Here is a 72089-nt window from a genome sequence, read left to right as displayed (position 1 = left end):
CGAGACCCTGTTCAACGCCGTTCCTGCACGGTTCGGTGATATCGTTAACACGATCGAGCAATGGGGCGACCTGACGACGATGTCCGTGGCCGAGGCTGTTGGACGTCTGTCATCGTTCGAGGAGAGCCAGCGTGGGCGTCGCCGTCAGTCAGGCGGCAAGGAGGACCAGCTAATGCTAATGACCTAGGCTCTGGAACAGCTGATGAAAGGCAAGAAAGGGTCTCCAGGCGCGAGCAGCAGCAGCGGTGGGGGCCGTGGGCACGGTGGCGGCCGGGGCCGTGGTCGAGGGCGTGGTGACCGTGCCGACAGCGTACAAGCTGGACGCGGCGAGAGCAACGACCGTGGCAAGCAGAAGAAGCATCGAAAATTTGACATCACCAAGGTAAAGTGCTTCAATTGTAATGAGATGGGAATGGGACACTTCCGATCAGATTGTCCAGAGCCGCGACGGGAAAATGCAAAATTCGCATAGCAAGATGGAGGTGATGAGCCTGGCCTTCTGATGATGGAAGCATGTGAGTTGGCGCCACAAGAAAAAGGCCCAACTGAGGAAGTGTTTCTGAATGAAGAGAAAGTTGTGCCAAAACTGTCAGGTAGCCGAGACATATCTTGGTATCTAGATACAGGGGCAAGCAATCATATGACAGGCAACCATGAGAAGTTTGCAGAACTAGATGAATCAGTGAAGGGAAAGGTTCGTTTCGGTGACGGCTCGGCTGTGGAGATTCGTGGCCGCGGATCAGTAGTGATGCAGTGTCATTCTGGAGAACACAGAATTCTGTCTGATGTGTACTTCATCCCGCGGCTCAAGAACAATATAATCAGCCTTGGTCAGCTAGATGAAAATGGGTGTAAGTACCCCAGCGAGAATGGTGTGATGACGGTCTGGGATCGCCAGAGGAATGTGTTGGCCAGGGTGCAGCGCACTCACAACAGGATGTACATTTTGAGCATCCAGGAAACAGAGCCAATTAGCCTGTTGTTACATGCAAAGGAGGATGCCTGGCTGTGGCACATGCGCTACGGCCATGTGAATTTTCGCTCGCTCCGGTCATTGGCTGTTGATGGCATGGTAGAGGGGATGCCTCACCTGGAGCAGATAGATCAGATTTGTGATGGGTGTATGATTGCAAAACAACGTCGTCAGCCATTCCCGGTACAAAGCAAATTCAAAGCGTCTCAACAACTAGAGTTGATCCATGGTGATCTCTGTGGGCCGATCACACCCGAGACCCCGGGTGGGAAGACGAAGCACTGGGAGCACTTCAGAAAATTCAGAGAGCTGCTGAACTGGAGTCGGCCCAGAAACTCAAAGCAATAAGAACTGACCGTGGGGGAGAGTTTACATCCCAGGAGTTTACCCATCATTGTGCGGAGCATGGAATCAAACATTTTCTCACAGCACCATACAGTCCACAACAGAATGGGGTAGTTGAAAGAAGAAACCAGACAGTAGTGGGCATGGCGAGGAGCCTGCTGAAGAGCACTGGAGTCCCTGCTCGTTTTTGGGGCGAGGCTGTTACGACAGCCGTCTACCTGCTCAACAGATCACCAACCAAGAGCATAAAAGGGATGACCCCATATCAAGCTTGGCATGGGAAGAAGCCCTCACTTCAACATCTCCGCACCTTTGGTTGTGTGGCACATGTGAAGAAAGTTGGGCCGGGTATTTCAAATCAAAGCTCTCTGATAGGAGTACTCAGATGGTTTTCATAGGCTACGAGTCAGGATCAAAGGCGTACCGCTTGTATGATCCAGAGAACAAAAAACTGGTGGTGTCTCGGGACGTTGTGTTTGAAGAAAACAGACCTTGGGATTGGAACTCCACGGGGTCAGTAGAAGATGATGACCGAGGTCCCTTTGTATTTTTCTATCCAGAGCAGCAAGGTCGGGTGGAAACATAAAGCATAGCTGAAAGCACTGCCAAAGACCGGGATTACGCTGCCATGGCAGAGAACACACCCAGCAAAACACCTACCATGGCACAAAAATTGACTGTCAGGGCAGCGAATTCCGCTGCCATGGCAGCACCTCAGCAAGGCGGCAGAACACGATGCACAAATGATGGGGCGGTTATCTCGTGTGACCTAGATGACCCACTGTCGACTCCAGGTCCAAGGTCCGTAGTGCCTGACACACCATATAGTGAGCCATCGCAGGGTCCTCAAGGGAAGCGCCTGCTCGAGGAGATCTACGAAGAAACTATAGAGATCAGGGAGGCCGAGGCCGGTTTGTGTTTGTTTGGATTGGAGGAGCCCACAAACCACATTGAGGCTATAAGAGAGTCATGTTGGCAGAAAGCAATGAAAGAAGAGCTGACATCGATTGAGCAGAACCAAACCTGGGAACTAGTTGATCTACCAAGTGGACACCGGCCGATTGGATTGAAGTGGGTGTACAAGATTAAAAGGGGCCCAAGTGGGGACATTGTCAAACACAAGGCGAGGCTAGTTGCAAAAGGGTATGTGCAGCGGCAGGGCATCGATTTCGATGAAGTTTATGCTCATGTCGCCCGCCTTGAGTCTGTTCGTTTACTCATTGCGCTTGCAGCTCAATTCAGTTGGAAGATTCACCAAATGGATGTGAAATCAGCGTTCCTCAACGGGGATTTGAGTGAGGAGGTGTATGTTAGTCAACCTCCAGGCCACGAGATAGAAGGAAAGAGCAGCAAGGTGTACAGACTGAGAAAAGCACTATATGGTCTCCACCAAGCTCCCAGGGCTTGGAACTCCAAGCTGGACTCAACACTGCTGGAATTGGGGTTTGAGAAGTGCCCTTCTGAACCTGGTCTGTACAAGAAAAAGGCAAGAGATTCTATTCTGATCGTTGGAGTATATGTGGACGATCTGGTTATAACCGGTGGCAGCAGTCAAGCTATTGCCGATTTCAAATGGCAAATGAAATCGAAATTTAGCATGACTGATCTGGGGTTGATGTCTCACTATCTAGGCATTGAAGTGAAACAAGGAGAGGAAGGGATCACTCTTTGCCAATCTGGGTATGCAGCCCGTATACTTGACAGAATGGGGATGTCAAACTGCCATCCAACACACACTCCAATGGAACATAGGCTGAAACTAAGCAAAGAGAGTAAGGCCGAGGAAGTTGACCCGGCTGAGTATTGAAGCGTGGTGGGAGGCCTGAGGTATTTGCTGCACACAAGGCCTGATCTTAGCTTCTCTGTTGGCTATGTCAGCAGGTTCATGGAGAGACCTACCAAGGAACATATGATAGCAGTGAAACACATTCTCAGGTATGTAAAAGGGACTGTCAATCTTGGGTGCAGCTATAAAAGGATCACAAGCAAACCAGAGTCGTTAGGATATTGTGACAGTGATCATGGAGGCGATGTCGACGATCGTAAAAGTACCACTGGAGTTTTGTACTACTTTGGTCACTGCCCTGTGTCCTGGACATCTCAAAAAACAGAAAATTGTGGCTCAATCTTCATGTGAAGCAGAGTATGTGGCTGCTGCTGCTGCAGCCTGTCAAGGGGTATGGTTGGCAAGGCTGATTGAGGAATTGTTGGGCTGTGATGGTGACAAGTTCACAATCCGTATAGATAACCAGTCAGCAATTCAGTTATGCAAGAATCCTGTGTTTCATGAGAGGAGCAAACACATTGACGTGCGCTATCATTTTGTCAGAAATTGCGTTGAAGAGGGCAAGATAGAAGTGGAGCATGTCAGAACTGATGAGCAGCATGCAGACATCTGACGAAGCCATTGGCTAGGCTTCGTTTTCAGTCACTGAAAGGGAAGATCGGTATGCAGGAGGTGGGTTCAGGTCATCAAGCTTAAGGAGGTGAAGTGTTGTGTTAATCTTACTGAACCTGAACTTGTTTTGTTTCTGAACTTTCTGAAAATAAAGTCAGAGGCACGTTGTGTTCGTGCTGCGGCTGAATAGGACTAGTGGTTATTTTTCCTTGTCAGTCATGTAATCGTTGGCCACGATCTCGTCCGTGGGATGGCACGGGTAAAACGGATCGAGGCCGGCTTGTTAGGATCAGAAGGAATAAAAAGTAAGAAACAGAAAAGACGCAAACTTCACGCGTCGCAAAATCCCACGTCTCTGTGTTCGCGTTCGCTCACTGAAACTCTACTGTCCGTGTCCACCTCGCGTGTGTGTTCTTGTGTCTTCCTCCAACAATGAAGACGACCAGGTAGCCGGAGATGGCCCTTTTTATCAGTGTAAGTATAATAGATCCTAGTCAACAGGCTATATAATGTTCCTAATAAGCAAAATTCTAGCTAGAGGAGAGAGAATGCAAGAGAGAGATGGGAGCAGGCGCTTCATGTATCGCTAGGCTATAGCACAATCTACAATGAAATCAAGCCAGCATGCAGCTTCTGGCTAGACTAAATGCAGGCACTTATTATATGAGTACCTTTGTAGGAAGGCTACAACAGATGTGGCACTGGCATAGAGCCGGCAACAGGCTCATCTATTAGCCATGCTCTTAGAGCATCTCCAGCCGCGCCCCGAGAAAGGCCTCCCCAGGCATTTTTTCACATCGGCGCTGAAAAATCGGCCCAGTCGCGCCTTCAGGAGCCCAATTTTCGCCGGCCTGGGCCGCATTTAGCGCCGGCGGACATGCGCGCCGGGCCAACAGGGTGGAGATTTAGCAACGGGGGAGTGCCCATTCCCCCGTTGCCCGACGCCGTGGCGAAACCGGGCTACTTCACCGACGAGATCGACGTCGTGCGCGCCTCCCTCACCGACGCCCAGCTTGCCCTCCCCGAGTACGCCGCCGACAACATAGCGGCGTGGACGGCGTACTTCCAGCACCGGAAGCAGCAGAGGCTGGCGTCCACCAACGGCGCGCTGGTGGTGGCCGGACCGAAGAACAGCGACGGCCGGACCCTCGAGGGCGTTCTGACGTACCTCGAGGGCGGCAACGACCCGCCGTTGGCATACCCCCCGGCGAGGGCGGCTGCCACGGCCACGGCTCACCGTCGACGCGACGGGCAATGGTTGCCCAGGAGGTTCGGCGCCTCCTCTTCTTCCTCCTCCTCCCGCTCGTCCTCACACTCGGTCGGCGCACTCGCAGCGCCGGCATCATCATCAATGAGGGCGGCCGGCGCGCCCCCTCGTCGGCTCCTCCGCACTTCGTCAAGCCCAAGACGGAGCCGGGCCTGGCGCCGGTGAAGACAGAGCCGGGCCTCCCCGCGGTGAAGACGGAGCACGACGCCGACGTCGAGCTCTAGGACAACGCGGTGTGACGCCCCGAGTCCGTTGCGCCAAGTGTCTTCCAGTTATTTGTTGTTGTTGTCTTGTCATTTGCTTGTGTGTTGCATCTTTCCATGTCATCATCCGCATTGCATCTGCATGTTTTCAAAACCTGCATCCGTCCCGGCCTGCCCGTTCTTTCCGTTGTCCGTTCTGAGCCCGACCACACTTGCACGCGCCCGCGGCCCGTCCGAAATATTATTTTTTAAGTGGCCGGAAAATGTTCTCGGAAGGGATGAAAGTTGGCGTGCGGTGTTGTTTTGTTGTAGGTAGGCCGCCTGCCAAGTTTCATCGCATTCAGAGTCCGTTTGATGCCCCAATGGATAACTATAGCGACATTATAGCCGGTCAAACGTCGGATGTTTTCGGTCTCCGGAAACCTTGCTGGGCTGCATTTCCGTCTCTCTCTTCTCAGCCTGAGACCTCTCCTACACAACCTAGACCTAGCCTACCTCCCCTCTTTGCACAGTGCATCGACCCCTCGCGCGTGTCCGAAACTTGCCTGAACCCAACCCGGACAGTCGTCACCGTTGGATCCGGATCATCCCCAAACATCTACAAAACATCACCGTTTTCACGTTTGGACTCCCTAGCCTACTTTTCCTGACTGTCCGATTACGACAGGAGGGACGAGGTAGCCCCTACCCAAAAATCCATATGCTATATAAACTAGTCCAACCCTAATTTTGAGGAGAGTTGTCCCATCCTCCGAATCTCTCCGCCGCCACCAGTCCACTGTATCTTCCTCGGGATCCTCCCAGATCCCCTTCTCACCCAGCCAGCGCGCTCCACCAATCCAGCCTCCTCCATCCACCGTCGCCTCCTCTGCTCGATCTCGAGGGGGTCACGAGTAGCTCCCCACCGGCTGCAAGCAGCAGCACCACCAGGACTGCGTCGCCCCTTCCCCTCTTCTTCTCCTCCGTCCCTCCTCCCTCTGTTTCTCTCCCTCGTCTCTCATGCCGCTCCCTCTCTGTACCAGGAACAACCATGGTTGGCCGCAACACCTTCGCCGCCGTTTACACCTGATCCGACGCCCGGGAGGCCCGCTTCTTCAAGACCACCCGCAGATACTCCTCGCCATGGATAACAGCCGCTGCATCGAGCGCCGCTCCACCCCGCGTTGACCCAACGCCCCGCCAACTCCATCGAGCCATTTTGTATGCTGCTTCCTACATCGTTCGCTGCCTCTGCCCCGGTGCACCTTGCCTCTGCCGTCTCCAGCTCCGCGCCGGCGAGCGCCACCGCGGAAGCTGCTTCGTCCCTTCGCCATCAAGCACCAGCAGGTCGAGCCCAGGAGCACGAGCTCCTCCTTCGACACCACGTAGCCGAGGACCCAACCCCGGCGTCCGCTTCACCAAGTACCTCGACCAGCCGGAGTTTTCTTGCAGCCTCGCGCGCCCGAGTTCCCGAGCTCCTCTGCTCATGCACGAGCTGCTTGACCCCGACGGCTACTCGTCAGCCTCGTCGCCTCCGTTGACCGCGCTCTGAACTGCCAGAGCTCGACCTCCTCGGTCAGCCCCGCCATGGATCTCCGGCCACCGTTTAGAGCCCTTGCCCCCGCGCCCGCCTGGATTCGGCCTGGATCCGTCGCCAGCGACCAACTCCGTCCCGTTCCGGCCAGCTCCCGGCAGGTCCCCGTCGATGATGTCTCGCCAAGTCCCTGCCGCCGCTGCGGGACGTCCCCTGTTTTACCTGTTGTTGTCGCTGGTCTTCAGAAACGATCGCACGCTGCAGCCGCGTTGACCGCTTCTCTCCTTCCGTTCGTCTCGCATCGTCAGCCACGTCCCCGCGCGGCCCAGTCCGCCCGGGCCTACTCCTCCACCAATCGGGCCTTGGCCCATGGGTGAGCAGCCCCTCCAGCCCTCTCCTGTACACTTGGCCTAGTCAGATTCGGCCCATGTATTTTTTTTCCATGCTCTACGAATTTTGCCATTTAACCAGAGACTGCCTGTTTTATAGAAAACCCCTCTTAGTTCATGCATATAATAACTTAATAACTAAGAATCACATGTAAAAACTTAATATATGAAACTTGCTTAGAATTTTGTCTAGTTTCATAATATCCAACTTTCATCCATGTTTAAAATGTTTAAAATGTTGTTTGTTTAAAATTGTTTAAATAACTTGTTAAAATGATTTATTTCATAATTTAATAACTGTAGCTCCAAACCTAACAAACTTTATATGTAAATGGGGTAGAATTTTGCCTAGTTTAACATGGTGACATTGCTTTGCATGTTTAACAACTATAAAATTGTGTTTAGGGCAGAACAGTTCAAAACCTTAAAATATGCACATGAGGAGTTTCCGGACATGTTGTTTGTTGTTCCGGCTGTTGGAAATATGCCCTAGAGGCAATAATAAAAGTATTATTATTATATTTCCTTGTTCATGATAATTGTCTTTTATTCATGCTATAACTGTATTATCCGGAAATCGTAATACACGTGTGAATACATAGACCACAATATGTCCCTAGTGAGCCTCTAGTTGACTAGCTCGTTGTGATCAACAGATAGTCATGGTTTCCTGGCTATGGACATTGGATGTCGTTGATAACGGGATCACATCATTAGGAGAATGATGTGATGGACAAGACCCAATCCTAAGCATAGCACAAAGATCGTGTAGTTCGTTTGCTAGAGCTTTGCCAATGTCAAGTATCTCTTCCTTTGACCATGAGATCGTGTAACTCCTGGATACCGTAGGAGTGCTTTGAGTGTATCAAACGTCACAACGTAACTGGGTGACTATAAAGGTGCACTACAGGTATCTCCGAAAGTATCTATTGTTTTATGCGGATCGAGACTGGGATTTGTCACTCCGTGTAAACGGAGAGGTATCTCTGGGCCCACTCAGTAGGACATCATCATATGCGCAATATGACCAAGGAGTTGATCACGGGATGATGTGTTACGGAACGAGTAAAGTGACTTGCCGGTAACGAGATTGAACAAGGTATTGGATACCGACGATCGAATCTCGGGCAAGTAACATACCGATAGACAAAGGGAATTGAATACGGGATTGATTGAGTCCTTGACATCGTGGTTCATCCGATGAGATCATCGTGGAACATGTGGGAGCCAACATGGGTATCCAGATCCCGCTGTTGGTTATTGACCGGAGAACGTCTCGGTCATGTCTACATGTCTCCCGAACCCGTAGGGTCTACACACTTAAGGTTCGATGACGCTAGGGTTATAAAGGAAGCTTGTATGTGGTAACCGAATGTTGTTCGGAGTCCCGGATGAGATCCCGGATGTCACGAGGAGTTCCGGAATGGTCCGGAGGTAAAGATTTATATATAGGAAGTCCTGTTTCGGCCATCGGGACAAGTTTCGGGGTCATCGGTATTGTACCGGGACCACCGGAAGGGTCCCGGGGGCCCACCGGGTGGGGCCACCTGCCCCGGGGGGCCACATGGGCTGTAGGGGGTGCGCCTTGGCCTACATGGGCCAAGGGCACCAGCCCCAAGAGGCCCATGCGCCTAGGGAACCCTAGAGGGAAGAGTCCTCAAGGGGGAAGGCACCTCCGAGGTGCCTTGGGGAGGATGGACTCCTCCCCCTCCTCTTGGCCGCCGCACCAGATGCCATCTGGAGGCTGGCCGCCGCCCCTTGGGGTGGGAAACCCTAAAGGGGGCGCAGCCCTCCCCTTCCCCTATATATATGAGGCCTAGGGGCTGCCCATAACACATGATTTGATCTCTCGTTGGTGCAGCCTTGCCCCTCTCCCTCCTTCTCTTCTCCCATGGTGCTTGGCGAAGCCCTGCGGGATTGCCACGCTCCTCCACCACCACCACGCCGTTGTGCTGCTGTTGGATGGAGTCTTCCTCAACCTCTCCCTCTCTCCTTGCTGGATCAAGGCGTGGGAGACGTCACCGGGCTGTACGTGTGTTGAACGCGGAGGTGCCGTCCGTTCGGCACTTGATCATCGGTGATCTGAATCACGACGAGTACGACTCCATCAACCCCGTTCACTTGAATGCTTCCGCTTAGCGATCTACAAGGGTATGTAGATGCACTCCCCTTTCTACTCGTTGCTGGTCTCTCCATAGATAGATCTTGGTGTTACGTAGGAAAATTTTTGAATTTCTGCTACGTTCCCCAACAGTGGCATCATGAGCTAGGTCTATTGCGTAGATTCTTTGCACGAGTAGAACACAAAGTAGTTGTGGGCGTTGATGTTGTTCAATATGCTTACCGTTACTAGTCCAATCTTGTTTCGACGGTATTGTGGGATGAAGCGGCCCGGACCGACCTTACACGTACTCTTACGTGAGACAGGTTCCACCGATTGACATGCACTTGGTGCATAAGGTGGCTAGCGGGTGCCAGTCTCTCCCACTTTAGTCGGAACGGATTCGATGAAAAGGGTCCTTATGAAGGGTAAATAGCAATTGGCATATCACGTTGTGGTCTTGCGTAGGTAAGAAACGTTCTTGCTAGAAACCCATAGCAGCCACGTAAAACATGCAACAACAATTAGAGGACGTCTAACTTGTTTTTGCAGGGTATGCTTTGTGATATGATATGGCCAAGAAGAATGTGATGAATGATATGTGATGTATGAGATTGATCATGTTCTTGTAATAGGAATCACGACTTGCATGTCGATGAGTATGACAACCGGCAGGAGCCATAGGAGTTGTCTTTATTTATTGTATGACCTGCGTGTCATTGAAGAACGCCATGTAAACTACTTTACTTTATTGCTAAACGGGTTAGTCATAGAAGTAGAAGTAGTTGTTGGCGTGACAACTTCATGAAGACACGATGATGGAGATCATGATGATGGAGATCATGGTGTCGTGCCGGTGACGATGATGATCATGGAGCCCCGAAGATGAAGATCAAAAGGAGCAAAATGATATTGGCCATATCATGTCACTATTTGATTGCATGTGATGTTTATCATGTTTATGCATCTTGTTTACTTAGGACGACGGTAGTAAATAAGATGATCCCTTACAAAAATTTCAAGAAGTGTTCTCCCCTAACTGTGCACCGTTGCTACAGTTCGTCGCTTCTAAGCACCACGTGATGATCGGGTGTGATGGATTCTTACGTTCACATACAACGGGTGTAAGACAGTTTTACACAGCGAAAACACTTAGGGTTAACTTGACGAGCCTAGCATGTGCAGACATGGCCTCGGAACACGGAGACCGAAAGGTCGAGCATGAGTCGTATAGTAGATACGATCAACATGAAGATGTTCACCGACGTTAACTAGTCCGTCTCACGTGATGATCGGACACGGCCTAGTTGACTCGGATCATGTGATCACTTAGATGACCAGAGGGATGTCTATCTGAGTGGGAGTTCATAAGATGAACTTAATTATCCTGAACATAGTCAAAAGTTTTTGCAAATTATGTCGTAGCTCGCGCTTTAGTTCTACTGTTTAGATATGTTCCTAGAGAAAATATAGTTGAAAGTTGATAGTAGCGATTATGCGGACAGTAGAAAGCTTATGTCCTTAATGCACCGCTCAGTGAGCTGAGCCCCAAACGTTGTTTGTAGATGTTGCGAACATCGGACATACACATTTTGATAACTACGTGATAGTTCAGTTAAATGGTTTAAGTAGAGGCACCTAAGACGTTTTCGAAACGTCGCAGAACATATGAGATGTTTCGAGGGCTGAAATTAGGATTTCAGGCTCGTGCCCACGTCAAGAGGTATAAGACCTCCGACGATTTTCTTAGCCTACAAACTAAGGGAGAAAGGCTCAATCGTTGAGCTTGTGCTCAGATTGTCTGAGTGCAACAATCACTTGAATCGAGTGGGAGTTGATCTTCCAAATGAGATAGTGATGTTTCTCCAAAGTCATTGCCACCAAGCTGCTAGAGCTTCGTGATGAACTATAACATATCAGGGATAGATATGATGATCCTTGAGGTATTCGCGATGTTTGACACCGCGAAAGTAGAAATCAAGAAGGAGCATCAATTGTTGATGGTTGGTGAAACCACTAGTTTCAAGAAGGGCAAGGGCAAGAAGGGATACTTCATGAAACGGCAAATCAGCTGCTGCACCAGTGAAGAAACCCGAGGTTGAACCCAAACCCGAGACTAAGTGCTTCTGTGATAAGGGGAATAGCCGCTGGAGCAGAATTACCCTAGATACTTGGTAGATGAGAAGGCTGGCAAGGTCGATAGAAGTATATTGGATATACATTATGTTAATGTGTACTTTACTAGTACTCCTAGTAGCACCAGGGTATTAGATACCGGTTCGGTTGCTAAGTGTTAGTAACTCGAAATAAAAGCTACGGCATAAACGGAGACTAGCTAAAGGTGAGCTGACGATATGTGTTGGAAGTGTTTCCAATGTTGATATGATCAAGCATCGCACGCTCCCTCTACCACCGAGATTGGTGTTTGCGTTGAGCATAGACATGATTGGATTATGTCTATCGCAATACGGTTATTCATTTACGGAGAATAATGGTTACTCTAATTTTTGAATAATACCTTCAACGGTCTTGCACCTAAAGGAATGGTTTATTGAATCTCGGTCGTAGTGATACACATTTTCATGCCAAAAGATATAAGATAGTAATGATAGTACCACTTACTTGTGGCACTGCCATGTAAGTCATAATGGTATAAAACGCATGAAGAAGCTCCATGTTGATGGATATTTGGACTCACTCGTTTTTGAAAAGTTTGAGACATGCGAACCATGTCTATTGGTATATATGCATGAAGAAACTCCATGCAAATGGACCGTTTGAACTCACTTGATTTTGAATCACTTGAGATATGCAAATCATACCACATGGGCAAGATGACTGAAAAGCCTCGGTTTCAGTAAGATGGAACAAGATAGCAACTTGTTGGAAGTAACACATTTTGATGTGTCCAATCCAATGAGTGCTGAGGCATGCAGTGAATATCGTTATGATCTTACTTCACAGATGATTCGAGTAGATGTTGAGAATATTTACTTGATGAAACACAAGTCTGAATTATTGAATGGTTCAAGTAATTTCAGAGTGAAGTAGAAGATCATTGTGACAAGAGGATAAAATGTCTATAATATGATCATAGAGATGAATATCTGAGTTACGAGTTTTGGCACACAATTAAGACATTGTGGAAATTGTTTCGCAATTAATACCGCCTGGAACACCATAATGTGATGGTGTGTCCAAACATCATAGTTGCACCCTATTGGATATGATGCATACCATGATGTCTCTTATCGAATTACCACTGTCATTCATGGGTTAGGCATTAGAGACAACCACATTCACTTTAAATAGGGCACCACGTAATTCCGTTGAGACGACACCGTTTGAATTATGGTTTAGAGAAACCTAAGTTGTCGTTTCTTAAAGGTTTGGGGCTGCTTATGTGAAAAAGTTTCAGGTTGATAAGCTCGAACCCAAAGCGGATAAAATGCATCTTCATAGGAAACCCAAAACAGTTGGGTATACCTCCTAATTCAGATCCGAAAGCAATATGAGTTGTTTCTAGAATCGGGTCCTTTCTCGAGGAAAGGTTTCTCTCGAAAGAGTTGAGTGGGAGGATGGTGGAGACTTGATGAGGTTATTGAACCGTCTCTTCAACTAGTGTGTGGCAGGGCACAGGAAGTTGTTCCTGTGGCACCTACACCAATTGAAGTGGAAGCTTATGATATTGATCATGAAACTTCGGATCAAGTCACTACCAAACCTCGTGGGGTGAGAAGGATACATACTACTTAAAAGTGGTACGTAATCCTGTCTTGGAAGTCATGTTGCTGGACAACAATGAACCTACGAGCTATGGAGAAGCGATGGTGGGCCCGGATTCCGATAAATGGCTCGAGGCCATAAAATCCGAGAACGGATCCATGGACTTTGGTGGACTTGCCCGATGATCGGCAAGCCATTAAGATAAATGGATCTTTAAGAAGAAGACGGACGTGGATGGTAATGTCACCATCTATGAAGCTCGACTTGTGGCAAAGTGTTTTCCGACAAGTTCAAGGAGTTGACTACGATGAGATTTTCTCACTCGTAGCGATGCTTAAAGTCCGTCGGAATCATGTTAGCATTAGCTGCATTTATGAAATCTGGCAAATGGATGTCAAGACAAGTTTCCTTACTAGTTTTCGTAAGGAAAGGTTGTATGCAGTACAATCAGAAAAGTTTTGTCGATCCTAAGGATGCTAAAAGGTATGCTAGCTCCAGCGATCCTTTTAAGGACTGGAGTAAGCATCTCGGAGTTGGAATGTACGCTTTGATGAGATGATCAAAGATTTTGGATTTATACAAAGTTTATAATAAACTTGTATTTCCAAAGAAGTGAGTGGGAGCACTATAGAATTTCTGATGAGTATATGTTGTTGACATATTGATGATCAGAAATGATGTAGAATTTCTGGAAAGCATATAGGGTTATTTGAAATGTGTTTTTCAATAGAAAACCTGGATTAAGCTACTTGAGCATTGAGCATCAAGATCTATAAGGATAGATCAAAACGCTTAATGGTACTTTCAAATGAGCACATACCTTGACATGATCTTGAAGGTGTTTAAGATAGACCAGTCAAAGAAGGAGTTCTTGCCTGAGTTGTAAGGTACGAAGTTAAGACTTAAAACTCGACCACGGCAGAATAGAGAGAAAGGACGAAGGTCGTCCCCTATGCTTAAGACGTAGGCTCTTCAGTATGCTATGCTGTGTACCGCACCTGAAGTGTGCCTTGCCATGAGTAAGTCAAGGGATACAAGAGTGATCCAAGAATGGCTCACAGGACAGCGGTCAAAGTTATCCTTAGTAACTAGTGGACTAAGGAATTTTTCTCGATTATGGAGGTGGTAAAAGAGTTCGTCGTAAAGGTTACGACGATGCAAGCTTGACACCTATCCGGATAGCTCTGAGTAGAGAGACCGGATACATATAATGGAGCAATAATTTAGAATAGCTCCAAGTAGAACAGTTGTTTGGAATAGCTCCAAATAGAGCGTGGTAGCTGCATCTAGGAGATGACATAGAGATTTGTAAAGCACACACGGATCTGAAAGGTTCAGACCCGTTGACTAAAACCTCTCTCACAAGCAACATGATCAAACATAAAACTCATTGAGTGTTAATCACATAGTGATGTGAACTAGACTACTGACTCTAGTAAACTCTTGGGTATTAGTCACATGGCGATGTAACCTGTGAGTGTTAATCACATGGCGATGTGAACTAGATTATTGACTCTAGTGCAAGTGGGAGACTGTTGGAAATATGCCCTAGAGGCAATAATAAAAGTATTATTATTATATTTCCTTGTTCATGATAATTGTCTTTTATTCATGCTATAACTGTATTATCCGGAAATCGTAATACACGTGTGAATACATAGACCACAATATGTCCCTAGTGAGCCTCTAGTTGACTAGCTCGTTGTGATCAACAGATAGTCATGGTTTCCTGGCTATGGACATTGGATGTCGTTGATAACGGGATCACATCATTAGGAGAATGATGTGATGGACAAGACCCAATCCTAAGCATAGCACAAAGATCGTGTAGTTCGTTTGCTAGAGCTTTGCCAATGTCAAGTATCTCTTCCTTTGACCATGAGATCGTGTAACTCCTGGATACCGTAGGAGTGCTTTGAGTGTATCAAACGTCACAACGTAACTGGGTGACTATAAAGGTGCACTACAGGTATCTCCGAAAGTATCTATTGTTTTATGCGGATCGAGACTGGGATTTGTCACTCCGTGTAAACGGAGAGGTATCTCTGGGCCCACTCAGTAGGACATCATCATATGCGCAATATGACCAAGGAGTTGATCACGGGATGATGTGTTACGGAACGAGTAAAGTGACTTGCCGGTAACGAGATTGAACAAGGTATTGGATACCGACGATCGAATCTCGGGCAAGTAACATACCGATAGACAAAGGGAATTGAATACGGGATTGATTGAGTCCTTGACATCGTGGTTCATCCGATGAGATCATCGTGGAACATGTGGGAGCCAACATGGGTATCCAGATCCCGCTGTTGGTTATTGACCGGAGAACGTCTCGGTCATGTCTACATGTCTCCCGAACCCGTAGGGTCTACACACTTAAGGTTCGATGACGCTAGGGTTATAAAGGAAGCTTGTATGTGGTAACCGAATGTTGTTCGGAGTCCCGGATGAGATCCCGGACGTCACGAGGAGTTCCGGAATGGTCCGGAGGTAAAGATTTATATATAGGAAGTCCTGTTTCGGCCATCGGGACAAGTTTCGGGGTCATCGGTATTGTACCGGGACCACCGAAAGGGTCCCGGGGGCCCACCGGGTGGGGCCACCTGCCCCGGGGGGCCACATGGGCTGTAGGGGGTGCGCCTTGGCCTACATGGGCCAAGGGCACCAGCCCCAAGAGGCCCATGCGCCTAGGGAACCCTAGAGGGAAGAGTCCTCAAGGGGGAAGGCACCTCCGAGGTGCCTTGGGGAGGATGGACTCCTCCCCCTCCTCTTGGCCGCCGCACCAGATGCCATCTGGAGGCTGGCCGCCGCCCCTTGGGGTGGGAAACCCTAAAGGGGGCGCAGCCCTCCCCTTCCCCTATATATATGAGGCCTAGGGGCTGCCCATAACACATGATTTGATCTCTCGTTGGTGCAGCCTTGCCCCTCTCCCTCCTTCTCTTCTCCCATGGTGCTTGGCGAAGCCCTGCGGGATTGCCACGCTCCTCCACCACCACCACGCCGTTGTGCTGCTGTTGGATGGAGTCTTCCTCAACCTCTCCCTCTCTCCTTGCTGGATCAAGGCGTGGGAGACGTCACCGGGCTGTACGTGTGTTGAACGCGGAGGTGCCGTCCGTTTGGCACTTGATCATCGGTGATTTGAATCACGACGAGAACGACTCCATCAACCCCGTTCACTTGAACGCTTCCGCTTAGCGATCTACAAGGGTATGTAGATGCACTCTCTTTCTACTCGTTGCTGGTCTCTCCATAGATAGATCTTGGTGACGCGTAGGAAAATTTTGAATTTCTGCTACGTTCCCCAACACCGGCCTCATTTAAACTTGCCTAGATATGTAGTTTTCTTTATGCTTCACCTCTTGCCATGCTAACCAATATTTAATATTGTTGAGTACATAAACGAGAGAGAACTAAATAAGTCACGTGGTGTTTCATCACTATGCAACGGAGTTGCATATTGAGCTCCACTTAATTTGTAGTATTGTTTGTGCACTTTGCCATGCCATGCTTCATTAAACCGGACATGCATCATACTTGGAGGTGCATCATGCCATGTTTATGTGGTGGTTGTTTACTATGTTATTTGCTTTTTTCCGGTGTTGCCTCTTCGGGTTAGTTTCGATAACATCGCGTTTGTGAGGATCCATTCGACTTCGTCCGTTTGTCTTCTTCATGGACTTGTTTCTTCTTCCTTGCGGGATCTCAGGCAAGATGACCATACCCTCGAAATCACTTCTATCTTTGCTTGCTAGTTGCTCGCTCTATTGCTATGCCTATGCTATGATGCCTACCACATGCTTTATCATGCCTCCCATATTGCCATGTCAAACCTTTAACCCACCTTGTCCTAGCAAACCTTTAATTAATGCTATGTTATAGCGTTGCTAGTTGCAGGTGAAGATTGAAGTTTGTTCCTTTTTGGAACATGATTATTGTTGGGATATCACAGTATCTCTTATTTAATTAATGCATCTATATACTTGGTAAAGGGTGGAAGACTCGACCTTATGCCTGGTGTTTTGCTCCACTCTTGCCGCCCTAGTTTCCGTCATACCGGTGTTATGTTCCTTGATTTTGCGTTCCTTACGCGGTTGGGTTATAATGGGAACCCCTGACAGTTCGCCTTGAATAAAACTCCTCCAGTAAGGCCCAACCTTGGTTTTACCATTTGCACTAACAACCTAGCCTTTTTCCCTTGGGTTTCCGGAGCCCGAGGGTCATCTTTATTTAACCCCCCCCCCCCGGGCCAGTGCTCCTCTGAGTGTTGGTCCGAAACGGGCAGCCTGCGGGGCCACCTCGGGGCAACTCGAGGGTTGGTTTTACTCGTAGCTTGACCTATCCGGTGTGCCCTGAGAACGAGATACGTGTGACTCCTATTGGGATTTGTCGGCACATCGGGCGGCTTTGCTGGTCTTGTTTTACCATTGTCGAAATGTCTTGTAACCGGGATTCCGAGTCTGATCGGGCCGTCCTGAGAGAAGGAATATCCTTTGTTGACCGTGAGAGCTTGTGATGGGCTAAGTTGGGACACCCCTGCAGGGTTTTGAACTTTTGAAAGCCGTGCCCGCGATTATGGCAGATGGGAATTTGTTAATGTCCGGTTGTAGAAAACTTGACATTTAATCTAATTAAAATGCGTCAACCGCATGTGTAGCCGTGATGGTCTCTTTCCGGTGGAGTCCGTGAAGTGAACATGGTGTTGGAGTTATGCTTGAACATAAGTAGTAGCAGGATCACTTCTTGATCACTTCTAGTTCACGACCGTGCCTTGCCTTCTCTTCTCGCTCTCACTTGCGTATATTAGCCACCATATATGCTAGTGTTTGCTGCAGCTCCACCTCACATACATTTTCCTACCCATAAGCTTAAATAGTCTTGATCGCGAGGGTGTGAGATTGCTGAGTCCCTGTGACTCACAGATTACTTCCAAAACCAGCTTGCAGGTGCCGATGATACCATGCAGGTGACGCAATCGAGCTCAAGGAGGAGCTCGACGAAGATCGTGTGCGTTGAGTTGTTTCGTTTCCTTTTGATCAGTAGTGGAGCCCAGTCGGGGCGATCGGGGATCTTTCGCATTATGGGTGGTCTTCTTTTATTTTGATTCCTTAGTCGGACCTTGATTGTATCTGAATGATTGTAATGATATATTTATGCTTGTGTGAAGTGGCGATTGTAAGCCAACTATGTACCTCTTTCTTATTCAGTACATGAGATGTGTAAAGATTACCCCTCTTGCGACATTGCCTTCAATGCGGTTATGCCTCTAAGTCGTGCTCCAACACGTGAGAGATATAGTCGCATCAAGGGTGTTACACGCGGCCCTAGAATGGGCGCGCGCGGACTCTCTGAAGATGGCGAGGGAGCGCCAGTGCGCCACCCTGCGGCGATTCGCGCAGCGCCGCCGGGGCCGCGACGAGGGAGGAATCGTCGTCATCGACGACAGCGACGACGAAGCCGCGCCGCCGCCACCAGCCCGCATAGGCGACGCCGGTCAGGGGTCCACCAGGGACGGCCGCGTCAAGGAGGAGAAGCCGGACGACGACGACGGCGGCGGCGACGACGACGACTACTCCGCTTTTAGCCAGTTCTTTTTTTAATTATATATGTAATTAAAAAAACCCGCTTTTTAAATGTAATATATGTTGAACTTCCCCGAACTTTGAACTTTACTATATATTTAAATTTTTGTGAACGCGCATGAAGACGGCCCTGAGACCGGCGGTTGGGGACCAACTCGCCCCCGGACCGAGTTTTTGCCCCGCCTCATCCCCGGGGACGATTTTAGGCGCCCCCTAGAGGCCAAGATGCTCTTAGGTCCGTATCTTGGCATGCGCAATCGGAGCGGCTGCACAGGGCCTTCAAATTTCAGGGTCCCTGGAATCAACAATTACTACTGCTGGTCAATGGATTAGGTACTAATTAATGTGCTTTTAAGTACTAAATGAAAAGTAGTCAAAAAGTGCTGAATGAAAAGGACTCACCTTGAACATCGGAAACCCCTCCAGGCCAACCTCATGTCTCTCTCTTTCAGTATTAGCATTTTTTCAAGGAAAACTCATGATTTATTCATCAACTATCAAGGTAATACAAAGAATACTAGAAGTAAAGAAATACATCCAGGTCCAAAGACCACCTACCGATGACTACAAACACTAAAGCGAGCCTAAGGCGCAACATCATCATCGCCCCTCCTTCATCGGAGATGGGAAAACCTTGTTGTAATAGACAATCACGAAGTCATCGTGCCAAGGCCCGATGGGACCAGAGCACACCAGAACAACCACCGCCATCGATGAATACACGCGTAGATTGGAAGGATACAACCTATAGACAGACAAATATAGATGAACGAAGAACAGATCCACGTGGATCCACCGAAGAAAAATGCCGACCGAATTCCATAAGATCCACCGAAGACAAACCTTCACATGCCCTCCGATGATACTACAAGCACCATCGGGATGGGGTTTACGCGAGGATAACCTTATTCCATCTGTAGATAGTCACCGCCGCCACGTCTCTCTAAGACAAACCACAACAAAACTCAAAAAAGTATGTAGAAACGGAACCCTCCTGCTGGCAAGGGCCAAGATCCACCACGCCTTCATGGCCCTAAGGCCAACTCTAACCGATCCCCTATAACCTGTTAGTGGAGTAAAAATCCAGTTTTACTCCACTAAGAGGGAAATAGTCGAACCCCTAAATCATGTAGAGGAGGAATATTCCGCCTCTATATTTACTCCACCACTCTCCGGGCAACCCAGGACGCAATAATGCCGGAGAAGCCTTCCTAGAAGACTTTGGAGCCGGAGGCCATGACGTGTGTGGTAGACGGAGGGTATTAAGAGCGGAGGTCTGAAGTGTGGTTCCTGCCGAGTGCCTAGCCACACTTAAATAACGGCGGATGCGAGGCAGCAACCGGAGAGGTGCTTAATGCTGGTCAGCAAAGATACGGACGTGTGGTGCTTGGGATGCCGGAGTAGGCTACTCGGCACAAGAGTTGGTTTAATGGAAGTAGGGATGCCGTTTCTAAAAAAAATACTGAAAAACTCATAAAAATCCCTTGTTTTCATGGAAGGTGCTTAGGTGCATGATGTCCGCTCCTAATTTTCAGCTTATTTAGACATCTGAGTAGCTCTCGGCAAAAAAGATAAGTTTGGGGTCGATGAAACAGTTTACTGTTCATCTACCGTTTTTGATCCAATTTGATTTATTTTTTTGCTGAGAGCTACTATCCAAATGGTCTGAAATTTAAAGCGGACCTCATGCACCAAATATTCTTCCATGCAAAAAATATCATATTTTTTAAACAAATTTAAGTATTTGTTTTGAATTTTTTCTTAACTGAGTGCAAATGAGCCTGGATTCAGAATTGGATATTCGATAGACTTGTCACTAAACCCCAGTGACCTAACTAAGGAGTGAACGTACCTAATAAAAAATAAGTGACCCAACATAAATATAGTTTCAGCAAAAAAACATAAATACTAGTGTTATTACTAGTTTTTTTAAACGGAGGTAAAAATTTTGCCTCATCGATTAATTAAGAAAAAAAGAATAGCCCAGTTAATTTACAGAAAACCGGGCGAAAACCAAAGTGTTATTACTAGTTGAGGAGCTGGTTCCTGTTATTGGAGTTGTCTTTTTTTTTGAGAAATCCGTAAACTTTATTAAGTAGCAAGGTTCATGGGAATACAGATTATATCGGGCAAAATTGCAAGCCACACATGGCGCCCGGATGGAAGCGAGGAGGCTGCTTTGGCCAGAGAATGAGCTTCTCCATTGTGCTCCCGCTTCTCATGTATAATATTGACTGACTGAAAAGCCCCACGGCGACAGTTTATCTCCCGGATGATCAATGCGTAACGGCATGAAGCTGCACTGGCAATGTTCGTAACCACTTCTGCGCAGTCCGTCGCAATACAGAAGGACGAGAGGTGAAGATCCGAGGCAAGGGACATTGCTTCGTTGCATGCCTGAGCTTCAAGCGATGCTGGCTCAACCAGCCCATCGTAAACAATTACAGAAGCACCAAGGTAATTCCCAGACTTGTCCCGGCACACAGCCGCGGCCGCTCCCCTGGCTCCATTCCTCGACAGGCCGCCATCAACATTAATCTTCATATCATGCTCAAGCGGAGGGAGCCATGCCGCTCGCGGAGGAACTGCTCTTGCATGTGTGTCCCTGCAGGTAACATGCAGTTCTCTGGTACGAACATGCATGCCATTAGGATTTGTTGGTGAGCGAGGTGGGATCTGTTCCAGGTCCTCCAGGAATTTCTTAATGAAGCAGGATGTGCTCATCGGACTCTGGTATTGATCGTCGTGAATAGCACGTCGCCGTGCCCACCAAATTGCCCACATAGTAACGATTACTCGAGTAAGATCTGCCTGCGGAAGTGTGTCAACTAACCAGAACATCCACAGCTTCGCATCATCCGTTTTGTTCGAAACAATGACCTCCGTTAGCTCTTCATCCGCTAACGCCCACACGCATCGGGACATCTTGCAGTCAAACAAAGAATGGCGCCAAGAGTCGACATCTGAGTGGCATAAAGCGCAGGCAGGCATATCGGCCATCTTGCGATGGTTCCTTACTTCGCCGTAGGAAGAGATGTCTGAGCCAATCGCCATGCAAACACTCTGATCTTTTGAGGAAGTTGCATTCCTCATACCTTTGCCCAAGATTTTCGATCGGCATCAATGTGAGAATGCCCAGATACATGCTCCAGCCAGTCCGTGCGCTGCTTTTTAGTTGCTGATAAAACCCGGTAAGCCGACTGCACAGAAAATAGCCCATTCTTTTCATAATGCCAAGCCCAAAAATCCTCCTGCACTCTCAAGCTAAGAGGGATATTCAAGATTTCCGCCTTATCCGCAAGGAGGTGTTCATCCAGCTTTGCAGCATCCCAGGTCGCTGTAGTATGATCAATCAAATCTGCGACTTTGAGAGGAGCGTTTGCTGACGGAGCACAGATCGGTCTCAACTTGTGATCCCGTGGGATCCAATTGTCTTGCCATATATGGGTGTCCTCCCCATTACCAATCCTCTTAATAAGCCCCAACTTGAGGGTGTCTCTACCTTCCAAGATGGACCTCCGGACCTGCGAAGGATAATTACCAACCTCGGCATCAAGAATAGAGCTCGTAGGGTAATAGACCGCCTTGAGGATGCGTGCACTCAGAGAGGTAGGTTGCTGTAGGAGGCGCCATGCTTGACGAGCAAGGAGCGCCAAGTTGAAAAGTTCAATATCTCGGAACCCCGTACCTCCCATGAACTTGGGTTGGGTCATCACTTCCCACGAGACCCATGCGGTTTTCCTCTCGCCCTTCTTTGAGCCCCACCAAAACTTGCCCAGAAGGCCATTGATATGTAGACACAATCCTCGAGGAAATTTAAAACATGACATTGAATAGGTTGGAATTGCTTGGGCCACAGACTTGATAAGTACTTCTTTGCCTCCCACAGAGAGTGCTTTCTCCATCCAGCCCTGGACATGCTTCCATATCCGATTTTTCAAATACTTGAAGGATCCCTCCTTGGCTCTCCCCACATCACTAGGAAGCCCCAGATATTTCTCTGACAATTTTTCATTTTGCACATCCAAAATTTGCTTAATCTCCTGCCTTAGTGACTCAGCGCATCCCTTGCTGAAAAAGATAGAGGATTTGTCTCTATTTATGCGTTGGCCGGACGCCCCACAGTATTTCTGCAAGAGGGAGTCAACTCGTCTAGCCATGTCAGGAGTAGCATTAAAAAATAACAAACTATCATCGGCAAAGAGTAGATGGTTCACTTGTGGAGCACCCATAGCCACTGTAATACCCTGTATCATCTCGTCTGCAAGTGTAGACTTCAGTAAGCAAGAAAGCCCCTCGGCAGCTATCAAAAATAGGTAGGGCGATATGGGGTCCCCATGCCGAATCCCCCTGGTGGGCTTGAATTCATCCAATTTACCTCCATTGAGCATTACTGAAAAGGACACGGAAGTAACACATCGCATAACGGACTCAGTAAAACGCGGGCTGATTCCAAGCTTCAGCATAACAGCTTTCAGATACGGCCATTCCAGCCGATCATACGCTTTCATCATGTCCAGCTTCAACACACAAAATCTGTTGCTCTTCAGTTTCTTTGTTTTCATATAATGGAGACACTCATAAGCAGAGATAAAATTGTCAGTGATAAGACGCCCTGGTATAAATGCAGATTGTTCTTCGGAAATGATGTTGGGGAGAATAAGTTTGAGACGGTTAGCCAATACCTTTGATGCAATCTTGAAGATCACATTGCAGAGGCTAATCGGTCGAAACTGTCCTAGATTCTTTGGACTTGCTATCTTGGGAATTAACACAATTAACATTTTGTTTATCTCCTCCGGGGAATCAATGCCATTAAGAACACGAAGCACCATATCGGTCACCTCGTCACCACAGAGATCCCAATGCCTCTGGAAAAAGTGTGCAGGAAAACCATCTGGCCCAGGGGCCTTTGTAGGGAACATTTGAAACAGTGTTGTCTTCACCTCGTCATTACTATAGGGAGCATTAAGCTTGATATTCATGGCGCCATCAACTTTCACAGGTATGTGTGACAGGACCTCTTCCATCCCAATAGTGTTCTCCGAAGTATAGAGATGCTCATAAAAACCAGAAGTCAAGGCTGCCATCTCTTCTGGATCGGTGCACATGGTGCCATCACTACGCTGCAGCTCCGTGATGCGATTTTTAGATTTCCTCGCACTAGCCTTCCGGTGGAAAAACTTCGTGTTGCTATCTCCCTCAGAGAGCCACTGAATTCTAGCACGTTGGCGCCACATAATTTCCTCTCGAAAGCAAAGCTCCACCATGCGGTCCTCGATTTCTTTTTCCTGGATGCTTGGCTCTAGCCGAGATGGGGCTGCGCGGAGCTCCTCCAACCTGGCCCGCAGTTGTCGCAGCTCTCCGCGTACTGAGCCAAAGGTCGTCCGACCCCAGCATTGCAGACGACCTGCGACACAAGAGAGTTTATTTGACAGTTCAGACACAGAGCGCGCCCGACCCGATGATCTCCACACATCTTGGACCAGGTCACCAAAGCTGGGGTCTCTTTCCCACATGCATTCGTACCTAAAAGGACGTTGTTTTGCTCGAACACTCACGTCCACCAGCTCTGTCTCCAAGAGGATTGGACAGTGGTCCGACTTTACTGCAGTTAAGTGCTCCAAGCTCGCGAATGGGAATAATGAAGACCAGCAAGCTGTTGCCAGAGCTCTGTCCAAACGTACTCGGCAGTAATGCCCTCCGGCCACCTTCTTTTCCCAAGTCCAGTCCAAGCCTCGATAGCCCAAGTCCGCAAGACCACATACATCAACTGCATCCGGAAAGCATCAATCTGAGCACCATCTCGTTCATTAGGACCAATTTGTTCTTCCTTGCGCAAAATCTCATTAAAGTCGCCGATGCACAGCCACGGGAGGGTGCTCATCCCTCTAAGTCTCTTCATGGTCTCGCACGTTTTGTATCGGAGACTCCAGTTCGCTTCACCATAGAAACAGGTTAGGCGCCATTGCTCCTTTCCTGGTTCAGGTACCCATACATCCACATGATACTGGGAAAAGTTCTTTATTGCAATATCAATTGAGTTTTTCCAAAAAATACAAAGATCACCGCTACGGCCACTACTTCCTACTCCAAAACTAAAGTCATAACCAAGAGAAAAGCGAAGACCCTCAACCCGGCTCTTCGAAAGTTGAGTTTCAACTAAGCAAAGAATCAGCGGCGCACTCAACTCCACAAGATCGCGGAGTTCTCGAACCGTCGCGGGATCGCCAATCCCGCGGCAGTTCCAACATAAGGTTTTCATTGGGCTTGGCGGCGCTCACTCATGGAGCCCGCCACTAGTGCCAGGTTGTTTTTTGCCGGGGATGACCCCTTCTTTGCCTTCTTGATATCTCTTGGAGAAACATACGCCGGGGGGAGGGGCGGAGTATTGGTAGGGGAACCATCAGCAGTGTTCCCAGGGGGCGTCTTGCTTGTCCCTGAAACATCTACTGAAAGTACCAGGTTCAGATTTTTGCGTGCAGTTGGGTCCTCAGCTGGTCGCACCCCTTCTTCCTGGACAGATTTGAGAGGGCTTGTTTCTGTGTCTCCCTCCTCCTCATTCCCATCTAATTCTGCATCTTGAGATGATCTTTTGCGTGGAGCTGGGTCTCCCCTACCAGCCCTTCCACGCCCTCTAGATCTCCCTCCCCTCATAGGACGGCCTCCATCTTGCGGCCTCTGAGACACCTCTTTACGCTGAGCAAGCATCCAGGAGCCAAACTGTTTGTGCTTTGGCTCCCGAACCCCATCTCCGCACTCCTCATGGTTGTGGCCCATGAAGCCGCATACTTGGCAAAAGTAGGGTATTTTCTCATACCTAACAGGCAGGAGGTGACGCTCTCCTTTAACAGTCAGGGGTGTAAATCTGGTAAGGGCCTTTCCAACAAGAACTCTAGCTCTCACACGAACATAATCCCCTTCATAGTAAAGTTTTGGGGCAAGCTGAACCTCTTTAACCCTTCCAATCCGGGCAGCAAGCTGGTCAACAACATCCACGTGGCGGTACAGCTCTGGGATCTTGTGAATCTGCGCCCAAACATATAGTCCGTCGAAAGAAACAGAAGTGGGATCAGTTTTACCATCGTAATCTTCCACAAGCAAGCCCATGCCCTTGAACAGCCACGGGCCACCATGCACGACTTTCTTCCAATCGCCCAAACAAAACATCTGGAATATAAAGAGATTATCCCCTGCTTCCCTGTATCTTGGCACATGCGCTAATCCCCAAACTGACTTCAAGGTCTCGAACATGGCAGGAGAGCTGAACGGGCGGGACGTATTCAGTTTCCCGATCGCCAGCCTCAAATCGCTTCACCTCCTCATCCCCAACAATCACATCATCCAATTCATCATCCTTCAAGTCCAGAAATTCCATCATCTCCTCCAGGTTCTTGCCGCTCCAACCAGCCGCCGAAGACGAGCCAGCGGGCGCCGCCATCTCCCAGATCGAAAGTCCCTGGTACTTTGCGGGAGCAGACAAACCACACACAGCGCCGGACGCCACGCTAGGCGCGGTCACGGCGACGGGTGGGGTAGGTATCGTAAATCCTCTCGCCGGCGATTAGATCGCCACCGGAGGCCGTAAACCCTAAACTCGAGGGTAGGTTGTAGTCCGTGCGCTAGGAGTTGTCTTTAGTTGGCACCTTTTAGCGTCTGTGTCTCTGGTACTTTTACTAGGTTTTTTTTTTAGCATCAGTACAGACACAAGCGCTCATATACACGCGCATACACTCACCCCTCTGAACGCACACACGCACACCCTACCCATATGAGCACCTCCGAGAGACTGAGCCGGCATATCATCTTGAGATTTACGAAGTTACTGTAGGCGCCTCGTCGTCGACGGGAACGTCTTCTCCCACTGAAAGCGCATCGCCGGAAATCCTGAAATAAATCCAGGAATAATGCGAGCACCAGGATTTGAACCCTGGTGAGTTGGGGATACCACTGTCCACCTAACCAACTCAACCATATGTTAATTCGCGGTTTTACTAGGTTTTTGTCCGGTTAATTCTTTTTTGTTTTTACCTTTTTTTGAAATGCATGAACTTTTTTACAAATTTGAAACATTTTGCCAATTCAAAAACTTTTCTCAAATTCTTGAACCTTTTTTCCCAAATTATGAACTTTTTAAAACAGAATCGTTATTTTTTTTCCAAAATTGTAAACTTTTTCAAGTCTTGATTTTTTTTTCAAACTCACAAACATGCAAATCCTTCTCTTTCCTCCCCCAACTGCCCCCAACGGGCTGGGTTTCGCCTGGAAGCGCCGGCTCTAATTTTAGCCAAATCTGACGAAAACTGAGACCTTAAGGGTACGAGTGGGGCATTTTTTGTCCGCCGGCGCTGAAAAAGTGGCTTGGGATGGGGTGGGGGGGGGGGCTTATTGGGGGCATGAGTGGAGATGCTCTTACTCCTCTAAAACCCCGCTCCTCCTCACTGTACTACGAGAGGACCTTAGTGATTCAAAGGGATGTCATGGAGTTGTTGTATGAAGCTATCTGGTGTACGATTAAGAATAACGATGATCTCTCCGGGCTGTTCAATGTGAAATTGCCGGAAGGTAATATTGAGATTCAAGATGTGATATTTGTCTGGCACATCACCACCAATATCGTATCCCCAAGCAAACACAGTAGAATCCCCGTGTGTGGGGGCGATCACTCTCGAACTACATGATGTATCTGGCCGTGGCACGCCACGACATGCTACTAGCCATTAAGGTCAGTAGCATGTGCGAGCAGACTAGTGATGCTCGGTAGGACATATGGAGTGAAGCGTCTTCGTGCCAAAGGATGGCAGGTTCTGGACGCATACTGCGTGCCCTGGATATCAGGAGAAAGAGAAGAAGACGAAGATAAGGTGTGGCTTTGAAAGCCACAGGCTAGGCTAGCTGGTAAGAGTATTGGAGCATTATTGGTCCATGTTGCTTTATTCCACAACTTTCGTATGGTGTCTGAGTCACAAGAGTATGAGCTACACGATCATTTTCCACAGTATGAATGGATCATTTTCCACAATTTTCGTATGATGTCCTTGCTCATGATGGCGGAGGTGGTCTTTGGTGGGCGTGGCGCCTGGTTGCTAAGGTGGTCGTGGTAACACCACACATACCAAGGCCAAGTCCGTAAGGAGATTCAAGTACCTTCACGTTTACAAACGCATTGACAGGTGCGAGAAGTAGGCGAAGTCCGGCGCACCCTCGACAAGGCCAAGGAGACCTACAAGCCGGACGTGCCGACTCCTGGCGCATCGGAAGGGCGGCCGGACGGCAACAAAGGTGCCAAGAAGGGGAAACACGCTGACGCGGCTACCGCTCGAGTGCACGAGTCCATCGAGCACTGCCTCGCCGACGTGCAGGCCCGGGCTGTCCTTCGTGAAGAGAAGACCAACGCGCGGTGGTCGGCGTTGATGTCGAGCAGCGCTGTCAAGCTCGACCTGCTCCAGACCAACGTCGCCGCGAAGAAGAGAAACACCGACCTGGCTTTCCTGCTAGGCGGGGCGGACATGCTCCAGAGCACCGACGAGGCGGTCAAGGCGTGGTACTTGGCGGAGCGCGGCCTCATCCTGAACCAGCTTCCCTCGACACCGCTGCCGACGCCCACGCCGGCGCCGCCACCAAGCCCGCGTGATGACGCCCAGCAGCACCAATGCCGCGCCGACACCGCCCAGCCCAGAAGCAGCTCCGACACCACCAAGCCCACGCACGCCAACTCCACCGACGCCTGGGGCAGAGCCCGCGAGTGATGCGAACGTGAACTTCTGCCGCTCTATTTTTTGTACGCCTGTCCAATCGCCGAACTGTGACTTGCGATCGCCGAACTTGTGTGACGCCTTTTGTGAGCGGGAACGACCAAGTTCGAATTTTCCGCGTCCTGGGGGCGTGACTGGAAGTTAGGTCGCCCCAGGGGCCGAACTAGCGCCGGTTCACCCTCATACCCTAGCTTGAGAGAAAGTTTGTACGGTGTCAGATTGACAAGCGACTCTTCCACCTCCTTTTCCTAACTACTAGCAAACATGGACATAAAAGCAAGGAAATTGCAATAAAATTTATAATTAATAACAAAACAAACAGCTAGAGTACGTTATAGGAACTTAGTTGCATTATAAGTAGTAGTACATACATTCTAGTGCAAAATTCAGCGAGCCTATCCTCTTAGAAATTAATGGGTTAGGCCCATAACAATATCTGAAATCTTAAATAGTGGCTCATGAATAAAATGGCAAGTGGTGGTGTTAAAGTTTAGTCTCATGCCGCTAAGTGAGAAAGACTTGGACTTCTTTATATAGTGAGTTCTCTAAACCACTCTAAGTGATGTGTTGAGATGAGAAAGGGGACACCACATGCGCGCTCGCTCGACTCGCCTGGCCGGGGCGGGCCGGGCTCAAGGCGGCGCATACGTGCGACATGTGCATGAATGGTATACCGAAATCCGGTCCGTTGCATTGCCGGGCCGCAACTTCCTTTTGCCATTTTATTTTTTTGGTGTCTTGATGGACAGTTCCGCCAAAATTGGGTCTGTTGCCTTGCAGGGATGCAGTTTTGCAGTTTTATTTTTGGTGTCTTCACGGACAAGTTCATTGTTTTCTTGTCTGGTAAGTTTGACTTGAAAACCAAGTCGGTTTGAAATCGTGATTGCGACATGATACCGTCTCTGGTTCTCCTCTATATACTGCTTACCGGCCTCGACCAAAGACACACCAAAATACACCTAGAGTTTTGCCCCATCTCGCAACTTGCACCGTAGTATACTTCATCCTGAATGATGGCGTGCATCAGCGTGCGGGAGAGCGAGTCTCCGGAACCGAAGAGGATGGAGGCTAGTCTTACTGTCGTTTTGACTTGTGAGTTGTATATATTTTTGACTTGTGAGTTGTATTCTTGTGCTAAGGCCAGCTTTGCCCCTCCCGTGGTGCATAATGGTGCATAATCAAAAAGATTAGTGCTCCTAACAAACACAACTATGGATTGTCGGCGGTGCTATAAAGAAGGAAAAAAATAGCACACTACAAGAAATAGAGCCCCCACTGAAAATATGTTATTAATCATGATATAACACGCTATAGTGTGATATTAGTGAAACATTGTACACTGATCAATTTAACGAGATAATTCTCCACACGCTATAGCGTGTTATTAGGGGCGTTGTAGCGTGTTATTTTTTTTCCAGTGGCTATCACCCACTACTCGAGTGGACAGCAGCACTAAGCTAGTAGTCGATCACCAGTGTCGACATCCGGCCTATAAATTGACGCCGCAGTGGCTAGCGACGGTGAACCAAACACTCCACACACTCCAAATTAATATGCATTTACACATATATGCCTCTCTTCCGGCGGATGTAGCTCTTGTTCCGGCCAGGCAAGGAAAAGCTAGAGGGGGGAAAATCGCCAGGTAATTCATTTTTTACATGAAAATCCCCAGGCGATTCACACGACACAATTTATCCACGGATGGGTACCTGCTAACATGTCTACGTTAGACTTATTTAAACTCGGATTATTCTTATCATCTTATGTATGCATGTATAGAGAATGCTGGTGAGCTAACTTGACCTACACATTTACATACAGAGCTACCCGACCATGGAAGCTACTACAACCAGCCAGTTACTTCTCTTGGTGTTGGTAGTTTGCAGTGTACATGTGGTCACCTGCAACTCTTTTTTCTCATATGGAAACGAGACAGATCGGTTGTCGCTGCTTGACTTCAAGGACGCAATCAGCCTCGACCGGCACGAAGCCTTAATGTCCTGGAACGATAGCACCCACTTTTGCAGCTGGGAAGGTGTCCTGTGTATGGTGAAGACTCCACATCGTGTCACTTCTCTAAACCTTACAAGTCGAGATTTGGTAGGACACATCTCTCCTTCACTTGGGAACCTCACATTCCTCCATTATCTAGATCTAACGGATAACACACTCACATGAGAGATCCCACCCTCCCTTGGTCACTTGCATCGCCTCCAAACCCTGGGCTTGAATAATAACACATTGCAAGGAGCGATGCCGAGTTTTGCAAACTGCACAAAGCTCAGGGTGCTCGATGTTTTGTCTAACAACCTAGTCGGTCAAATTTCTGTTGATTTGCCCGCTCACCTTCACAAACTACTTCTGTCACATAATAACCTTACTGGCATCATCCCAACCTCTCTTGCCAATATCACAACACTAGCTGCCATTGATTGCAGATATAATCACATCAAGGAAATATCCCAAGTGAGTTTGCACATTTATCCAGCTTGCAGTACCTGTATGTAGGTGCCAATCAGTTGGCAGGTAGGTTTCCGCAAACCATCTTGAATATTTCTACACTCATCGGCCTTGGCATTTTTCTCAATGGTCTAAGTGGAGAGCTACCACCAATTCTCTGTACCTCTCTTCCCAATCTCCAGATACTTGTATTGGGCGGCAACTTCTTCGTAGGGAACATTCCTAGTTCACTCACTAATGCTTCCAATCTATACAACATCGATTTGTCCGGTAACAACTTCACCGGATTGGTGCCCACCATGATTGGCAAACTTACCAAACTGTCGTTGTTGAATCTTGAAGAGAATAAACTCCAAGCACATAGCAGGGAAGACTGGGAGTTTTTGGATAGCTTAGGCAACTGCATGAAACTACAGATATTCTCCATGACTATGAATCATCTATCTGGGCATGTACCGAGTTCATTAGGTAACCTTTCCAATCAACTCCAGCGTCTATACTTGGCAAAGAATCAATTATCTGGAAATTTTCCTTCTGGCATAGCAAACCTTCCCAACTTGATTGGTGTAGCATTGTCGGGGAATCACTTTACGGGTGTGGTTCCGGAGTGGATTGGAACACTCAACACATTGCAGCAAATAGGTTTAGCTCCAAACTTCTTTACAGGGGTCATTCCGTCATCCTTCTCAAACTTGTCTCAATTGGGATCGCTCTCTCTATACTCAAACCAGTTCATCGGCCACATACCACCAAACTTTGGAAACTTTCCAATGCTTCAATATTTGGACATTTCCAATAATAATCTTCATGGCAGGGTTCCAATGGAGATCTTCAGAATCCCATCAATGATTGGAATAGATCAATCATTCAACAACCTCGATAAACAACTTCCTACCAACATTGGCAATGCCAAACAACTCGTATATTTTCGGTATTGAACCTCGTTAATGCCCCGGGGATGTAGCCATATCGGTGAACCTCGTTAACAAATACCGTGCCTCGATGTGTCATCTATGATCTTGCATTAGCGCTTTATTCTAATAGGCACCAACCATGAAATCCAAAACCAAGGCAACGATTTCGGTGGCAGTACCATGAAAATGGACTTGTTATCCAAAGGCATGTGTTTGCTTCTTTCTTTAAAACAAAAGGTATGGATGTGTTTTCTTGATGTTGGCTTTCTATAATGTCCTACATGACATCCCCGATGATGATAGTGAACAGCTTATCCAAAAGCAAATCATCGCATCAGGTAAAACACAATAACCTATTGATTTTACAAATGGCGAGGAAGAGAAAATGGCCCTCATTTGGTCTGAAATACATTGTCTAACTTTCTTTCTGCACCGGTTGCAGGTAGGTTATAGGCGATGGGTTGGCCGATTCCCGATGTTAGCAATGTTGCACCTCGATCAGCATGTATCCGTCTGATCTTCTCTCCCAATGGAAGGGTTTCTCTGGTGTGAATGAAGCACTGCAGATGGGGAACCCAAAGTGCAACCATCCCCTCGTTGTTACCCGTTCCTTTGCTACCATTCACATGTACTACCTTTGTAATCTAATATAAGATCTTTTAGATCACTAGTTTACACGGGGAGTAGCTCATAGCTCACTGGTTCTCAAGTGTAACGGTTGATGCCCTTACATGAACGCGTCGCTACGGCCATGTAGGATAGGGTTGCGGACATCACTCGAACCTCCCTCCGGTAGCTATCGGGCATGCATTTTGCACTACTGGATTACATTAAATTGGAGGCTGGGATGTTATACCATATTTGTTCTCTCTTCCATTTTGCGCAGAACCGAACTATTTTAGTGTAGCATCGATATATCATACGACATGTGCCGGTGCGAGATATAACAACAGTTGTCTTTACACCAGTTTTGGCATACATAGTGGACGGCCTTAGTGCTATTAGTTCTATATTACTAAATTTGTGCATGTACACACATGTTAGTATCAATTTGATGTCATCCAAATACTGTCGCTATGCTGTTGCAGTTATATTTACCTTCCTTATAAAATGTTTAATTTGTTATTTATTGTACATGAATAAGAACTTGTAGCATCGTTGTAATTAATTATAGGTTCTGATGTTCCAGAATTTGGTTGTTGTCTCAGTATCAATTATTTTATTTGCACATTGATCTTTTTGAGAAAATATGTCATAATTAACATGTTTCTTTAGTTTTTCAAAATAAGCATTGGTGATTTTCTATGTTGCTATAAACCCATTTCTCATACAATTGTTACTGATCTAGTTTTAAATATTATAGGATGAACGGAAGTGTTTTTACTTGGAGTGAGTTGATCAAGAGTGGCCAGAGTCTTTGAAGATGTGCCTAACGAAGCTCTGGAGCATGTATAAGGAAGTGAACACACATAGGCTTACAGATAGTCTTGTCAACGCTGAGGCATATTTTAAGATGCGGGATAAAAAGTTGAAGGTGGAGAATGCGCTCAGATTTTTTAAATCAGACTTTGCTAAGATAGTGTTGGCGAAGGAGGAGGCACTTTCCCATTTGGCCCGTGCAAAACGGGTTCTTACTGAACTGAAAGCAGAGGTGGATAAGACGAGCCTGGATGATCTCGGTTAGGGAAATGAATATATTGTTCTCATGAAGTTGAACTAGTTATATGCTGTACTGTGTTGTTTTCATGTAGCTACCATATTGTGATGTTATAATATATTTATGTGCCTGATATGAAATTGGCAAACAACTGTTCGATATGCAATGTGAATTTGCGTAATACTGGAATTATTAATTGTAAACTAATAAACCTGCTAAATGTGTCATGCATCTTTGCAAACAGTTCTAGCAGTAAAAGCGCTTGCGATGGATAGCCCAATGCCACACAGTTTTCTTCATCAAATCATGATGATAGTGAATAGCTTATCCAAAAGCAAATCATCGCATCAGGTAAAACACAATAACCTGTTGATTTTACAAATGGCGAGGAAGAGAAAATGGCCCTCATTTGGTCTGAAATACATTGTCTAACTTTCTTTCTGCACCGGTTGCGGGTAGGTTATAGGCGATGGGTTGGCCGATTCCCGAGTGTTGGAAATGTTGCACCTCGATCAGCATGTATCCGTCTGATCTTCTCTCCCAATGGAAGTGTTTCTCTGATGTGAATGAAGCACTGCAGATGGGGAACCCAAAGTGCAACCATCCCCTCGCCGTTACCCGTTCCTTTGCGACCATTCACATGTACTACCTTTGTAATCTAATATAAGATCTTTTAGATCACTAGTTTACACGGGGAGTAGCTCATAGCTCACTGGTTCTCAAGTGTAAAGGTTGATGCCCTTACATGAACGCGTCGCTATGGCCATGCAGGATAGGGTTGCGGACATCACTCGAACCTCCCTCCGGTAGCTATCTGGCATGCATTTTGCACTACTGGGTTACATTAAATTGGAGGCTGAGATGTTATACCATATTTGTTCTCTCTTCCATTTTGCGCAGAACCAAACTACTTTAGTGTAGCGTCGATATATATCATACAACATGTTCAGTGCGAAAGAAGTCATTTGTTCGTTCCTTATTTGCAACTCTGCCTTGCTTCGGTTCATATATAGTGTTACTATTCATCACCCAGGGTGCAGAATAAATTATTCTTCATCAGAGGTAATTTTACGATCGCTTTCTAAATAAATTACGTTTACAATATAAATAGTTACATGCATATTGATTTAATATGTAAAATTTGGTATAAAAATAGGTTATAAGACCTGAAAAATCATATTTTATATACGTTTTACATTATGTTCTTACATTCGTAATTTTATGTGATATAAAATATTTTTTACGGCGAGTATATATTTTCTTACGTTCTATTTTTATGTATGAAATAAGATAAAATTTACAAAACATAAAAATACGTTGCATTGATGTCAAATTAGAGAGGGGGTGAAGAATAAGTTATTTTTCATCCGAGGTAATATTATGACCATTTCATAATTAAATTACGTTTGAAATTTAAATAGTTACATTCTTATTGATTTACTACGTAAAATTTGGCATAAGAAAATAAAAATATAAGTCATAAGACAAGAAAATTTACAGTTTATGTGTATTTTACGCTATGTTTTTACGTTTGTAATTTTACATAACATAAAATATTTTTTACAACGATTATATATTTTCTTACTGTCTCTTTTTACATCGGAAATAAGACAAAACTTACGGAACGTGAAATTACAATGCGTTGATGGTAAAATAGAGGGGGGTGAAGAATAACTATTCCTCACCCAGAGTGACGAATAGCGCGACCCATATATATGTTTGTGTGAAAATGTAAGGACGCCGCACAAACTCTTTCTTGTTGGACACGACGATCCGTACGGAACGTCCAGCAAGGAAACAAAGTAACACAGTTGGTATATCTCTCTATACCAAATGTGTTAGTCCCTCCTTAAACTAAAGTAGTGATCTAAACACTTTTATATTAATTTACAGAGGATGTACCTTTTTGTAGCTAATTAAGCCATGGCCACCTATGTTGTTCATTGTTTATTTATTTATTTATGAGATAGCACACTAATCATGCCGAATGGTCTGCAGGGATGACCACCTGTGTTATCTATGTTACTCAACCATCCATGTTCGTCTATCTATCTATATATTAGTACCGTCCGTGTAACTTGTGTTGATATATATTAGTACCGTCCGATGTAATTGTTGGTTGGGCTGATGGATTAACGTGTCGTTTTTATGAGAAATTGCTCCAGTGATTCTGCCCGAGTATCGCTCTTGATTTACTCCTTGTAAAAAAAAAGACCTTGCTCTATGGAATGCATGATCCATCAGCCTATAAAAACAAATGGTGTCCGCAATTAATTGGCTCTGTCGTTGGCGTTGTCTACCGGACAACCATGTCCTTGGACCTCCATGGCAAAGTATGCAAGTGCAATTAGAGCTTGGTTCATTTGGGATATGGTTATTTCCGAACTTACTAACCGCTAGGCGAGGCAAACACAAAGCCACTAAATCTAAGATTACACACGAGCAAAAATCAAATCAAACAGAACACCAAAACATGGTGATAAAGGTTCTTGCATGCAAGTCACAAGAAGATTTTATTGCTGGACATCATTGTCCATTCTTTGGCATGATGCTAGAGTGCAACTCTAGTTACAAATGACGCAATGACAATGGCGGTAAAAAAAAGTGCCGGCGCATCTGGCTTTCCTGACATTGTCCCAGTGACGCGCGCAAACGAAATAGCATTTGAAATCCAGGCACAGTATGTCCAGGATAGGTGTATTCCTCTCCACGCAATACTCTGTAGACAATATACATTCGTTAGTAAAAGAACTCCGAGTTAAAAGGGTTCAAAGAAATTCGTGCGGTTGAGTTGACAATATTCATGACGGTTTTTTCTACTCCGGTTGGGAGGAAAAATGAAACACACACACACACAGAGGAATAGGGAGATTGATTTTGTACCAGCGCAGGCGGAATTTCCTAGCAACACAAGCACCATGAGGCAAATCAGAATAGTTGTGTCCCCCATAAGATACAGCAGAAACTTCTGCTTTGTCTTGTTTCTACTCCCTCCGTTCCTAAATATTTGTTTTTTTAGAGATTTCAAATGACTACCACATACGGATGTATATAGACATATTTTTGAGTGTAGATTCACTCATTTTGTTTCGTATGTAGTCACTTGTTAAAATCACTAGAAAGACAAATATTTAGGAACGGAGAGAGTGGTATTTGGGCTTCAAAAGGATAGATGAAGTGTTATATTTACAGACTTATTTCATAGAACATTTATTCCTAGTTCTCTCAAATAAGATAAAAAAAATCTCTGACCGCACTATGTCGTAAGCTCTATTTAATAGAATTAAACACGTGTTCATATATAGCAGTCCCGGCGACCATATCTTAGTCATGTATTAAAAACAGTTCCTATTTGCCAGAGAAAACTTACGAGATGCTATGGATTTTGTGCTAATATCTATATCTAGATGAAGATACGGATGTTGTCTCTTTCGCCATTAAATGGGGTGCCGCATCAAACTTTAGATTAAGGTGGCCTGACTAACATATAATACACGGCGTACTAGCATGTTTTGTCCATTTAATGTGGTTCTACCTGTCTATGGGGGATGCTCTAAATTAATTCATTTTTCACATTGAATGGTGAATATATGTGACATGAAGAATCAATCCTATTGAATACCCTATCACTTCGTTTGAATGTTGATATTCAGGCCTAGATATTGATATTTGGCATTGGATATCCCGAATTCCGTTGTTTGGATGGACAAGGAATCGGTCCAAGGAATTGGGCTGAAATATTTGATGGCCCGCTCCGAAAGCCCGTGCCTCTATCCCCAAATTCGGAGGGGGAGAGCTCGATTTTCGCTGATATTCGGGAAGCACCCCACGACTTGCCGCTCCGACCACTCCAGATAAGGAAGAGGCGCACTCGAGCGGGCGGGAGAGGAGGCGAGCACAGCGGCGACGCGGAGCTCCCGGCGGGTCCAGCATGTCAGACCCCGTCCGCCGCCTCCTTCTTCCCTTTTCTCTCCGGCGGATCCCTTGCTCCCCCGCGTGTGGCCACGTCCCCGTTCCTCCTTCCCTTCGACCCCGCACACCCATCTTCATGCGCGCTCGCCGCCCCTTTGGCCGCCGCCTACCCCATCCGGTCCAATTTGTCTGGATCAACTCATCCGCTAAAACCAACCTCGACGCAAACTTAGAAGCATGGACTAGTCGATTCGCCGAATGTTCGTCAAACGGTTTTAAAAAAAATCATGACCTGTTTTTTTAAGGGTGTAACCTTTTTTTTCAGTTCATCCATTGTCATCGGCGTTGGTTGGGCCTGCCTGGCCCATTAGCAGGAGGGGTCGTTGGGCCCTCACGCGCCCCACACCGTGGCCACTCACTCACTCACACGCTCCTCAGCGAACCAACCTCTGGTTGAGATGGTTAGGTGGACAGTGGTATCCCCAACCCACCAGGATTCAAATCCTGGTGCTCGCATTTATTCTAAATTTATTTCAAGAATTCCGGCGATACGCTTTTAGTGGGAGTAGACGTTCCCGTCGACTACGAGGCGCCTACGATGACTTCGTAAAATTTCAAGATGATATGCCAGGTCAGTCTCTCGGAGGTGCTCATAGGGGTAGAGTGTGCGTGTGTGCGTTCATAGGGGTGAGTGTATGCATGTGTATATGAGCGCTTATGTGTGTACTCATGCTTAAAAAAAACTCACACGCTCCTCATGTGGTGGACTCTCTCCTCAAAAATTGAGTCTTTGCAAGTCCAGCCGGCGGATCCAAGTTCCACTCCCCACTTCCCCCAACGCTCCCACGCTGCTCGCCGGCCGGCCGGCCATGGCGGCGATGCCGACGCCCCGATCCCTACTGCTGCTCCTCCTCCTCGCCACCCCCTTCCTCCTGCTCCCCCTCGCCGCCGCCGCCGCCTCAGTCCCCACCTCCAACCCGGACATCGACCTCGAATACCTCATCAAGAACGCCGGCCTCGACGACGCCACCCCCAACGACCCCGAGGACGGCGCTCCGGACTTCCCCGACCTCGACGCCGACTACGAAGACGAGGACCTCTTCGGCGACGACGACGGGCCGGAGGAGGACTCCTCCCACCCCTCGGCGGCCGACGAGGCCCACGTGCTCCTCCTCACCGCCGCCAACTTCACCGCCGTCCTCGCGGCCCGCCGCCACGTGATGGTCGAGTTCTACGCGCCCTGGTGCGGCCACTGCCGCGCGCTGGCCCCCCACTACGCCGCCGCCGCGGCGCACCTCGCCGAGCAGGGGGTCGACGTGGCGCTGGCCAAGGTGGACGCCACCGAGGACCACGACCTGGCGCAGGCGCACGACGTGCAGGGCTACCCCACCCTCCTCTTCTTCATCGACGGCGTGCCCAGGGACTACTCCGGCGAGAGGACCAAGTGAGCAATTTCTGCAGATCCCCAATTCCCTCCCTGCTCCGGCTCCGCAGCTGCTGCTAAGAATTTTTGCTTTGCTGCAGGGACGCCATTGTCGCTTGGATCAGCAAGAAGCTGGGCCCTGCGGTGCAGAACCTCACCGCCGTCGACGACGCCGAGAAGGTCGTCACCGGCGACGACGTGGCCGTGCTCGCCTTCCTCGACCACCTCTCGGTACGCAATGCGCCTTCTCCAGTGGCAGCAAAGTCAACCAAACCCAAAATTTCTTCAATTCCAAACCATGTTACCCAGATTGACCCAAGAATACAGTTGTTGAATCACAGCCAAACAGCTCATGTGGCCATCCATGTTACCCCAAATTAGTTCACCACAAATACAATGCACCTGTTCTTCTCAGTTCCCTGAATATTCTGATGACTCACTGGATGAATGTCAACCTGCATGTTCTGTTACCATGTGCTCAGAACAAATCTGAGTTCAACTCGTATGTTTAGCTATCGGTACGCACTCATGTGGCCATGTTTGTTACCCCAAATTTAGTTGACCACAAATACAATGCACCTGTATTTCTGAATGCCCTTGTTCTTTTGCTTGCTCACTACTACGTACTAGTAGTAGATAAAATGTCAACCTACATGTTCTGTTACCATGTGCTGAGAACGGCTCCCGGATGCGCTCATATGTTTAGCTATCGGACACTTGCATATAACATTGTGATAAAATCCTTAATTACTCTATCATTGAATGTTATAGGGTGCTCATAGTGATGAGCTTGCTGCTGCTTCGAGGCTTGAATTGCAACAACCATCCATGTGGCCATGTTACCCCAGATTGATCCAAAATTACATTTCGTCTGTTCCATGATTCCTTTGCTCACTACTAGATAAAATGTCAACCTGCATGATCTGTTACCATGTACTGAAAACAAATCCGAGATGCGCTTGTATTTTTGGCTATTCTAATTCTGCGCTGCATAAATCATTAAATTACTCTTGTCATCAAATTATATAGGGTGCTCACAGTGATGAGCTTGCTGCTGCTTCAAGGCTGGAAGATACCATCAGCTTTTATCAGACCACCAGCCCCGATGTAGCCAAGCTTTTCCACATTGACCCGGAAGCAAAGCGCCCGTCAGTAGTCCTGCTCAAGAAAGAGGAGGAGAAGCTGACCGTATTTGGTATCTTCACCTCCGAGTTGCTTTGGCTTTCAGCGCCAGCCTTTCCTTTCCATTTCTTTACACGTTTTGGTTTGACCGTTAAATTGGATAATAATGTACCGTGTGCCATGCAGATGGCGAGTTCAGAGCGTCTGCGATTGCCGAGTTTGTGTCGGCCAACAAAATCCCATTGATCACCACCCTCACACAGGAGACCGCCCCTGCGATTTTCGATAATCCAATCAAGAAGCAAGTATGCCATGCTGTCTGCCATGGGGTTTTATTTTCATCGTACTGTCGACCCATGTATTACTCCTTCGCTGACCTGCTGTCTTCTAATTTTGAAATTAGATTCTGCTATTTGCTGTTGCGAAGGAGTCCTCAAAATTTCTGCCCATCATTAAGGAAACAGCAAAATCATTCAAGGGGAAGGTATTTTTTTCCTGTTGATCGGACCAGTGTTTCATGAACTTTTTCCTCTGTCATGCTCCACGTTTTATACTCAAATCCAAGCCATCACTTATTTCCTTTCTAATAACTTGTGTGTTTGCTGAGGTGGAGTCTCACTAAGCACTGATGTGGCCTGTGTCTCAAATGCAGCTTTTATTTGTCTTTGTGGAGCGTGACAATGAGGAAGTTGGTGAACCTGTTGCCAATTACTTTGGAATTACTGGACAAGAGACCACGGTAATGGCTCTTAATTTTGTTGCCATGTTTATCTATCTGTTGATTTATTGTACAGAAGAACTATAGAATGCAATAATTTGACTTTGATTTTAATTTGTCTGCTCTTTCTGTTTTGTACATCCTGATTTGATTACTTTGCAGGTTCTTGCTTACACTGGGAATGAAGACGCTAAGAAGTTTTTCTTCAGTGGTGAAATATCACTGGACACCATGAAGGTAATTGCTTAAAATATTTTTTGCAAATTCAGTACTCCCTCCGTCTGGAAATACTTGTCCTAGAAATGGTTGTATCTAGACTTATTTTAGTTATAGATACATCCATTTTATCTGTTTCTAGGACAAGTATTTTCGGACGGAGGGAGTACCAGATTGGAAGTAAAATCATAAGAATGTGGTCAACAGTTGCAAGAGAATATAGTATGTTAGCAATATATAAGCTGACGAACGTGTTTTTGCTTTTCGTTATTTGATGATTTATGCTGTTCTTTTTTATACCGCGGTATATTTCTGCTTATATCGTGCTATATGTTGCTTCAGAAACTTTCATGTCCATGTATATTTTCTCATCTTTCGCCAAACTAGCACTTGTCTCATCATTGCCGATTCATCATTGCTGAATGCTGATGTTGAGGCTCTGCTAATGTTATTGGGTAGGATGGTATCAAGTACCATTGTTCAAGAAAGTACAGTGTTCCTTATAAAAATCTTTCTACTTCTTGTTAATACCCAGGAATTTGCTCAAGATTTCCTGGAGGACAAGCTCACACCATCCTACAAGTCTGACCCAGTACCTGAATCTGTGAGTGGAGAAGAATTATCTGATATCTCTTTTCCCTGTCATTATTTACACGACAATGAGGCATTCTTTGTGTTCCCGTGCAGAATGATGAGGATGTCAAAGTTGTTGTTGGCAAGAGTCTAGATCAAATAGTTCTGGATGAATCAAAAGATGTCCTTTTGGAGGTATGTTCAGTTCTTGCCAGGTAGTATTTGAGAAGATAAAAATTGTGTGTTGTCCATAACGCCGTGCCATTTTGGACGCAGGTATATGCACCATGGTGTGGGCATTGTCAGTCACTGGAGCCTATCTACAACAAGCTGGCCAAGTATCTCCGTGGCATCGACTCCCTTGTAATAGCCAAAATGGACGGCACAAACAATGAGCATCCTCGTGCCAAGGTCTGTGTCGCTATCTTTTGACTTCTTCAAACTGGATATTACTTGCTAGACTAGTCTGAGTGCCGGGCCATCAACAGTCATAGAACCTCTACATACATTTTATATGAAACAATACTAGTTATAAAACGTGTAGAAGTTATTTCAACACTTTCCTCACTTGAATGTGCAGTTGTACTTGTTTATGGTGCACAGAAAGTATAGGTCCATTATCTGTCTGCTGCCATCTTACTCCCTCCGTCCCAAAATAAGTGTCGCTGACTTAGCACAACTTTGGTGTCAGCGACACTTATTTTGGGACGGAGGGAGTATCAGTATATAAAGGACAGACCCAGTGCATAGAAGCTCCCACACAAGGTGGGGTCTGGGGAGGGATTATAGGAACCTAGTCTTACCCCTGCAAAGTGCAATGCAGAGAGGCTGGTTCGAACCCAGGACCTCTTGGCACAAGTGGGGAGGACTTCACCACTGCGCCAGGCCTGCCCTCAGGGAGTATCAGTATATGATAAATATATTTATTCTGCACCTATTTATCCATACGCTACAGTGTCATGGTACAGTTTGTCTAACGGGCTAAAGAGGTCGTATGGCTATTGTCAGATTTGAATCACATGCTGTTAGGAGTTAGAGACAGGTTAATTTGGGAAATAGGTCGTATTTGGCAAGACAGATTTGGCTAGGAAGATAGAGACAAGAGCTCGAGTCTTATGGGACAAGTTGAGTTGAGCCTCAGAAACGAACACTGTCGCCAGGTTTGTTGAAGGATGGCGCCATGTCCCCCGGTTATCTCGCTATAGTTGGAGGCCCATAACATCTTGAAATAGTGCAACAGTATTTTTGATGCATATATAGTATTAAATGGCGCATGGGGAAGCTCGCGCTCTTCTATTTTTGGTGTGGCACTATGATTATGACTGTTACATTTTGAAGCTGCCTTTCATTTAGCTCTGTTTTCCTTTTAATTATCTTTCCTGACTTGACACTTTGCTTCCTGTTACAGCCTGATGGATTCCCCACAATACTCTTCTATCCAGCTGGGAAGAAAAGCTTTGAGCCTGTAAGTGCTTACATATGTGATGTTTCACTTCTTGCTTTGCAACACATCTCTCTTACTACGATTTTGCGATTTGTCTTTCAGTTGGTAGCAATCGCGTTAACCTCGCCCCTCTCCTAAATAGGGCTTCTCAGCACAGCTATCGTTATGCTTTGCTAGAGCTGTCTCTAGACTCCTTAAACTCAGCTAAAACATCCATGTGATTTAGCTGCTGATTTGTGCATGCTTATATCCCTGCAAATTTTGTGTATATGCCTTTGTAGGTGCTTTACGATTGGTCATGCCCTGTGATTTTGGGTAATGGTGGTAGATTCAGTGGACAGCTAGCTAAACTCATGGGTGGAGCTTGAATGGTGCTATGGGATTTTAGTCAACTGGTAACCTGATATACTAACTCAATTTGCTGGCTGAATAAACTCTTGCAGATAACTTTTGAGGGGGACCGGACGGTGGTGGAGATGTACAAGTTCCTCAAGAAGCATGCTGCTATCCCGTTCAAGCTGAAGCGTCCAGACCCGTCAGCGGCACGGACCGACGGCGCCGAGGGCCCGGGCTCGACAACCGAGGGCGAGAAGAGCTCCGGTTCGAACCCGAAGGACGAGTTGTAGGGGGATTACTTACGCCATTGACAACAAGTACGCGGTGCTGCTGTCAAAAGCAGGAGGTGGAGAACAAATAGCTAGGTATCAACTCGGGCCGCTGGAAGTGGAGTTAAGGATGCGGAAGAATATGCGCGACAATCAGCGCATACAAATATGCACTGAAAAACTTAAATGGTTCACCATACACTAAAAAAAGTTTAGTTTGTTAAAGGAAATGTTCATCATATATTAAAAATAGTTCATCCTACAATAAAAAGTTCAATTTGTATAAACAAAATGATTCAAATGTTCAAACATGTTTCCATTTAAAAAAATTGTTCATAAGTTCAAAAATGTTCATGCTTTCAAAAAATGTTTGGGAGTTTCAAAAGTATTCTTCCATTTCCAAAATTTGTTTGTGTTTTTGGGAAAGTATTTTTCAGCAAATTTTCAGAATTTTAAAAAATCTTTTACTTTTTAAAATAATCCAGAATTTCAAAAAGGGCTCACGTTTTCAAAAACAGTGGGTCATAAAAATATGTGCGACACAAATATTGGTTCGCACTTTCAAAATTATTCACAATTTTTCAATAAATGTTAAAAAATGTTTCAGATCTGACGCTGGTGTTAAACATTCGCGTGTATCATTTGCCACCAACAGCCGATACTTCTATTGGCAGTAAGGACGGGCCGTAAAATATTTTTACGTGCTTTTCAAAGAAATAGGGCTCAACTATCAAAAAAATTGTTTGGTTTTCTTATAATGTTCAAAAAAATAACAAATTAAGTTCACGTTTTTCAAAAAATGCTCACAGGTATTGAAATGCTTGAAACATTTTTTTCTGTTTTTAAAAATTGTTATCAAATGCTAATCATCTCTAAATAACTGTGAAACATGTCCTGGACTAGGGAAAAAGAAACAAACAAGTAACAGGCACAGAACCAATTCAACTAGCGACACTACTGCAGCAAACAGAACAAGTAACCAATGCAAAGCACAGCAAAATCAGAATGCAAATAAGAATCGGGCAACACGAATCGCAGGCATAAAAAGCATTCATCAGCTGTAACGTCTTCTCCGCCAAATATATAAACAAGGAACTGTCGCATCATCTCGGTAAAACCCTCAAGCATCCGCAGACTGTCAGCCACCGCAAGTTCGCTACCGCTACTTACTACCAACATGTAATAAAAAGCCAGGCATGACATATCCCCCATCCAACAAGCGTCTCTGCGCGCTAGTATCGCCAACCGACAACACACGCATGTCTCTCGATGCCAAAAAGACACTGCCAACACTTAACCAGAGTTTTTTGTCCTGCTGATGATCGCAAAACCATCGGTCACGAGGGCGGGCTCAGGGGGCGTTCATCGGTTCCCGTTCATCTTGGCCATCATCTTGGCTATGATGGGCCCCACCTTCGGGTTCGCCTGGTGCTTGGCCAAGTTGGCAGGGTTGCTCATCACTGCACCAAACAGAGGGTCAGGTCACTGCAAATGAAGTAATGAACAAGAACACAGGCTGCCAAACAACCCTAAAGCATCAGGCGTATAAGCAGAGATGCAAGATGATTCTGTCCTAATAATAACATTCATGCATTTACTATTTATAAGAGATTACAGTTCATGTTAAGCACTATAACCAAGTTTAGAGATTACAATTCCTATAAGCATTATATCCGAGTTTAAGAATACTGCAAGGTTCAAAAATTTAGTATAGCTCGTATAAAATGGTGCCTCCCATCTACGTAAATATTTGAGCCATGCAAACCCTGACCAGTAAATCACAGGACCAGAACAATGTACACACATATCCCTAAAGCAGCAAATACATGGTGATGCAAGCAAACAGCTCTGTCCTAACAATTAAAACTTCCATGTCTTGACAGAAAATTAGTCCGGCCTTCTCTAGACATGGATGCATACCAGGAATGTCAGAACCATGAGTACTAAGCTGAATTATTAGAATATATCTACTAATCTAGCAGTATAAGAACAAGGATGTCGTGTCGAACTCATAACATAACATAGTGGCCTCTAGTGATAAAGAGATGATCTGCGACACCAGATTTCAGGATTGAAAGTACATCACTAGCATGCTTGCATGTTGAGGATATTCAATCAAACTAATCCACACCTTCCATAACTCAACAAATATGACAACTCTACTCTAGATACAGACTAAATACTTTGGAAAGAAATATGCTGCACCTATGACCACTGCTATTATTAAGAGAAAATCTATCTTCAGTCAGCGGTTTTCCAGCACCAGGACTTGGCCAGGAAGATCAATTACAACAGGCAACTGTACTATAAAGTAAATGGGGATTAGAGAACTATTTGAGTAGAAAACTGTACCATCTTGAAGGGCCGCCATAACCTCTGGGTCACCAAATGCTGCCATCAGGTCAGGGTCCTGTTTCAAAGAGAAGAAAGAACATTGTGTAAAACAGGTTTCTCCAGTGTCAAGAGTTATGGTTACAAGGAAGACAGGCAGACACTGGGCAAGCACTTACATTCAAGATGTCACCCATATCAACATTCCCGGGAGCACCTCCAGCTCCAGGCATACCACCTCCCATTCCTCTACCACCCCCCATTCCAGGCATACCACCTCCCATTCCTGCGGGCATACCGCCCCCCATTCCTGCGGGCATACCTCCACCCATTCCTGCAGGCATACCTCCACCCATTCCTCCAGGGAAACCACCCCCCATTCCTCCAGGGAAACCACCAGGCATTCCTCCGGGGAAGCCACCAGGCATTCCACCCATGCCTCCTGGGAATGGGAAGCCACCGGGCATTCCACCAGGCATGCCTCCTGAAGAGCGGCTTGATGATTGCTCCTTCCTCTTGGCCTTCTCATAAGCAGCCTGTTGAAAGCACAATGCATGAGCATTAGTATGACCCATAAACAGTAACCCTGGAAAGCTCCTACCACAAGTGGAAAAAATTAGTATGATGATGAACCCACTTGTGCCTCGGCACGGCGACGAAGCCTGTCACGCTCAGCTTTCTTCTCCGCCCTCTCTTTCCTCAGCCTGTCATACTTCCTGCGGTGTTCCACTATCTTGTGAGCATTAGGCTCCACCTGCATCAGGATCGTTGATATGAGCATGTGCGTTGTGTCCAAACATATATATAGGACATAGTTGATGCAACAACATCCCACCTTCTTGAGCACAGCATTGATCTCATCATCATAGTCAATGTTTGACGCGGCATGCAGATCACGAGCAGCTTCCTCCCACTTGCCAAGCATAGCATTAGCCATTCCACGGGTCTTGTAGCCCTTTGCAGAGTCTGGGTTGATCTGAAAGAAATACATAACAAAAGGATGGGTAATCAGATAAAGAGCATCATGTCCTGCTTGCAATCAACATAACTGATGTATGCTTAACCCATCCCTTTACACTCCAGAAAACTCTGCATCTAGACCACATTGTATGGTGCATGAAACAGAACAGGGCAGTAAAATAAAGGGACAGACGGGGAACAGAATCATCACCTCTAGAGCAGCGTTCGCATCACGGATGGCGGCAGCAGGCTTCTTCATTTTGATAAACACAGATGCTGCACAAAACACAAGGATTCCACAACCCAGTCAGGTGCTGCTAGTCACATGGGCAGTAAGTTAATGTAGCCCATACATGAATGATTGCTGATAGTGGATTCAACCGACACAAGGAATGCTTTTGTACAGCAACAAGAGGAGAGAATGCATCAGTGGCAGTCACATCATTTATACCTCTGGTACCGTACATGATTGCTGAGGTTGGATTCAGCAGTATAGCCTTGGTGAGGTGCTCAACGGCCTCTTCCAGTTTCCCTGACAAATAGTAACACAGCAACAGGGATTAGAGAACAAAGGAACAGAGGTGATGCCAGCTAGCCAGCCAGCTAGCACAGAGGCAAACAACAAGGCAAGAGTGTGTACTACCTTCTGACATTGCTTCCATTGCCTGGCCCTTTGCTTCCTGGGAGGCGTCACGGCTCTCCTCGGTCACCTCGACGGAAGAGTCTCCCATCTGTCAAACAAAAATCAGCGCATCGGTCAAGGGATGTGATAAGAGCAGAGAGACAGCTGTATTGAAGAAGTAATCGCGCACCAGAACAAGCTACTACATTATGCAGAACTGGACTAGAACAGGGCAGTGAAGCTCGACAAATTGTGAAGAAGAAGAAGAAGAAGAAGCAGAAGAAGGAGCTTCTTTGGTAATAGTAAAGCTAGACTAGAACAGGGCAGTGAAGTGGATTAATAAATTGTAGTACAAGAAAGCATCACGATCCTGGGTTGTCAAAATAGAGCACTGTGGCAGAAGAAAGCAGCATGATCCCGGGTTGTGAGGTAGCAACGGTCTAGAGCAAGGCAGCGAAATTTGACATGGAAAGTTGCCAGAGGATTAAAGAAGAGTACGAACATGGTTAAGAACAACTAGACTAGAAGAGTGACAGGGCAGTGAAGATTGACGAACTATTTGAAGAGAAAAAGAGCATCCTTGGTTGTAAGGTAATGATGAAAGATCTAGCAACTTGAGTGTAACTAATTATGGAAGAAAACAGCATAATCCTGGGCTGTAAGATGACTACAATCTAGCCATCTAGTGCAAGGCAGCAGGATTTCGCCAGAGGAAGTTGTCACATTTCCTGAAGCCGGTCAGTCTACTGTGATCCCGCGGCGGGGCCAAGAACAGGAGCAGTAACTAGTGCTTGCTGTGATGCGAGTTGACCGCGAATCTGGACTAGCAGAGCAGAACGAAGCAGAGGATGGGGGTGAACAGAACAGGGGACCTTCTGGGGCGCGTCGTCGTGGTCGGGGTGGACGACGCCGTCGTCGTCGAGCTCGAGGTCGGACTCGACGATCTCCTCATCCAGCTCGTCGGGCTCGGGGGTGGGGTCGCGCATGTCCTGGTCGTCCTCCTCCCCCTCCTCGTCCTCGTCGTCGTCGTCGTCGATGTCGTCCATGGACCTCGGCTGCCGGTCCAAATCCAACCCAGTAATCAGATCGGACAAACAAGGAAAGGGAACAGAGGATCGGGGCCGGGGAAGGGGCGGAAGATCGGACCTTGGGCGCGGGCTTGGCGGCGGCGGCGGGGAGGGTGGCGCCGAGGGAGGCGAGGTAGTCGCGGAAGAAGGCGAGGGCCGGGTCGGCGAGGAGCGCCGGGTCCTTGTTGCACGCCTCCACGAAGGAGCGCAGCTCGCCCAGCTTGGACGGATCCATGGCCTCTCTGGAGGTCTCGCTAGGGTTAGGGTTTCTCCTCCCTCCCTTCCTTCCTCCTTGGGGCTCCCTGGGTTGGGTGCAAGTGGGGAATGGGTCTTATCACACGGAGAGGAGAGGAGGGTTAACTCCACGTTTCCTCCCCGACGTTTCACCAAATTGGCTACTTGCCGTGTGTTATAAGCGGGGTTTTTTTTTTTTTACGGTGTGTTATAAGCGGTTTTATCAACGTGGTGTGACATAACCATTGGAAAAGAGACATGCGTCCAGCCTCCATACGAAGATACTCATGGGTTAGCATGCGAGGGTCATAAAGCCCGCACCCCACCTGAGGTTCCATGAGCTCGTTTTATGAGCGACGATCGATTCATTTTGCACAAAACTTGGCATGTATTTAAACCCGCCCGCGGCTGAGTAGGCCGCTCGGCGGAGGCCACTCCCGTCGGCTCTAGAACCATGGCGGGGCAAAGAAGTGGCGGCCCAAAGTGCAGTTTTGACCGCATCAGTAGTTTACAAGGCGGACCGGCGGCTGTTAGCGATATGAAGCAGTGCCGGCTTGCGGCAGAGACTCCGGCGGGTGGCAGCTCATAGCAGCAACGACCTGCCCGGACCAGGGAACGGGTGAGGGCGACTCGCCAGCAAAGGCGGCGCGGACGGATGAGTCGGGGCGACCGAGGTGTCTCAGTAGGCCGGCGGTGGCGGCTTGCTGCGAAAACCAGGGGCGACGGCGGCTCAGCAATCCGTCAGGGCGGCGTCTCATGCGCGGAACCAATCAGGCGGCTGGTGTAACCGCGGGTGAAGGCCTGATTCAAACCTCGGATGGCGGCTCTTGTAGGTGACGACGGTGAAAACCGGCTCGGCGTGGACGAAAGCGATTCGGAGGCACCGGTCTGTGGCGAAGAGGGAGACCGGCGGAGAGGCCCGGTGACCTGTAGCAGAAGGTGAGGCCAACGCCAGGCCACAGGAGCGAGCTCACGCGGGAGCGAGGAGGGGCGGGTTACATGTGGAGTCCTACTAGGATTAGAACCGGTCTACCTTCTAATACAAACCGGATATAAGTTTCTGTTTTTTACAACAAGTTCAACAAGACTTTCCCCAAGTCTTCCCAACGGTTCTACTTGGCACAAACACTAATTAAACACAAAAAACACAATCAAAACATAGGCTAAATAATTTATTTATTACTAAACAGGAGCAAAAAGCAAAAAATAAAAATAAAATTGGGTTGCCTCCCAACAAGCGCTATCGTTTAACGCCCCTAGCTAGGCATAATAAGCAAGAGTAGATCTAGGTATTTCCATCTTTGGTAGGCAATTCTTCAATGAGACATCTATCTCCCTTAGGAATTTCTTTCTTTCTAGTGATTATCAAACTCTTAGGCACAAGATCGAAAAATTCATTTGTAGCAATTGGTTCTTTAATGATAGCAAAGAGATTGGGATGAATACTTATAGATTTAAGATCTGCAGTTTCCTTACTAGATGATTCACCCTTATTTTTAGGAACATACATAAGCTTGGCAATTTTAGTAGGAGGACTTGGAGTATTTTTTACGGAAGAAAAAACGGTTCCCAAGTTCGTAATGATACCCTCAAGTTTATCAATTCTAGTAGAATCTAAGTTTATCTTCTCATTAACTATGGGTTCTTTTTCCTTAATATTTTTCAAAGTCATTCCTACCTTAGATCCATATTGGGTAATTTGATTGTGGATCTTTTTATCTAGATTTTCAATTAATTCAATAGTAGCAACTTTATTTTCAATAATTTCAAGTATTTGCATAACATGCTTCAAAGTTAGCATAGTTCCATTAACCAAAAGAGGTGGTGAGCCAAATAAATCTAACATAGCATTATAAGAATTAAAAATATGGCTACCCAAGAAATTCCCTCCGATTATGGTATAAAGGATATATCTATACCAAGGACTAGCACCTACATAGAAATCACGGAGAAGAACTGAAGTAGATTGCTTCATGGTAGATCTATTTTGAGCATTGCAAATTCTATACCAAGCATCTTTTAGATTTTCTTTCTCCCTTTGTTTAAAATTTAGAACTTCATTCTCGGGTGACAACGGAGAAGATAAGAGACTAGCCATCACGACAAGCAAACAAACTAACACACGAGCAAACAAAAAAGGCAAACGGAGAAAGAGAGGGAGGATAGAGAGAGAGGGCGAAAAAAATGGCAAGGGTGAATTGGGGGAGAGAAAAACGAGAGGCAAATGGCAAAAAATGTAATGTGGGAGATAGGCATTGTGATGGGTACTTGGTATGTTGACTTTTGCGCAGACTCCCCTGCAATGGCGCCAAAAATTCTTCTTGCTACCTCTTGAGCACTGCGTTGGATTTCCCCGAAGAGGAGAGGATGATGCAGCAAAATAGTGTAAGTATTTCCCTCAGTTTTTGAGAACTAAGGTATCAATCCAGTAGGAGGCTACACTCGAGTCCCTCGTACCTACACAAAAACAATAACTCAACGCAACCAACGCGCTTAGGGGTTGTCAATCCCTTCACGGTCACTTACGAAAGTGAGATCTGATAGAGATGATAAATAATATTTTTGGTATTTTTGGTATAGAGATGCAAAGTAAATAAAGTAAAAGCAAAGCAATAATAAAGTGATGGAGATTGATATGATGAGAAAGAGACCTGGGGGTCATAGGTTTCACTAGTGGCTTCTCTCAAGAGCATAAGTATTCTATGATGGGTGAACAAATTACTGTTGAGCAATTGACAGAATTGAGCATAGTTATGAGAATATCTAGGTATGACCATGTATATAGGCATCACGTCCGAGACAAGTAGACCGAAACGATTTTGCATCTACTACTATTACTCCACTCAACGACCGCTATCCAGCTTGCATCTAGAGTATTAAGTTAAAAATAGAGTAACGCCTTAAGCAAGATGACATGATGTAGAGGGATAGTTTCATGCAATATGATAAAAACCCCATCTTATTATCCTCGATGGCAATGATACAATACGTGCCTTGCTGCCCCTTCTGTCACTGGGAAAGGACACCGCAAGATCGAACCCAAAGCTAAGCACTTCTCCCATGGCAAGAACAACCAATCTAGTACGCCAAACCAAACTGATAATTCGAAGAGACTTGCAAAGATAACCAATCATACATAAAAGAATTCAGAGAAGATTCAAATATTATTCATAGATAGACTTGATCATAAACCCACAATTCATCTGTCTCAACAAACACACCACAAAAAGAAGATTACATCGAATAGATCTCCACGAGAGAGGGGGAGAACATTGTATTGAGATCCAAAAAGAGAGAAGAAGCCATCTAGCTACTAGCTATAGACCCGTAGGTCTGAAGTAGACTACTCACACTTCATCGGAGGGGCTTGGATGATGATGTAGAAGCCCTCCGTGATCGATGCCCCTTCCGGCGGAGCTCCGGAACAAGCCCCAAGATGTGATCTCATGGATACAGAAAGTTGCGGCGGTGGAATTATGTTTTTGGCTCCATCCCCGATCGTTTGGGGTTACGTGGATATATATGTTGGGGAACGTTGCAGAAAACAAAAATTTTCCTACGGTTTCACCAAGATCCATCTATGAGTTCATCTAGCAACGAGTGATTGGATTGCATCTACATACCTTTGTAGATCACGCGCGGAAGCGTTCAAAGAACGGTGATGAGGAAGTCGTACTCGACGTGATTCAAATCACCGGAGATCCTAGCGCCAACACACGTACGGTCAGTGTGACGTCTCCTCCTTCTTGATCCAGCAAGGAGGGAAGAGAGGTTGATGAAGATCCAGCAGCACGACGGCGTGGTGGTGGATGCAGGGCGTCACCGCAACAGGGCTTCGCCGTATACTACGAGAGAGAGAGAGGTGTAGCAGGGGAGAGGGAGGCGCCAAGACACAAGGTGTGGCTGCCCCCTCCCTCCCCCCTATATATAGGCTCCCCTAGGGAGGCGCCGGCCCTAGGAGATGGGATCTCCTAGGGGGGGCGCCGGCCAAGGGGTGGAGTGCCTCCCAAGCCAGGTGGGGCGCCCCCCCACCCCTAGGGTTCTAACCCTAGGTGCATGGGGTGGGCCTAGGGGGCGCACCAGCCCACTATGGGCTGGTTCCCCTCCCCACTTTGGCCCATGGGGCCCTCCGGGATGGGTGGCCCCACCCGGTGGACCCCCGAGACCCTTCCGGTGGTCCCGGTACAATACCGGTGACCCCAAAACTCTCCCAATGGCCGAAACTGCACTTCCTATATATAATTCTTCACCTCCGGACCATTCCGGAACTCCTCGTGACGTTCAGGATCTCATCCGGGACTCCGAACAACTTTCAGGTTACTGCATATTCATATCTCTACAACCCTAGCGTCACCGAACCTTAAGTGTGTAGACCCTACGGGTTCGGGAGACATGTAGACATGACCGAGACGGCTCTCCGGTCAATAACCAACAGCAGGATCTGGATACCCATGTTGGCTCCCACATGCTCCTCGATGATCTCATCGGATGAACCACGATGTCGAGGATTCAAGCAACCCCATATACAATTCCCTTTGTCAATCGGTACGTTACTTGCCCGAGATTCGATCGTCGGTATCCCAATACCTCGTTCAATCTCGTTACCGGCAAGTCACTTTACTCGTACCGTAATGCATGATCCCGTGACCAGACACTTGGTCACTTTGAGCTCATTATGATGATGCATTACTGAGTGGGCCCAGAGATACCTCTCCGTCATACGGAGTGACAAATCCCAGTCTTGATCCGTGTCAACCCAACAGACACTTTCGGAGATACCCGTAGTACACCTTTATAGTCACCCAGTTATGTTGTGACGTTTGGTATACCCAGAGTACTCCTACGGTATCCGGGAGTTACACGATCTCATGGTCTAAGGAAAAGATACTTGACATTGGAAAAACTCTAGCAAACGAACTATACGATCTTGTGCTATGTTTAGTATTGGGTCTTGTCCATCACATCATTCTCCTAATGATGTGATCCCGTTATCAATGACATCCCCATGTCCATAGCCAGGAAACCATGACTATCTATTGATCAACGAGCTAGTCAACTAGAGGCTCACTAGGGACACATGGTGGTCTATGTATTCACACATGTATTACGATTTCCGGATAATACAATTAAAGCATGAACAATAGACAATTATCATGAACAAGGAAATATAATAATCATTTTATTATTGCCTCTAGGGCATATTTCCAACAGTCTCCCACTTGCACTAGAGTCAATCATCTAGTTACATTGTGATGAATCGAACACCCATGGAATTCTGGTGTTGATCATGTTTTGCTCTAGGGAGAGGTTTAGTCAACGGATCTGCTATATTCAGGTCCGTGTGTACTTTACAAATCTCTATGTCTCCATTTTGAACACTTTCACGAATGGAGTTGAAGCGACGCTTGATATGCCTGGTCTTCCTGTGAAACCTGGTCTCCTTGGCAAGGGCAATAGCTCCAGTGTTGTCACAGAAGAGAGTCATTGGGCTCGACGCATTGGGTATGACTCCTAGGTCGGTAATGAACTCCTTCACCCAGACTGCTTCGTGTGCTGCCTCCGAGGCTGCCATGTACTCCGCTTCACATGTAGATCCCGCCACAACGCTTTGCTTGCAACTGCACCAGCTTACGGCCCCACCATTCAAAATATACACGCATCCGGTTTGTGACTTGGAGTCATCCAGATCTGTGTCGAAGCTAGCGTCGACGTAACCCTTTACGACGAGCTCTTCGTCACCTCCATAAATGAGAAACATTTCCTTAGTCCTTTTCAGGTACTTCATGATATTCTTGACCGCTGTCCAGTGTTCCTTGCCGGGATTACTTTGGTACCTACCTACCAAACTTACGGCAAGGTTTACATCAGGTCTGGTACACAGCATGGCATACATAATAGAACCTATGGCTGAGGCATAGGGGATGACACTCATCTCTTCTATTTCTTCTGCCATGGTCGGACATTGAGCTGAGCTCAATTTCACACCTTGCAACACAGGCAAGAACCCCTTCTTAGACTGATCCATATTGAACTTTTTCAATATCTTATCAAGGTATGTGCTTTGTGAAAGACCTATGAGGTGTCTTGATCTATCTCTATAGATCTTGATGCCTAATATATAAGCAGCTTCTCCAAGGTCCTTCATTGAAAAACTCTTATTCAAGTAGGCCTTAATGCTGTCCAAAAGCTCTATATCATTTCCCATCAAAAGTATGTCATCACCATATAATATGAGAAATGCTACAGAGCTCCCACTCACTTTCTTGTAAACGCGGGCTTCTCCATAAGTCTGCATAAACCCAAACGCTTTGATCATCTCATCAAAGCGAATGTTCCAACTCCGAGATGCTTGCACCAACCCATAAATCGAGCGTTGGAGCTTGCACACCTTGTCAGCATTCTTAGGATCGACAAAACCTTCCGGCTGCATCATATACAGTTCTTCCTTAAGATGACTGTTAAGGAATGCCGTTTTGACGTCCATTTGCCATATCTCATAATCATAGTATGCGGCAATTGCTAACATGATTCGGACGGACTTCAGCTTTGCTACGGGAGAGAATGTCTCATCGTAGTCAACCCCTTGAACTTGTCGATAACCCTTAGCGACAAGCCTAGCTTTATAGATGGTCACATTACCATCCGCGTCTGTCTTCTTCTTAAAGATCCATTTATTTTCTATGGCTCGCCGATCATCGGGCAAGTCAGTCAAAAGTCCATACTTCGTTTTCATACATGGATCCTATCTCAGATTTCATGGCTTCCAGCCATTTGTCGGAATCCGGGCCCGCCATCGCTTCTTCATAGTTCGAAGGTTCACCGTTGTCTAACAACATGATTTCCAAGACAGGGTTGCCGTACCACTCTGGTGCGGAACGTGTCCTTGTGGACCTTCGAAGTTCAGTAGGAGCTTGATCAGAAGTATCTTGATCATCATCATTAACTTCCTCTCTAATTGGTGCAGGCACCACAAGAACATTTTCCTGAGTTGTGCCACTTTTCGGTTCAAGAGGCAATACTTCATCAAGTTCTACTTTCCTCCCACTTATTTCTTTCGAGAGAAACTCCTTCTCTAGAAAGGATCCATTCTTGGCAACAAAGATCTTGCCTTCGGATCTGAGGTAGAAGGTATACCCAATAGTTTCTTTAGGGTATCCTATGAAGACGCATTTTTCCGACTTGGGTTCGAGCTTTTCAGGTTGAAGTTTCTTGACATAAGCATCGCATCCCCAAACTTTTAGAAACGAGAGCTTAGGCTTCTTCCCAAACCATAATTCATACGGTGCCGTCTCAACGGATTTCAACGGAGCCCTATTTAAAGTGAATGTGCCAGTCTCTAAAGCATAGCCCCAAAATGACAGCGGTAAATCGGTAAGAGACATCATAGATCGCACCATATCTAATAGAGTGCGATTACGACGTTCGGACACACCATTACGCTGAGGTGTTCCAGGTGGCGTGAGTTGTGAAACTATTCCATATTTTCTTAAGTGTGTACCAAATTCGTGACTCAAGTATTCTCCTCCATGATCTGATAGCAAAAACTTGATTTTTCTGTCACGTTGATTCTCAACCTCACTCTGAAATTCCTTGAACTTTTCAAAGGTTTCAGACTTGTGTTTCATTAAGTAGATATACCCATATCTACTCAAGTCATCAGTGAGGGTGAGAACATAACGATAGCCACCACGAGCCTGAACACTCATTGGACCGCACACATCAGTATGTATGATTTTCAATAGGTTGGTTGCTCGCTCCATTGTTCCTGAGAACGGAGTCTTGGTCATCTTACCCATGAGGCATGGTTCGCACGTGTCAAATGATTCGTAATCAAGAGACTCTAAAAGTCCATCTGCATGGAGCTTCTTCATGCGTTTGACACCTATGTGACCAAGGCGGCAGTGCCACAAGTATGTGGGACTATCATTATCAACCTTACATCTTTTAGTATTCACACTATGAATATGTGTAGCATTACGCTCGAGATTCATTAAGAATAAACCATTCACCATAGGAGCATGACCATAAAACATATCTCTCATATAAATAGAACAACCATTATTCTCGGATTTAAATGAGTAGCCATCTGGAATTAAACGAGATCCTGACACAATGTTCATGCTCAAACTTGGCACCAAATAACAATTATTGAGGTTCAAAACTAATCCCATAGGTAAATGTAGAGGTAGCGTGCCGACGGCGATCACATCGACCTTGGAACCATTCCCGACGCGCATCGTCACCTCGTCCTTCGCCAGTCTCCGTTTATTCCGCAGCTCCTGCTTTGAGTTACAAACGTGAGCAACTGCACCGCTATCAAATACCCAGGAGCTACTACGAGTGCTGGTAAGGTACACATCAATTACATGTATATCACATATACCTTTCGTTTTGCCGGCCTTCTTGTCCACTAAGTATTTGGGGCAGTTCCGCTTCCAGTGACCACTTCCCTTGCAATAAAAACACTCAGTCTCGGACTTGGGGTCCATTCTTTGGCTTCTTCCCGGCAGCTTGCTTACCGGGCGCGACAACTCTCTTGCCGTCCTTCTTGAAGTTCTTCTTACCCTTGCCTTTCTTGAACTTAGTGGTTTTATTCACCATCAACACTTGATGGTCCTTTTTGACTTCTACCTCTGCTGATTTCAGCATTGAATATATCTCAGAAGTGGTCTTTTCCATCCCCTGCATATTGAAGTTCATCACAAAGCTGTTGTAGCTTGGTGGAAGCGACTGAAGGATTCTGTCAATGACCGCATCATCCGGGAGATTAACTCCCAGCTGAGTCAAGCGGTTATGTAACCCAGACATAGTGAGTATGTGCTCACTGACAGAACTATTTTCCTCCATCTTACAGCTGAAGAACTTGTCAGAGACTTCATATCTCTCAACCCGGGCATGAGCTTGGAAAACCATTTTCAGCTCTTCGAACATCTCATATGCTCCGTGTCGCTCAAAACGCTTTCGGAGCCCCGGTTCTAAGCTGTAAAGCATGCCGCACTGAACGAGGGAGTAATCATCAGCACATGTCTGCCAAGCGTTCATAACGTCTTGGTTCTGTGGGACGGGTGCGTCACCTAGCGGTGCTAGTAGGATATAATATTTCTTGGCAGCTATGAGGATGATCCTCAGGTTCCGGACCCAGTCCGTATAGTTGCTGCCATCGTCTTTCAGCTTGGTTTTCTCTAGGAACACGTTGAAGTTGAGGACAACGTTGGCCATTTGATCTACAAGACATATTGTAAAGATTTTAGACTAAGTTCATGATAATTAAGTTCATCTAATCAAATTATATAATGAACTCCCACTTAGATAGACATCCCTCCAGTCATCTGAGTATAACATGATCCGAGTTAACTAGGCCGTGTCCGATCATCACGTGAGACGGACTAGTCAACATCGGTGAACATCTTCATGTTGATCGTATCTTCTATACGACTCATGCTCGACCTTTCGGTCTTCTGTGTTCCGAGGCCATGTCTGTACATGCTAGGCTCGTCAAGTCAACCTAAGTGTTTGCATGTGTAAATCTGTCTTACACCCGTTGTATGTGAACGTTGGAATCTATCACACCCGATCATCACGTGGTGCTTCGAAACAATGAACTGTCGCAACGGTGCACAGTTAGGGGGAACACTTTCTTGAAATTATTATGAGGGATCATCTTATTTACTACCGCCGTTCTAAGTAAACAAGATGCAAAAACATGATAAACATCACATGCAATCAAATAATAATAGTGACATGATATGGCCAATATCACATAGCTCCTTTGATCTCCATCTTGGGGCTCCATGATCATCTTGTCACCGGCATGACACCATGATCTCCATCATCGTGTCTCCATGAAGTTGCTCGCCAACTATTACTTCTACTACTATGGCTAATGCGTTTAGCAATAAAGTAAAGTAATTTACATGGCGTTTCTCAATGACACGCAGGTCATACAAAAAATAAAGACAACTCCTATGGCTCCTGCCGGTTGTCATACTCATCGACATGCAAGTCGTGATTCCTATTACAAGAACATGATCTCATACATCACATATATATCATTCATCATTCATCACAACTTTGGCCATATCACATCACAAAGCACTTGCTGCAAAAACAAGTTAGACGTCCTCTAATTGTTGTTGCAAGTTTTACGTGGCTTCAAAAGGGTTCTAGCAAGAACGTTTTCTTACCTACGTAATAGCCACAACGTGATTTGTCAACTTCTATTTACCCTTCATAAGGACCCTTTTCATCGAATCCGCTCCAACTAAAGTGGGAGAGACAGACACCCGCTAGCCACCTTATGCAACTAGTGCATGTCAGTCGGTGGAACCAGTCTCACGTAAGCGTACGTGTAAGGTCGGTCCGGGCCACTTCATCCCACAATACCGCTGAAGCAAGATAAGACTAGTAGCGGCAAAAAAGTTGACAACATCAACGCCCACAACAAATTGTGTTCTACTCGTGCAAGGAGAACTACGCATAGACCTAGCTCATGATGCCACTGTTGGGGAACGTTGCAGAAAACAAAAATTTTCCTACGGTTTCACCAAGATCCATCTATGAGTTCATCTAGCAACGAGTGATTGGATTGCATCTACATACCTTTGTAGATCACGCGCGGAAGCGTTCAAAGAACGGTGATGAGGAAGTCGTACTCGACGTGATTCAAATCACCGGAGATCCTAACGCCGAACGGACGGCACCTCCGTGTTCAACACACGTATGGTCAGTGTGACGTCTCCTCCTTCTTGATCCAGCAAGGGGGGAGGAGAGGTTGATGAAGATCCAGCAGCACAACGGCGTGGTGGTGGATGCAGGGCGTCACCGCAGCAGGGCTTCGCCGTATACTACGAGAGAGAGAGAGAGGTGTAGCAGGGGAGAGGGAGGCGCCAAGACACAAGGTGTGGCTGCCCCCTCCCTCCCCCCTATATATAGGCTCCCCTAGGGGGCGCCGGCCCTAGGAGATGGGATCTCCTAGGGGGGACGATGGCCAAGGGGTGGAGTGCCCCCCCAAGCCAGGCGGGGCGCCCCCCCACCCCTAGGGTTCCAACCCTAGGCGCATGGGGTGGGCCTAGGGGGGCGCACCAGCCCACTATGGGCTGGTTCCCCTCCCCACTTTGGCCCATGGGGCCCTCCGGGATGGGTGGCCCCAACCGGTGGACCCCCGGGACCCTTTTGGTGGTCCTGGTACAATACCGGTGACCCCGAAACTCCCCCGATGGCCGAAACTGCACTTTCTATATATAATTCTTCACCTCCGGACCATTGCGGAACTCCTCGTGACGTCCAGGATCTCATCTGGGACTCCAAACAACTTTCGGGTTACTGCATATTCATATCTCTACAACCCTAGCGTCACCGAACCTTAAGTGTGTAGACCCTACGGGTTCGGGAGACATGTAGACATGACCGAGATGGCTCTCCGGTCAATAACCAACAGTGGGACCTGGATACCCATGTTGGCTCCCACATGCTCCTCGATGATCTCATCGGATGAACCACGTTGTCGAGGATTCAAGCAACCCCGTATACAATTCCCTTTGTCAATCGGTACGTTACTTGCCCGAGATTCGATCATCGGTATCCCAATACCTCGTTCAATCTCGTTACTGGCAAGTCACTTTACTCGTACCGTAATGCATGATCCCGTGACCAGACACTTGGTCACTTTGAGCTCATTATGATGATGCATTACTGAGTGGGCCCAGAGATACCTCTCCGTCATATGGAGTGACAAATCCCAGTCTTGATCCGTGTCAACCCAACATACAATTTCGGAGATACCCGTAGTACACCTTTATAGTCACCCAGTTACGTTGTGACGTTTGGTATACCCAGAGTACTCCTACGGTATCCGGGAGTTACACGATCTCATGGTCTAAGGAAAAGATACTTGACATTGGAAAAACTCTAGCAAACGAACTATACGATCTTGTGCTATGTTTAGGATTGGGTCTTGTCCATCACATCATTCTCCTAATGATGTGATCCCGTTATCAATGACATCCCCATGTCCATAGCCAGGAAACCATGACTATCTGTTGATCAACGAGCTAGTCAACTAGAGGCTCACTAGGAACACATGGTGGTCTATGTATTCACACATGTATTACGATTTCCGGATAATACAATTAAAGCATGAATAATAGACAATTACCATGAACAAGGAAATATAATAATCATTTTATTATTGCCTCTAGGGCATATTTCCAACAATATATAGGAGGAAGAAGTACGTCAGCGGAGCTTCGAGGGGCCCATGAGGCAGGGGGGTGCACCCTAGGGGGGGGCGCCCTCCACCCTCGTGGCTTTCTTGACGGAGGGTCCAAGTCTCCTTGATCTTATCTGATGAGAAAATCACGTTTCTGAAGGTTTCATTCCGTTTGGACTCCGTTTGATATTCCTTTTTTTCGAAACCCTAAAACAGGCAAAAAACAGCAATTCTGGGCTGGGCCTCTGGTTAATAGGTTAGTCCCAAAAATATTATAAAAGTGGATAATAAAGCCCAATAATGTCTAAAACAGTAGATAATATAGCATGGAGCAATCAAAAATTATAGATACGTTGGAGACGTATCAATGACCGTAGTTTGAGGAGTTCATGTATTCACTATGTGTTAATGCTTTGTTCCGGTACTCTATTAAAAGAAGGCCTTAATATCCCTTAGTTTCCGTAAGGACCCCGCTACCACGGGAGGGTAGGACAAAAGATGTCATGGAAGTTCTTTTTGTTGGAAATATGCCCTAGAGGCAATAATAAAATGGTTATTATTTCGTTTGCTGTAGCTTTTCTGAATGTCAAGTATTATTTCCTTAGACCATGAGATTGTGCAACTCCTGGATACCGTAGGAGTGCCTTGGGTGTGCTAAACGTCACAACGTAACTGGGTGACTATAAAGGTACATTACAGGTATCTCCGAAAGTGTCTGTTGGGTTGGCACGAATCGAGACTGGGATTTGTCACTCCGTATGACGGAGAGGTATCTCTGGGCCCACTCAGTAATGCATCATCATAATGAGCTCAATGTGATCAAGTGGTTGATCACGGGATCATGCATTACGGTACGAGTAAAGTGATTTGCCGGTAACGAGACTGAACAAGGTATTGGGATACCGACGATCGAGTCTCGGGCAAGTAACGTACCGATTGACAAAGGGAATTGTATACGGATTGATTGAATCCTCGACATCGTGGTTCATCCGATGAGATCATCGTGGAGCATGTGGGAGCCAACATGGGTATACAGATCCCGCTGTTGGTTATTGACCGGAGAGTCGTCTCGGTCATGTCTGCATGTCTCCCGAACCCGTAGGGTCTACACACTTAAGGTTCGGTGACGCTAGGGTTGTTAGGAAGACTTGTATGTGATTACCGAATGTTGTTCGGAGTCCTGGATGAGATCCCGGACGTCACGAGGAGTTCCGGAATGGTCCGGAGGTAAAGATTTATATATGGGAAGTTGTCATACGGTTGCCGAAAAGGTTTGGGGGCATATCGGTATTGTACCGGGGCCACCGGAGGGGTTCCGAGGGTCCACCGGGAGGGGCCGCCTCTTCCGGAGGGCCTTATGGGTTGTATGGAGAAGGGAACCAGCCCAAGTGGGCTAGGGCGCCACACCCCCTAGGGCCCATGCGCCTAGGATTGGGGGAAACCCTAAGGGGGGCGCCCCCTTGCTTGGGGGGTAAGCCCCCCTCCCCTTGGCCGCCCCCCCTCTAGATCTCATCTAGAGGGGGCCGACCCCCTTCCACATTCCCCTATAAATAGAGGGGTGATGGGAGGGCTGCATACGACATCCAAGGCGCAGCCCCTCCCCTCCCCAACACCTCTCCTCCTTCATAAGAGTTTGGCGAAGCCCTGCCAGAGTACTGCAGCTTCATCACCACCACGATGTCGTGCTGCTGTTGGAGCCCTCTTCCTCAACCTCTCCCTCCTCCTTGCTGGATCAAGGTGTTGGGTTTCGTAGTAATTTCAAAAAATTTCCTACGCACACGCAAGATCATGGTGATGCATCGCAACGAGAGGGGGAGAGTGTGATCTTCGTACCCTTGTAGATCGACAACGGAAGCGTTTGGTTGATGTAGTCGTACGTCTCCACGGCCCGACCGATCAAGCACCGAAACTACGGCACCTCCGAGTTCTAGCACACGTTCAGCTCGATGACGATCCCCGGACTCCGATCCAGCAAAGTGTCGGGGAAGAGTTCCGTCAGCACGACGGCGTGGTGACGATCTTGATGTACTACTGTCGCAGGGCTTCGCCTAAGCACCGCTACAATATTATCGAGGACTATGGTGGAAGGGGGCACCACACACGGCTAAGAATATGATCACGTGGATCAACTTGTGTCTCTAGGGGGTGCCCCTGCCTTCGTATATAAAGGTTCAAGGGAGGGGGGCCGACCGGCCAGGAGAGGCGCGCTAGGAGGAGTCCTACTCCCTCTGGGAGTAGGACTCCCCCCCTTTCCTAGTAGGAATAGGATTCGTGAGGTGGGAAAAGAGAGAGAGAGAAGGAGGGGGCGCCGGCCCCCTCTCTCCTTGTCCTATTCGGACTAGGGGTGGAGGGGCGCGCGGCCCAGCCCTAGCTGCCTCTTCTCTTCTTCCACTAAGGCCCACTAAGGCCCATATACCTCCCGGGGGGTTCCGGTAACCTCCCGGTACTCCGGTAAAATCCCGATTTCACCTGGAACACTTCCGATATCCAAACATAGGCTTCCAATATATCAATCTTTATGTCTCAACCATTTCGAGACTCCTCGTCATGTCCGTGATCACATCTGGGACTCCGAACAACCTTCGGTACATCAAAATGCATAAACTCATAATATAACTATCATCGTAACCTTAAGCGTGCGGACCCTACGGGTTCGAGAACAATGTAGACATGACCGAGACACGTCTCCGGTCAATAACCAATAGCGGAACCTGGATGCTCATATTGGCTCCTACATATTCTACGAAGATCTTTTATCGGTCAGACCGCATAACAACATACGTTGTTCCCTTTGTCATCGGTATGTTACTTGCCCGAGATTCGATCGTCGGTATCCCATACCTAGTTCAATCTCGTTACCGGCAAGTATCTTTACTCGTTCTGTAATACATCATCCCGCAACTAACTCATTAGTTGCAATGCTTGCAAGGCTTAAGTGATGTGCATTACCGAGAGGGCCCAGAGATACCTCTCCGACAATCGGAGTGACAAATCCTAATCTCAAAATACGCCAACCCAACATGTATCTTTGGAGACACCTGTAGAGCTCCTTTATAATCACCCAGTTACGTTGTGACATTTGGTAGCACACAAAGTGTTCCTCTGGCAAACGGGAGTTGCATAATCTCATAGTTATAGGAACATGTATACGTCATGAAGAAAGCAATAGCAACATACTAAACGATCGGGTGCTAAGCTAATGGAATGGGTCATGTCAATCAGATCATTCAACTAATGATGTGATCCTGTTAATCAAATGACAACTCTTTGTCCATGGTTAGGAAACATAACCATCTTTGACTAACAAGCTAGTCTAGTAGAGGCATACTAGTGACACTCTGTTTGTCTATGTATTCACACATGTATCATGTTTCCGGTTTAATACAATTCTAGCATGAATAATAAACTTTTATCATGATATATAAGGAAATAAATAATAACTTTTTTATTGCCTCTAGGGCATATTTCCTTCACAAGGCGCGGGAGACGTCCTCACTTCGTACGTGTGTTGAACGCGGAGGTGCCGTCCGTTCGACGCTAGGATCTTCGGTGATTTGGATCACGTCGAGTACGACTCCATCAACCCCGTTCTCTTGAACGCTTCCGCTCGTGATCTACAAGGGTATGTAGATGCACTCCTCTCTGCCTCGTTGCTAGATGACTCCATAGATTGATCTTGGTGATTCGTAGAAAATTTTAAAATTCTGCTACGTTCCCCAACAGTGGCATCATGAGCTAGGTCTATGCGTAGTTACTATGCATGAGTAGAACACAAAGTAGTTGTGGGCGTCGATATTGTCAATTTGTTTGCCGTTACTAGTCTTATCTTGATTCGGCGGCATCGTGGGATGAAGCGGCCCGGACCAACCTTACACGTATGCTTACGTGAGACCGGTTCCACCGACTGACATGCACTAGTTGCATAAGGTGGCTGGCGGGTGTCTGTCTCTCCCACTTTAGTCGGATCGGATTCGATGAACAGGGTCCTTATGAAGGGTAAATAGAAATTGGCAATTCACGTTGTGGTTTTGGCGTAGGTAAGAAACGTTCTTGCTAGAAACCTATAGCAGCCACGTAAAAACTTGCAACAACAATTAGAGGACGTCTAACTTGTTTTTGCAGCAAGTGTTTTGTGATGTGATATGGCCAAAGGATGTGATGAATGATATATGTGATGTATGAGATGATCATGTTCTTGTAATAGGAATCACGACTTGCATGTCGATGAGTATGACAACCGGCAGGAGCCATAGGAGTTGTCTTTATTTATTTATGACCTGCGTGTCAACATAAACGTCATGTAATTACTTTACTTTATTGCTAAAGCGTTAGCCATAGTAGTAGAAGTAATAGATGACGAGACAACTTCAAGAAGACACGATGATGGAGATCATGGTGTCATGCCGGTGACAACGATGATCATGGAGCCCCGAAGATGGAGATCAAAGGAGCAAATGATATTGGCCATATCATGTCACTATTTGATTACATGTGATGTTTATCATGTTTTACATCTTATTTGCTTAGAACGACGGTAACTTAAATAAGATGATCCCTCGTAAAAATTTCAAGAAAGTGTTCCCCCTAACTGTGAATCATTGCGAAGGTTCGTTGTTTCGAAGCACCACGTGATGATCGGGTGTGATAGATTCTAGCATTCGAATACAACGGGTGTAAGCCAGATTTACACACGCAATACACTTAGGTTGACTTGACGAGCCTAGCATGTACAGACATGGACTCGGAACGCAGAAGACGGAAAGGTCGAGCCTGATTCGTATAGAAGATACGATCAACATGAAGATGTTCACCGATGTTGACTAGTCCGTCTCACGTGATGATCGGACACGGCCTAGTTAACTCGGATCATGTTATACTTAGATGACTGGAGGGATGTCTATCTGAGTGGGAGTTCATTGAATAATTTGATTAGATGAACTTAATTATCATGAACTTAGTCTAAAATCTTTCCAATATGTCTTGTAGATCAAATGGCCCACGTTGTCCTCAACTTCAACGCGTTCCTAGAGAAAACCAAGCTGAAAGACGATGGCGGCAACTATACGGACTGGGTCCGGAACCTGAGGATCATCCTCATAGCTGCCAAGAAAGATTATGTCCTAGAAGCACCGCTAGGTGACGCACCCGTCCCACAGAACCAAGACGTTATGAACGCTTGGCAGACACGTGCTGATGATTACTCCCTCGTTCAGTGCGGCATGATTTACAGCTTAGAACCGGGGCTCCAAAAGCGTTTTGAGAGACACAGAGCATATGAGATGTTCGAAGAGCTGAAAATGGTTTTTCAAGCTCATGCCCGGGTCGAGAGATATGAAGTCTCTGACAAGTTCTTCAGCTGTAAGATGGAGGAAAATAGTTCTGTCAGTGAGCACATGCTCAAAATGTCTGGGTTGCATAACCGCTTGACTCAGCTGGGAGTTAATCTCCCGGATGACGCGGTCATTGACAGAATCCTTCAGTCGCTTCCACCGAGCTACAAGAGCTTTGTGATGAACTTAAATATGCAGGGGATGGAAAAGACCATTTCTGAGATATATTCAATGCTGAAATCAGCAGAGGTAGAAGTCAAAAAGGAACATCAAGTGTTGATGGTGAATAAAACCATTAAGTTCAAGAAAGGCAAGGGTAAGAAGAACTTCAAGAAGGACGGCAAGGGAGTTGTCGCGCCCTGTAAGCAAGCTGCCGGGAAGAAGCCAAAGAATGGACCCAAGCCCAAGACTGAGTGTTTTTATTGCAAGGGAAGTGGTCATTGGAAGCGGAACTGCCCCAAATACTTAGCGGACAAGAAGGCCGGCATCACGAAAGGTATATGTGATATACATGTAATTGATGTGTACCTTACCAGTACTCGTAGTAGCTCCTGGGTATTTGATACCGGTGCCGTTGCTCACATTTGTAACTCAAAGCAGGAGCTGCGGAATAAATGGAGACTGGCGAAGGACGAGGTGACAATGCGCGTCGGGAATGGTTCCAAGGTCGATGTGATCGCCGTCGGCATGCTACCTCTACATTTACCTACGGGATTAGTTTTAAACCTCAATAATTGTTATTTAGTGCCAGCTTTGAGCATGAACATTGTATCAGGATCTCGTTTAATACGAGATGGCTACTCATTTAAATCCGAGAATAATGGTTGTTCTATTTATATGAGAGATATGTTTTATGGTCATGCTCCGATGGTGAATGGTTTATTCTTAATGAATCTCGAGCGTAATGCTACACATATTCATAGTGTGAATACCAAAAGATGTAAGCTTGATAATGATAGTCCCACATACTTGTGGCACTGCCGCCTTGGTCACATAGGTGTCAAACGCATGAAGAAGCTCCATGCAGATGGACTTTTAGAGTCTCTTGATTACGAATCATTTGACACGTGCGAACCATGCCTCATGGGTAAAATGACCAAGACTCCATTCTCAGGAACAATGGAGCGAGCAACCAACTTATTGGAAATCATACATACTGATGTGTGCGGTCCAATGAGTGTTGAGGCTCGTGGTGGCTATCGTTATGTTCTCACCCTCACTGATGACTTGAGTAGATATGGGTATATCTACTTAATGAAACACAAGTCTGAGACCTTTGAAAAGTTCAAGGAATTTCAGAGTGAGGTTGAGAATCAACATGACAGGAAAATCAAGTTCTTGCGATCAAATCGTGGGGAAGAATACTTGAGTCACGAATTTGGCACACACTTAAGAAAATGTGGAATAGTTTCACAACTCACGCCGCCTGGAACACCTCAGCATAATGGTGTGTCCGAACGTCGTGATCGCACTCTATTAGATATGGTGCGATCTATGATGTCTCTTACCGATTTACCGCTATCATTTTGGGGCTATGCTTTAGAGACTGCCGCATCCACTTTAAATAGGGCTCCGTTGAAATCCGTTGAGACGACACCATATGAATTATGGTTTGGGAAGAAACCTAAGCTGTCGTTTCTAAAAGTTTGGGGATGCGATGCTTATGTCAAGAAACTTCAACCTGAAAAGCTCAAACCCAAATCGGAAAAATACGTCTTCATAGGATACCCTAAAGAAACTGTTGGGTATACCTTCTACCTCAGATCCGAAGGCAAGATCTTCGTTGCCAAGAATGGGTCCTTTCTAGAGAAAGAGTTTCTCTCGAAAGAAATAAGTGGGAGGAAGGTAGAACTTGATGAAGTATTACCTCTTGAACCGGTAAGTGGCGCAGCTCAAGAAAATGTTCCTGAGGTGCCTGCACTGACTAGAGAGGAAGTTGATGATGATGATCATGAAACTTCAGATCAAGTTGCTACTGAACTTCGTAGGTCCACAAGGACACGTTCCGCACCAGAGTGGTACGGCAACCCTGTCTTGGAAATCATGTTGTTATACAACGGTGAACCTTCGAACTATGAAGAAGCGATGGCGGGCCCGGATTCCGACAAATGGCTGGAAGCCATGAAACCCGAGATAGGATCCATGTATGAAAACGAAGTATGGACTTTGACTGACTTGCCCGTTGATCGGCGAGCCATAGAAAATAAATGGATCTTTAAGAAGAAGACAGACGCGGATGGTAATGTGACCATCTATAAAGCTCGGCTTGTCGCTAAGGGTTATCGACAAGTTCAAGGGGTTGACTACGATGAGACTTTCTCACCCGTAGCGAAGCTGAAGTCCGTTCGAATCATGTTAGCAATTGCCACATTCTATGATTATGAGATATGGCAAATGGACGTCAAAACGGCATTCCTTAATGGTTTCCTTAAGGAAGAATTGTATATGATGCAGCCGGAAGGTTTTGTCGATCCTAAGAATGCTGACAAGGTGTGCAAGCTCCAACGCTCGATTTATGGGCTGGTGCAAGCATCTCGGAGTTGGAACATTCGTTTTGATGAGATGATCAAAGCGTTTGGGTTTATGCAGACTTATGGAGAAGTCTGCATTTACAAGAAAGTGAGTGGGAGCTCTGTAGCATTTCTCATATTGTATGTGGATGACATACTGTTGATGGGAAATGATATAGAATTCTTGGAAAGCATAAAGGCCTACTTGAACAAGTGTTTTTCAATGAAGGACCTTGGAGAAGCTGCTTATATATTAGGCATCAAGATCTATAGAGATAGATCGAGACGCCTCATTGGTCTTTCACAGAGTACGTACCTTGACAAGATATTGAAGAAGTTCAAAATGGATCAGTCAAAGATGGGGTTCTTGCCTGTATTGCAAGGTACGAGATTGAGCATGGCTCAATGCCCGACCACGGCAGAAGATAGAGAAAAGATGAGTGTCGTCCCCTATGCCTCGGCCATAGGGTCTATCATGTATGCTATGCTGTGTACCAGACCTGATGTAAACTTTGCCGTAAGTTTGGTAGGAAGGTACCAAAGTAATCCCGGCATGAAACACTGGACAATGGTCAAGAATATCCTGAAGTACCTGAAAAGGACCAAGGAAATGTTTCTCGTTTATGGAGGTGACGAAGAGCTCGTCATAAAGGGTTACGTCGATGCTAGCTTCGACACAGATCTGGATGACTCTAAGTCACAAACCGGATACGTGTATATTTTGAATGGTGGGGCAGTAAGCTGGTGCAGTTGCAAGCAAAGTGTTGTGGCGGGATCTACATGTGAAGCGGAGTACATGGCAGCCTCGGAGGCAGCACAAGAATCAGTCTGGGTGAAGGAGTTCATTACCGACCTAGGAGTCATACCCAATGCGTCGGGCCCGATGACTCTCTTCTGTGACAACACTGGAGCTATTGCCCTTGCCAAGGAGCCCAAGTTTCACAGGAAGACCAGGCATATCAAGCGTTGCTTCAACTCCATTCGTGAAAGTGTTCAAAATGGAGACATAAAGATTTGTAAAGTCCATACGGACCTGAATGTAGCAGATCCGTTGACTAAACCTCTCCCTAGAGCAAAACATGATCAACACCAGAACTGCATGGGTGTTTGATTCATCACAATGTAACTAGAATATTGACTCTAGTGCAAGTGGGAGACTGTTGGAAATATGCCCTAGAGGCAATAATAAAATGGTTATTATTATATTTCTTTGTTCATGATAATTGTCTATTGTTCATGCTATAATTGTGTTATCCGGAAATCGTAATATATGTGTGAATACATAGACCACAACACGTCCCTAGTGAGTCTCTAGGTGACTAGCTCGTTGATCAAAAGATAGTCATGGTTTCCGGACTATGGACATTGGATGTCATTGATAACGGGATCACATCATTAGGAGAATGATGTGATGGACAAGACTCAAAGATCGTGTAGTTCGTTTGCTGTAGCTTTTCTGAATGTCAAGTATCATTTCCTTAGACCATGAGATTGTGCAACTCCCGGATACCGTAGGAGTGCCTTTGGTGTGCCAAACGTCATAATGTAACTGGGTGACTATAAAGGTACATTACAGGTATCTCCAAAAGTGTCTATTGGGTTGGGACGAATCGAGACTGGGATTTGTCCATATGACGGAGAGGTATCTCTGGGCCCACTCAGTAATGCATCATCATAATGAGCTCAATGTGATCAAGTGGTTGATCACGGGATCATGCATTACGGTACGAGTAAAGTGACTTGCCGGTAACGAGACTGAACAAGGTATTGGGATACCGACGATCGAGTCTCGGGCAAGTAACGTACCAATTGACAAAGGGAATTGTATACGAATTGATTGAATCCTCGACATCGTGGTTCATCCGATGAGATCATCGTGGAGCATGTGGGAGACAACATGGCTATCCAGATCCCGCTGTTGGTTATTGACCGGAGAGTCATCTCGGTCATGTCTGCATGTCTCCCGAACCCGTAGGGTCTACACACTTAAGGTTCGGTGACGCTAGGGTTGTTAGGAAGACTTGTATGTGATTACAGAATGTTGTTCGGAGTCCCGGATGAGATCCCGGACGTCACGAGGAGTTCCGGAATGGTCCGGAGGTAAAGATTTATATATGGGAAGTTGTCATACGGTCGCCGGAAAGGTTCGGGGGCATATCTGTATTGTACCGGGACCACCGGAGGGGTTCCGGGGGTCCGCCGGGAGGGGCCACCTCTTCCGGAGGGCCTTATGGGCTGTATGGAGAAGGGAACCAACCCAAGTGGGCTAGGGCGCCACACCCCCTAGGGCCCATGCGCCTAGGGTTGGGGGAAACCCTAAGGGGGGGCGCCCCCTTGCTTGGGGGGCAAGCCCCCCTCCCCTTGGCCGCTGCCCCCCCTCTAGATCTCATCTAGAGGGGGCCGGCCCCCTCCCCCTTCCCCTATAAATAGAGGGGTGAGGGGAGGGCTGCATACGACATCCAAGGCGCAGCCCCTCCCCTCCCCAACACCTCTCCTCCTCCATAAGAGCTTGGCGAAGCCCTGCCGGAGTACTGCAGCTTCATCACCACCACGCTGTCGTGCTGCTGTTAGAGCCCTCTTCCCCAACCTCTCCATCCTCTTTGCTGGATCAAGGCGCAGGAGACGTCCTCGCTTCGTACGTGTGTTGAACGCGGAGGTGCCGTCCGTTCGGCGCTAGGATTCGGTGAATTGGATCACGTCGAGTACGACTCCATCAACCCCGTTCTCTTGAACACTTCCGCTCGTGATCTACAAGGGTATGTAGATGCACTTCTCTCTCCCTCGTTTCTAGATGACTCCATAGATTGATCTTGGTGATGCATAGAAATTTTTAAAATTCTGCTACGTTCCCCAACACTTTTCCATAAGCACGTATGACTATATTCGGAATACATGCCTACATTACATTGATGAATTGGAGCTAGTTCTGTGTCACCCTAGGTTATAACTGTTACATGATGAACCGCATCCGGCATAATTCTCCATCACTGATCCATTGCCTACAAGCTTTCCACATATTGTTCTTCGCTTATTTACTTTTCCGTTGTTATTGCTATCATCACTACAAAATACCAAAAACATTACTTTTGCTATCATTACCTTTTGCTACCGTTACCACTATTATCATATTACTTTGCTACTAAACACTTTGCTGCAGATACTAAGTTTCTAGGCGTGGTTGAATTGACAACTCAGCTGCTAATACTTGAGAGTATTCTTTGGCTCCCCTTGTGTCGAATCAGTAAATTTGGGTTGAATACTCTACCCTCGAAAACTGTTGCGATCCCCTATACTTGTGGGTTATTAGGTACAGAAGGTTGTGGCGGTGGAATTAGGTTTTTGTGGAGCTCCTGGATGTTTGGGGGATACGTGGATATATATAGGAGGAATAAGTACGTCGGTGGAGCAACGAGGGACCCACAAGGGTGGAGGGCGCGCCCCCCTGCCTCGTGCCCTCCTCGATCGTTTCTTGACGCCCACTCCAAGTCTCCTGGACCACGTTTGTTGAGAAAATCACGTTCCCGAAGGTTT

General features: G+C 46.7%; 2 protein-coding genes across 3 annotated transcripts; one reads left to right on the top strand and one right to left on the bottom strand.

The window, feature by feature from the left end:
• Window positions 1-37986: 37986 nt before the first annotated feature.
• On the top strand, window positions 37987-43561 carry LOC119319161 (protein disulfide isomerase-like 1-4). Of its 2 annotated transcripts, none has more exons than XM_037593647.1 (12): window positions 37987-38639; window positions 38720-38849; window positions 39648-39813; window positions 39927-40045; window positions 40144-40224; window positions 40393-40479; window positions 40621-40695; window positions 41210-41278; window positions 41362-41442; window positions 41524-41658; window positions 42656-42712; window positions 42973-43107. In XM_037593647.1, the coding sequence occupies exons 1-12, from the start codon at window positions 38065-38067 to the stop codon at window positions 43057-43059; spliced, it is 1662 nt and encodes a 553-aa protein (XP_037449544.1). In that variant the 5' UTR covers window positions 37987-38064; the 3' UTR covers window positions 43060-43107. The 2 variants fall into 2 exon arrangements, with proteins under 2 accessions (XP_037449544.1, XP_037449543.1); XM_037593646.1 differs by lacking the exon at window positions 42973-43107 and adding an exon at window positions 43135-43561 and having other exon boundaries at window positions 37988-38639.
• A 769-nt stretch (window positions 43562-44330) lies between these two features.
• LOC119319159 (FAM10 family protein At4g22670-like) lies at window positions 44331-48618 on the bottom strand. Its single transcript, XM_037593645.1, has 10 exons — window positions 48356-48618; window positions 48082-48264; window positions 47231-47318; window positions 47039-47119; window positions 46799-46863; window positions 46463-46603; window positions 46265-46381; window positions 45807-46163; window positions 45649-45706; window positions 44331-44756 (listed from the first exon to the last, which is right to left on the bottom strand). Exons 1-10 carry the CDS (start codon window positions 48509-48511, stop codon window positions 44659-44661), a joined length of 1344 nt encoding a protein of 447 aa, XP_037449542.1. The 5' UTR covers window positions 48512-48618; the 3' UTR covers window positions 44331-44658.
• Between the last annotated feature and the right edge of the window lie 23471 nt (window positions 48619-72089).

This window comes from Triticum dicoccoides, chromosome 6A (genome assembly GCF_002162155.2).
Source record: "Triticum dicoccoides isolate Atlit2015 ecotype Zavitan chromosome 6A, WEW_v2.0, whole genome shotgun sequence".
NCBI classification, from domain to species: domain Eukaryota; kingdom Viridiplantae; phylum Streptophyta; class Magnoliopsida; order Poales; family Poaceae; genus Triticum; species Triticum dicoccoides.
Note: the sequence above shows the minus strand (reverse complement) of the source record. Positions and strands in the feature narration are given on the sequence as shown.

Bases quoted from the DNA above. Each gene is read 5' to 3' on its own strand.
- LOC119319161 (XM_037593646.1), top strand. From the start codon at position 38,065: ATGGCGGCGATGCCGACGCCCCGATCCCTACTGCTGCTCCTCCTCCTC. The intron at 41,443-41,523 runs GTATGTTCAGTT...TTTTGGACGCAG, and splicing joins CAAAAGATGTCCTTTTGGAG to GTATATGCACCATGGTGTGG. The intron at 41,659-42,655 runs GTCTGTGTCGCT...TTCCTGTTACAG, and splicing joins ATGAGCATCCTCGTGCCAAG to CCTGATGGATTCCCCACAAT.
- LOC119319159 (XM_037593645.1), bottom strand. From the start codon at position 48,511: ATGGATCCGTCCAAGCTGGGCGAGCTGCGCTCCTTCGTGGAGGCGTGC. The intron at 48,265-48,355 runs GTCCGATCTTCC...TTGGACCGGCAG, and splicing joins CCGCCAAGCCCGCGCCCAAG to CCGAGGTCCATGGACGACAT. The intron at 46,604-46,798 runs GTGATGATTCTG...TATTTCTTTCAG, and splicing joins ATGCGAACGCTGCTCTAGAG to ATCAACCCAGACTCTGCAAA.